This window comes from Phaseolus vulgaris, chromosome 1 (assembly GCF_051622355.1).
Source record: "Phaseolus vulgaris cultivar YP4 chromosome 1, ASM5162235v1, whole genome shotgun sequence".
Lineage (NCBI taxonomy): Eukaryota > Viridiplantae > Streptophyta > Magnoliopsida > Fabales > Fabaceae > Phaseolus > Phaseolus vulgaris.
Window position 1 is genome coordinate 42,649,080 of NC_143498.1, and position 72,089 is coordinate 42,721,168.

Genomic DNA, 72,089 nt, shown 5'->3' on the forward strand with positions numbered 1-72,089 from the left:
ATATGATTATAGAACACCAAAATCACACAAACAACATTATGGTTCATTTTTGCAATTTTAATCCAATCTCAACATACTCAAAAAGTAAATAAAGATTTAAAAAATATCAAGAATTAAATATAAATATTTTTAGAGTCATATTTCAGGATTCCTTACCTAATAATTGGGTAACCCAAGAAATAATTACTTCCAATATAGAAAAACACTGTTAAGATTGTATAGAATCTCCGAAACTTAAAAGAAATTTTTTACCTAAATTGTAAGATCTTGTTTCTCTTTCATTCTGCCACTTGCATGCAAGCATTTTCTTTTTCTTTTCTCTCTTTGAGATTTTTTTTGTCCTCTCTCTTTTCATGTAAATTTTTCTCTCTTTCATAATCTAATCAATCCTCATTGTAGTTGAAGGGTCAGGTAACATTTTCAGCAAAGAGACTTTTAGACGAAGCTTTGAACAACTTCTCACATGAACAAAAAGTTTTTTCGTAGAGAAGAAAAGTTCGAGTATGGAAAGCTATTTTAATTAAACTTTAGTTAGCAAGATCAAAATACAATCTTTTGTTTGTAAATATCCTCATAGCATGATATTTCTTTGCATGTAAATATTGAAGTACCTTGAGTTGCATGTAAGAGTAAAGTTCTTCAAGAGAAACTAAAGAACACCAGTTGCATTTGCATATGATATTTTTCAGTAACCTGAGGAAATCTGAAGGAAATCAGTTGCATTTGTGCCTAACATTATCCAGTTGCATGTAAAACCAAATAACGTCCTTTGTATATGTCTCTATTGTTCCTATTAAGTATGCAGAGTCTTGAGAAACATTAGTTGCATGTGTGTCTAACATTTTCCATGTTATGTTAAGTCCAAAACCTTTGTTTAATTTATGGAACTAGGGTTTCTCCTTATATATCTAAATCTAAACCTCAATCGATTCTCGAGGCGTATGTAAGATCAACTCTCAACTTGAAAGAAAGAGTTTAGTGATCTTAAATAGGAGAATATTTCGATAATGTGAGGAGATAGTTATGTTTAAGTATCAAGGTGTTAATATTGAAGATTTTGTCTAAATTGCTTAAGTGAGAGTATCATCTCATATGTGCTTAAGTGAAGTATCATCTAAGTCACTCTATTGAGTGCTTCATTTGATACCCATGCTTAGCATAACTATTTTTGTTCAAGTGAAAATATTGTTTGACATCCCTATCTGAGTGATCTTTATTTGGTCTGAATGATTACATTTGTTGTATATACTTGTGTTTTATGCATAAATTTTGTGCTTATTTGCTAGGATGATTGTTTCTTTAATTCTGTGTATGTATACACACACACATGAAATGATATACTTATGTATGAGGTGTGATTTTGAAGTCACAAATTTGGGATGATATGTGAACCATGATTATTTGTGGGTATTAAGCAAAGATATATGTTGTAACAAATATTCCCTAGTTTCATTGACTTTATTAAGTCTCATAGACTAAGATATTTAGTGGTAAGAAGTTTAATGGTTTTATTGTATCATTAAATCACATGTTGGAGTCTGAGGGAGTGAATCAGAACACTTGTTGAGGTTTAGGCAAGGGATACTTTAATCTCACCCTAATTCATATAGTCAATGTTGCATATCTAAGGTGCTATAATAAGTTAAAGGCTAAATTTCTGGTAGAGAATGCTTAATACGGGTATTTTAGAAGGAGTCTATAATATTATTTGATGAATATCCTTGTTATGTGGATCGAGGTGTGATATGCATCTATGTGTTTTTCATATGATGAGAAAAACTAAAAGATTATATGGCTTAGTGTTAAATTACATAAACTTATAATTTATGGATTTCTTATAGTTCATTTTGGTAGCTTACCTTCTATTGATCGTTCTCTATATGATAACTTGTCATGAATTTATTAGGTACATAAGTAGACTCAATTGTAGATCTTAGAATTGCATCTGGAGACGTGATTGAAAGCATGTAAGAGTAAGGCTTGGTTATTGTTTTCCTTTTTTTTTCTTTTATAGACAAACCCCACACACACACACATATATATATATATATATATATTAACAAACATTGTTATTTTCCAATTTTGTGTTATAAATGATTGTGAATCAGACTATTGTAACCATTATGGAATTATTTTTCTGGGATTTTACATAAATAACCAAAACATTTATTAAAAAAAACTAACTGAAATAATAATTCTTCATCTAAATGCACTTGTGAAACCTTAAGATACTTATATGTTAAAAAAAAAATATTTAATGTAAAATAAAACTTACTCTAAATCAAAATTTCACCAAAAAAATAGTTGAAGACACAATCATCTCTTAACTAGCAATATATGTTAAGAAAATAACTAGCAATATATACTAAAAATATTTAGAAAATTAAAAAAGATTAGAAAGATATTGCGAGTTTTTACAGATAAATAAAATTATAATTTATGTATAAAAAAATACTTTTTATTTAAGATTTCTTATAAATAAATTCACAGAACTAAAATAAGCTTTTTAGCCTAACTCAACCCCATAGATTATATATTATGGATGGTCCGATAGCGACCCGATAACGGGTGGCACGATAGTGCCAACACAAACACTCGCTAGGATAGGCTCGAAATGGCTCTGATACCATATTACGAAGTGGACTTTAAGCCTAACTCAACCCCATAACACCGGCTCATAGGGTTGAGGTTTGCATCCACTTATATACAATGAAAGGCTCTAATCTCTAGTCGATGTGGGATCTCCAACACATTACTTTTATAAAATTTATATGATTTATTCACAATGTAATGAGAATAGTAACTATATAATAAAATATAATTTTGTATAATTTTGTTAAGGTTAACTTATATAGTAATATATATCATGTTCTTTTTTATTACTTAGTGTTTTAAGGAAATGCACGTACACATGTTAGATAGATGGAGATTCTGAGGAGAAAATGATGGAAATTTTAGTGTAAGATTAGCTTATAACATCCTACACAAGAATTATGTTAGGGGAAATTTTATTCTTTAAGATTTTCTGGAAGGTAAAGATACTCTTTAGTGTTCATTTTCTTTTGTGGAGTTTTATTGGACAAAATACCAACTACACTGAATTTAACTAGGAGGGGTGGGTCAGACCTCATTTTTATGTCCTTTCTGCCTACATTTTGAAGAATATGCCCGACACCTTTTTCTAAAATGTCTAGTATCCAAAGTTGTCTAGAACACAAGTTGTAAATGAGTGGGAATACGAGTAGTCGATTATAATAACACTTGGTATCATTTTCAGCAATTCTATTTACAAAATTTGAATAATACAAAAATCTAGCTTGGAAGGGGGTATATGTAGGAATTATTTGGAGCATCTGGGACTTCAGAAACATAATCGTGTTCAAGGAACAAAGGTTAAATCAGGATGAAGTGTTCCATATGGCACACTAAAGGCTTGGCTATGGTTGAAAAATAAAATACTTGCTTTCATAGCTTATTTTTTTGATTGGATGTTGTGCCCAATTGAATGTCTTAAATCAATCACCTAATTGCAATTTACATGATATACGTAGACTGTATTAAGTATGTGAACTTTATGAAGAGTTGGCTTTGTTTCTACGTGTTCTACTGTGTTTAAATCGGAGCTATGTTTTTTTATTCTATGTGGGTTCTGATGAGTTTAATTCACATGTTATCACACTTTTTAAGCAAAATGACAACCAAAGGCAGGGAAAAAGTTATGTGTGTACATATGCAGGAAATGAGACTTACAAAATCTTAACAACAACTCATACAAGGACATCTCTATTTGTTGTACTGATTGGATGCGTATAAATAATTTAGAAGGAGGTTTGGATGTACCAAATAAGTAAGTAGGACCTTGTGGTAGCCAGAGTAACAATTGTTGGTCCTGAAATGAAAAAACTAGAAAGATCAATATTAGAAGTAGAACCATGAAGAGGATCTTTTGTATCTGAAAGACAAAGACAGTTATATGTATGTGTGTTTGATGTCTTGAATTGGCGAAACAACTAAATGATTGGCAGAGAAATGATAGGTTGTGATTTGAACACTATGGAGGAAGTAGAAACACATGCAGGTAAATATATATAGGTTTTTATGCATTGATCGATGTGTTATGAGTCTATGTTAAACTGGTTTAAGAAAATAAAAGCTTTGGGTTGATCCAACATGCACTTTGAATGTTGAAATTTACTTTACATGCAACCGAATTTAAATGTGCACTTTGTTTTAAGTGGTATTAATGATCTGCTATGATCTCCTTGACCTATAGTGTTGCTTTAACTACTTTGTTATCTCTTTTTTAGTACTAAATGACTAGGAAAGGTGTATGCTTAATGTTTTGTGAAAAAAAAGGAATAACAATTATCTAAGTGGTTATGGACGCTACAATAGGACCTTCGAGATAACAAATGGAGGATGACATTAGAGAATTTTAAGTATATAGAAAACTAATAGAAGAATATGAGCAGTAGATCAGAGCGGATTATGGTGGTACAGGAATGTAGAATACATCTTCTTAATTTTTTGATTTCATTTTCTTCTGGTTTAGAGGATGCTTTTGTTTTGTATAACTTTGACTGATGTTTATGTATGGTTTATGTTAAATATTTTATGAAACCGATGTGACTGTTGGACTTTTTGGATCATGTGGATCCATATGGTGTGTGTTTGAAGTTGGAAAAAGTTTAGTAGGAGTACTTCGGGTAGCTTTTTGTAAAAATATTTGAATATCTCTTCAATACTCTTATGTATTAATTTGTTCAGTGTTGATAAAAAATGTTTTTTATTTATCATATTACGTTATGTATTCATATTTATATAAATATGTATTCATATTTATAATTGTTATCACACATAAACTTAAGTTATAATATTTATTAGAATATTAAACTTAAATAGTTATTATATAAATATTTTAAGATATTAATTATAATTAAAAAATATTATATAAATTTCATAATATACAAAACAGTTTTTCAAAACTAATTTTCTATAATTTAGTTAATGTACCGGTCGGGTCCGTACGACACCTGAAGGTCCGACACCCGGTCAAGATCGACTGACACGACCAAAACCATTATGCCCAAATATAAGATTAACGAGACTAATTAATGATCAAGCACTAGGTAATACACTTTTAATCATGATCCAAATTCCTAATCTGACCCAATAACAAATGGTCCATGATAATCATATAAATAGGCACAAATTTTAGGAATTAGGTACGTCATCATCTAGTACTAATAGCACCGAGTGCCGAACACCAAATTCTCACTTGAGCGTCGAAGTGCCTTTTGCAAGTACCATCCGAGAGTGAATTTCACGAAGACGAGGAGTGGAGAAGTCCAAGAAGGACAAGGCGATCGTTTCTAGAGAAAAGGAGAAGATGTAAACTGAGCGACCGAGAAGGAAGACAATAGTTCTCTTGGTTCTAACCCTGTTCGAAAACAATTGGCGCCCACTATGGGGTCGAGAGAATTTGAAGAAGGAAGAAGGTAATGGTGTCAACTAGAAACATGGTGAACGAGAGGATGTCAGAGGCTGAGCAGATGACGTTGTTGATGTCTCTGCAAATGGAGATGTCTGAGATGAAGAAAAAGAATAAGGAGGAGATTCTTGCTTGAGGGAAAATGAAGAGATGAAGAGAAAGTTGGCAGCGAGAGGTCCATCTGGCGGATGAGCAATCCCGCAATGGAAGTCTCTTATGACACCCACCGACATTAAGACTATCAAGGAACCGAAGCCCACTCATACCTAAGAATCTGAAGGCGAGTCCTACTTGAATAAATTGTTTCCCACGTTTGGCACCTTGGACATATCCCGAAGACACCCATTCACTGACTACGTGATGGGAGCCAAGCTACCACTCATGTGGAAGGGCTTGAACATAGACCGCTACGATGGGACGACCGATTCTGATGAACACGTAAACGTATACATTACGTACATGAGCTTGTGTACCTCAGACAGTGTAGTCCTGTGTCGAGTGTTCCCAACCTCGCTGAAGGGAAGAGCTTTAACCTAGTTCAAGAGGCTTCCCCCGAATTCCATCAACTGCTTTGAGACCTTGGTGTCCAAGTTCGGGACATAGTTCGCCACAAGCCGACCGCATCACCTATCTTCCATAGCCCTGGTTAACATTCAACAGGAGAAAAGGGAGTCACTTAGGCTGTTCATGGAGAGGTTTAGCAAGGTGACATTGAACATCCGGAATTTGAGTCCGACGTGGCCATGCACCACATTGTCACGACGCTTCGACCGAGACCATTTGCCGACAGCCTATGCAAGAAGTAGACGAAAAATTTGGACGAGCTCAGGCAGAGAGCGGCCAAGTACATCCAGCTCAAAGAGCTGAGAGAGTATAGAAGTCAAGCAAGGGTTGAAGTTAGCAGTGATAAGGGGAAGGAGAAAGAGAAAGAGCAATCAAGCCGACCTGCCATTCATCGAGGAGATAAGCGCAAAGAAACCCAAGCTCCCCAATTTATGAGGTATACCCCTTTGAATACTGGTAGGGGAAGGCTTCTAGACAAAGCCCTGAGTGTCGACCTCATTCTAACACCGAGAAGGGCCATGAGTCCCAATAATGTCGATTGGTCACAAAAGTGCAACTACCATCGAAACAACGGGCATAGTACCGAGGAATGTCAAGCACTGAAAGACAAGATTGAAGAACTGATCCAAGTCGGACATCTCCGCCAATGCGTTCAAAGGGGAAACATGAATACAAAGCGTTCTCCTCCGAGAAGAGAGAAAGCAATTGAACGAAGGGATTACAACCCTCGTCGATCCAACGAAAATGATCGTCGATTCGAGCATCAGTCGAGAAGGGAGGAACCTCAGAGAGGAGATGGAGGCGAAAAAAGACGAAACATGTCGTATATGAGCCAAATGGTTTGAAGAGAGGCCCAAGTGTTAGGTGAGGTTGGGAGGGAGCAATATTAAGTGCCCAAATGACACCCATGATGAAGTTATCAAAGGGAAGCACTACGTGTAAATATGAGAAAAGGCAAGAGTAAACAAAGAAAAAAAAATGGTTTCTGAAGGAGCCGACCGATATAGATGGTATCGGCCGGATGACAATAATCGATTTCCAAAATTCCATCATTAGCATCCGGCTTCAAAATATTATACTTATCTACAAAAGTAGAAATATAGGATGAATCCCTAAACACAGAGGTGAATCCGGTCACCTTGGGATCAACCCAATCAAATCCCGAACGATGGAATGACTCTTTGACAAGGTATGACTAGTCGACAACGCCTTCTGGATCATTGACCTTTACCGAAGCCTCCACGGGAGGCAACGTTTGAATTTCCCTGATTGATAGAGGTTCGGACGTGGAGGAACCAGAAGAAGAGGAAGACGAAGAGCGAGGGGAAGACATGACTAACCTCTCGAAATGTATGGAAAACACCTTGCCAGAGTGATTAGGTTTCGGGAGTCGCAACAAACAAGCAGTGAAACAGAACAGTGGGACACCACTATTTATAGCCTCAGAGGAGAGAGGAATAGTAAACGTTTCTCTCACCTCAACCGTTGGATCTTCCTCGACGTCCAAAAACCCAAGAAATCATTACTCATCAAGTCATGCGTTCGGTGCTGCTAACGTCACATCTCACCTCGGAAAGCGCAACTGTCACAAAGACTCTTTGGATTCGAGCTCCTTGAGTTTGGGGGACAAGTGTACCAGTCAAGCCTGTACAACACCTGTAGGTCCGATACCCGATCATGACCGATCGCTCAACCAAAACCATTACGCCCAAACAGAGGATTAACGAGACTAATCAATGATCAAACATTAGGTGATACACTCTTAATCATGTCCAAATTCCTAATCTGACCCAATAACAAAGGACCTATGATAATCATATAAATAGGCACAAATTATAAGAATCAGGTACGTCGTCATCCAGTACTAATAGCACCGAGTGCCGAACACCGAATTCTCACTTAAGCGTCGGAATGTCTTTTGCAAGTACTATCCGAGAGTGGAGTTTATGAAGACGAGCAGTGGAGAAGTGCAAGAAGAACAAGGTGACCATTTCTAGAGAAAATGAGAAGAGGTAGGTCGACCGACCAAAAAGAAGATAATAGTTCTCTTGGTTTCAACCTTGTTCGAGAATAGTTAAAAATGATACTTATAATTTGTAAGAAAATTTAAATTAAAAAAAATTAAAAATTAGATGCACTTTTAATAAATAAAAAATTAAATATAATTTATATTTTATCTTATTATTTATTTATTTATTTTTATAGGTGGTCACTAAGCATTGGATTATCATGTCTTTATGTTATTATAAATACAGCTTGAAATTTCTAATCATATATATTAAATTAGTATATTTAATTAATTTAATTAGCATACTATATATATAATGATTTTATCTATTATATAGTTTTAGTTATATTCATTAATACATATTAAATATTATATTTATTAAATATACAAAATTTATTAAATTTAGTAAATGCAATGAATGTCATCATATATTATATTCACTAACATTAAATATATATGAAATGCAATTAATGGTTATTATATATTTATTATAACTATTTGAATGATTACACCAATCCATGTCCAACGCACACGTGTAAATGTTTGCAGTAGGGGTGGCAAAGCGGGCCAGTCCGCCCTGCATTGGCCGTCCCATGCTTGGCCCGCAAAAATGTTATTGCGGGTTAGAATTCCCAACCCGCCCCGTATAAGAGCTGGCTCGCGTTTTTTTTTTTTTAAATTAAATATATTTTTTTTACATTTTGTTCTTAAAAAATTGTCAAATTAAACCTATATATTTGTTATTATCAAACCCAATTTTTTTTTCTTCCTTTTCAAACATAGTCAAACATCAAAAAATTAAACATTAAGATAAATATCACTATTCTTCCACTTCCAAAACATTAAACATAAACATAAACATTAATCCAAAAACATTAAATATAAACATTATTGACATTCTTCCATTTCAATAACATTGGATGTCGCCTTACAAGAACTTTCATCCATTTTTTCATAATTATAATCTTCTCCGTCATCTACACACATTTAAACAATGACATTTTTTTTTTCTTGCGGGTTAGCGGGCCAGCCCGCCCCGCTGCTGGCCCGCGCGGGCCGCGGACTAATGCGGGGCGGGTTAGCGGGTTGAAAAGGTTAGCCCGCCCCGCATTTTTTACCTGTGGCCCGCGGGCCAGCCCGCATGACCCGCCCTGCTTTGTCATCCCTAATTTGCAGATAGGTAAATATAAATATTAAGGTGGTATTTTAATTATTATTATTATCATTATTATATATAATATAGTAGTAATTATTATATTTATTAAGTGAAACATATTCCTAATTTTAATAATATTATTATATGTTGAACACCATGATTATTAATCATGTTGTATGTTTGGTAGAGTATATTCATTTGAAGTTTTAAGTAAATATTGTCTAGAATGTGGGGTTGTATGATTTGTTGGTTGTATGAAAGGTGGCTCGCTACAAATATTTGAAGAACTGAAAATGAATGTATTATAATCAATTAGAAATGAGTTCATGCCTCAATCTCAATCAATTAGAGTATTGTATTTAATCAATTATCTATGTAATCAATTAGCCTGTGATTCTTAAACGATTAGGATGTGGAGCTTAATATCATGTGACAGTGGATTATCGATTATAGTTCATTGTTTATATTAAATAAGGTGAAAATTTTGTAATGGATTGAGATTAGTATTCGGAATGTTATATGCACGGATTTAATTCATTTTTTTATCATTTGGTACAAATATTTGTTTACATTTTTTAACAAATTCAAACATTAGAAAAAAGTATTAGAATATTTGGTAGGTATATTTGTGGTGCTATTTTATTTTCATGTTTTTTCTCATACTTATCTCATTTACATTCGAATTAAGATGTTTCATGCATGTCTATTACCAATTTTATTTTTTCACAATACGGTATAAATTATGCTTCCGGATATTATTCCATTTACCGAGTAATATCGCTTCAAAATATTTAAATGTGATTTTCCTTCTTTAATTACAAATTTCAAACACAAATATATAAATTTTAATTATAAAAATTCTTCTTTATTTTAAATCAAATCTTGCAAAATTTTAAGTCAGAAGTATTTTTAGTAAATCAATTAATAATACAATTATATCCTTTATATCATATTATTAGTTCTAAAAAAATAATTATATTTTTTCAATTACAAATTTCAAACACAAATATATAAATATATACAAACCTTAATATATAAACATTCAATTTTTTTAATTCAAATCTTTCACAATTTAAAAAAAAATTAATAAATTAATTAATTATACAATTAAAATATTTTACATTTCAGTTGTATCATCTACAAATTTTATACTCAAATTTACTTACTCTCAACTCAGTTTTCCTACCTCCAAACAACCTAATTCTCCATTTTTTTTCTCCTTTCATTTTTTTTTCACTCCACCTTCATTCAAACAAAGCATTAATGAGACAAAAGTGTTTATTGAAAAAAAGAAATCTTACTTATAAAACCGTCTTTTTCAATTAATAAAAAAACTTTTGAAAACATTGTTACCTTTATGACTAAACCTAATCATACTTCTTCTTTACTCTCTATATTTTTTTACCACTCACTCGTATCACCTCACCTAGGGTACATACTAAAAAAAGTTTTTGGACAAATTTTATAGACAGCTTCTTCCTGCAACTCCATGATTTCTTCGGGCACCTCCATAAAGTTTAAAAATACCAAAATTATCCTTCAGTAAAAAGATAAAAATGAGAAAGGAAGTTACTTCGTGTGGTGGGGTGCATCTGGAGCTTGAGTGGTGGTGGTCCTTGAAGTGGTGTTGGAGGTGGTGCTGAAGGTGGTTGAGGTGGTGCACGGTGGTAGGTAGCAGCGGTGGTAGGTGGTGTTGGCATTGACACCGTTGGTGAGGTACATTCTCATTCTCATTCTCATTCTTCTGCCTTAAATAAATATTTCTACATTAGTTAATCCGGTGGATCCACGGATCACATAATCCGGTGCTTAAGTAAAGCGTTTCGGATTAGATAACTTTTGTGCATACCGGATCCGGAACCTGCCAAAGTCGTATTTTCGGATTGTGTAATCCGGTACCAAATGAACTATGGATTACGCAATCCGGAAGTGATTTTAGAACTTTCAATATGTCTTGCGTATTACGTAGTCCGGTACTCGTTTTGCTATATGAATTTCAATTACGCATTACACAATTTGGAACATCAAACATGACTTATGAATTACATAATCCGGTAGTCATTTTGCTGTGAAAATTTTGACTTATGGATAACACAATCCGGAAGTCACCTGAAATGACTTATGGATTACATAATCCAGAATTTATTATGCTGTTAAAAATTTGACTTATGGATTATACAATCCGAAAGTCAAGTTGTCAATCACAAAATCTTATGCTATTTTTGTTTTGCATATGTGAATTTATGGAAATTATAATAAAATGAAAATTTATGTTTTATTAATGAAGGTGTAAGTATGGAAGAATTAATGAATTATGTGCATCAACATGGATTGTTTGAAAGGGACTATGGTATCCATTTTACAACAGATGAGGTGAATAAAATTTCATTTCATTTATGTTTATTGCATTATAATTTGAAGAAGTGATTTTGTAATATTGTTAGAATAACTTTGTGTAGGTGTTTCCTTCGCGAGAATACTTACTTGAATGGGTCCGTAGGGTTGGTTATGGACTTGGTTTTGTTGTTGTCATTATTAGGTCTGACATAGCAAATGGTAAGCAAGGGAGAAAGACATATGTCTTGTTAGGCTGTGAAAGGGGGGGTAGTTACAGAAAGTATAAAGATGGTTTGGAGGTTAGTGTAATTGGTACTCGAAAATGTGAATGTCCCTTTAAATTGCGAGGTAAACCTGTTAGAAAGGGTCAAGGTTGGGTACTTAAGGTAATATGTGGTACTCATAATCATGATTTGTATGATACCTTAGTTGGTCATCCATATGCAGGCAGATTAAAAACGAATGAACATTCAATGCTTGTTGATATGACTAAAAGCATGGTTAAGCCAGGTAACATTCTACGTACTTTGAAGGAGAATAACGAGGATAATATGACAACAATAAAGCAAATATACAATGCAAGATACTCGTACAAGAGATCAGTTAGAGGACCAAGAACTGAATTACAACAGTTAATGATGTTGTTAGACCGTGACAACTATCTTCACTGGAGTACGTGTCATGAGTCTTCAAATATTGTTAGTGATATTTTTTGGACTCATCCTGATGCTGTGAAACTCTTGAATGCATTTAACATTGTATTCTTAATGGATACAACTTACAAAACAAACAAATATCGACTGCCTTTGCTTGAGATTGTTGGTGTAACTTGTACAGGTTTGTCCTTTTCTGCTGGTTTTGCATTCTTATCTAGCGAGAAAGAAAAGAACTTCATATGGGCATTACAAAAATTTAGAGGGTCACTTTTGACATCGCATGTGGGGCCTGAAGTCATTGTTTGTGATAGAGATCTTGCTTTGATGAATGCCATCAATATTGTGTTTCCTAAACCAAGAAATCTTCTTTGTCGGTTTCACATCAATAAGAATGTTAAAGCAAAGTGTAAAATGTTGGTAGATTCTGTCGAGGCTTGGGAAGTTGTGATGGATTCATGGAAGACTATCATTGACTGTACAGAGATTGGTAAATTTGATGAGTTTGTGAAAAATTTTGAAACTATTTGTTCACCGTGGCCATTACTTTTTGAATATGTGAAGAACACTTGGATTATTCCGCACAAAGAAAAGTTTGTCAAGTGTTGGACAAATTTGTTAATGCATTTGGGAAATACAACATCAAACAGGTATATGAATGTCTTTACTTTGTTTAGAACGTGTATAATGTGTAATTGTTTTATTATGTTTTATACTTATACATGGTTGAATCAGCTCATTCGTCTTTGAAACGAATATTACAAAATAGCATGGGAGACCTGTGCTCGTGTTGGGATGCTATCAAGCATGTTATTATACTTCAACATAACGAGATTAAGGCATCATTTCAAATGAGTCTATATGTGATAGGACACACATTCAATTTGAAATTGTATAAAATGTTGGTTGGCTCTATATATAAACATGCTTTAATTCTCATTGCTGAAGAGTTTGATCGGGTCAATGATGTGGGGTTTGATAGTGAACGATGTGGATGTGTACTCAGACAGACTCACGGATTACCATGTGCTTGTCAGTTAGCCAGGTATGCTATGGGTGTCATTCCTATTAATGAAGTTCATGTTATGTGGACGAGACTAAGTTTTTCAGGTTTATCTGAATGTGATTCATCATCTCGGTTGTCAATTCAACAAGAATGGGATGTGATTCTATCCCGATTCGACGAGGTTGATATTTGTGGCAAAGTGACAATTAAAAACAAGTTGCGTGAAATTGCCTATCCGGACATGACAACATTATGTGCACCACTTAATGTAGTTAAGACAAAAGGATCTCAAAAGAGTCAAGAAAATAAATTTCAGAGGTCTACAAAACGCACCCCTTCATATTTTGAGCATGTAGATCGCATCCATTTTGTAAATGATAGTTCATCATCTTTGAAGACTTGTAAGGGAAAGGTTAAGGTGATGACCAACACCAATGCAATTCCCATGCTTGATCAATTTCATCCGAAATGTCACCCTTATATTTTGGATGTAATAGATGTTAAAGCTTATGGACATTGTGGGTTTCGTGTTATTGCCTCATTGTTGGGGATGGGTGAAGAGTCATGGCAACTCATCAGAATGGATTTATTCAAAGAAATATCTCAGTGGCGTGAAGAATACGCAACATTGTTAGGTGGTCATCAACGAGTAGAAGATATCAAGAGGTCCTTACTAGTGGAAGATTTGTCAGTGGTAAGTGCATATTCATAAGACTCATGTGCATTGATTAATTGAACTTGTATGCAATCTAATTTCATTATTGCATTTTGCAGGCTAGTGTTGAAAAATGGATGACAATACCGGATATGGGATAATTAATAGCAAGCAGATACAATATTATCTTAGTTTGTTTGTCATTGAAACAAAATATTACTATTTTTCCATTGCGTATTGCACCCCCTACCGATGCTAGTCTACACCGATTACTATGTATTGGTCATGTGTATGATTCACCCTTTGTGCAGGTAAGGTTATTACTCAACACATTATATACATATATATATATATTCCTTTGTTTGCTAATTTTCATTTGTGGTGCAGGTAAAATTGCTTGATGATTGTCCCATACCTACCGCTAACATTTTATGTTGTACACATTGTTACCCAGAGGCAAGGTTATGGTCATCATATTACATTGCTCGGATGCAATCTTTTACCCAATTAATCAGTATTATCCCGACATATGTGAACCTTGGAGACGATTGATGTAAACATAATTTATTATGTCGGTTTCTGATGCATAATTTATTACTTCAATTTCGATTCATAATTTATTCGCATTTATTTCAGATAAAAAATAAAATAACAAACACTATAACATAAATTAATTAAACCATATTGCACACATACAAAGTTACTATCATTACAATCATGTAATAAAAAAAATATCAACGACGTCCACGAACATTACGTGATCGTCTCGTGTAGACTGCCCCGTCATCTGTCACACTCTGGGCTAACTGCAGCGCTGCCTCCGTACTCTCATATGCGTCAGTGCCTTCAGTGACCTGACAACAATCTATCATGCACTGGAGGATACTAACAATGCGCCTAAATATACCCTGCACCAATTTCAAAATAAATTAAACTTGTTAAATATATTGTTTAATCACATAACAATAAAAAAAAAACTTACCGCATGTGCACGCTCATCTTGAGACGAATGACCTGCCTGCTCAGCATTTGGACTACGAAGGCGACGACGTGGTACAACACTGGGTCGATCTCCAAGTTCACCTCTGCGAATGTATGGGTGTGATACCGTCCTAAACCAAGACATGTACTCAGGAACACATGCAGATGGACTAGAAGCAACTCTCAAACCTGTCACCACGTGGTGATCAAACTGCAACCACCTTTGATCAATGACATGTGCACTAGGAGCCTCAACCGCCATCGGTGATGATGGAATGCTCTGTTCGTACCCAAATTGGCGCAATACACGCTCGGGCATATGTCTATGTGATAAGCTGCCCAATCGCAAGTGACCCGAGAATAAATAGATGGTCTCAAATGGTCTGCTCAATCTATGGTCCTTATACGGAGTCCAGATGATGTCATCGTGTGTGACCCCATCCAACTGCACCCGCACATCACCAACTGCGCAAATCTGATGGGCAACAATATACCGTGCTGCCCGCGGGTGTACATCGTCATATGAGGGATTAATATCCCTTCTTCCCATGCCCGAGAAGTGCTCATAAATCCATGCCTACGTAATTCAATCATATTAATTATAAAATATTTAATACAAAACATTATGGAATGTAACATGTGATTGTTAATTATTTGTATGGTTTCATACCTGAACCAGTGTCGCATAACTGGCCAACTGCTTCGTGTTAAAATAAGATGCATCCCCCAACTGCTCATATAGATATGTAAGTGTTGCTGCTCCCCATGCATATCCATGACACATATGTAGATTGTTGAATAACAATAAGTACGATATAGATACAGAGGTGGCACTTTTATCTGCAAAAATAGTGCATCCAAGCAGATGCAACAAGTAAGCCCTGGCAGCACACTCCCAAGCCTCTTGAGCGCAACATTCCTCATATATATCTCGAAGCCAACTCAATCGTACGTGGACGCCTCGACACTGCCTCATCTCAACCTTCCCCCGAGTCTCATCCACCCCTAGTAACTCAACTAAAATTGTTGCAGCTCCGTTGTACTCTAAGGGCACATATGTTGGGAATTGACCCAAAATGGGGAGGTGTAAAAGAGATGACACATCATCAAGTGTGATGGTCATCTCACCTACGGGAAGGTGGAAGGAGTTTGTCTCCCGATGCCACCTTTCGACAAAGGCTGAAATCAATCCCTTGTCACCCACTTCATAACTTATATTGCACAAACTAAACAATCCAGAATTTTGTACAAGTAGCTCAATATTAGCATGAGGCATCCCAAATTTACGTAATTTCCTACCGTGAGATACCAATTTAAGTTCTCCCCGATCCTAATATAAATTTTGTATATATTAAATATAATTAAATAAATTTAAACAATAATTAATAAAGATAATTTAATTGAAGGTTTTTTCGTTCTTACCTCACCCTCCCAAAGCTTAACAGCAACATGGTCAGCAAAATTTACTAGTAAAGACATATCAGAAGGTCCTCCAGGAAACCCTTCTTCGTGGTCTACTTGGTCATCATTCTATAATCCTTGTTCATTGTCATTATCAATATGAACATCATCATCAATCCTTTCCTCGACACCACCTCGATCTCTTCTACGGACGGATGCCGTCGGTCTTCTGCGATCATGATCCTGAGATCCACCACCTCTAGTTTTAGCCATATCTATCCACAACAGAATTTAAATTTCAATTATTTACAAATAATAAATAATATAATCATGAATTTGTGTACATAATATAAAATTTAAAAAAAGTTTTTAACAAGTGGGTTGGAAACTAAATATATAACAAAAACGCAAAATCACAAAAATGCAAACTTTGTAAGAACACTACCGGATTACATAATCCGAAACACACACAATGTAAACTTAAACCGGATTACATAATCCGAAACACACACAATGTAAACCTAAACCGGATTACGTAATCCGAAATTACTAAAATACCTAAACCGGATTACCTAATTCGGAATTACTAAAATAACCTAAACTGGATTAAGTAATCCGGTATTACTTTACATTCACAACTATACCGGATTACATAATCCGGTGCCTATTATGAAAAAATGCAGAGAGTACCGGATTACACTACAAACGGATTACACAGCAGCAGGTTTCAAAAGCAATGCAAAATCTAGAAAATTCAACTTACTAACCTGTGAAGAGGACACTTTGGATGTGTGAGTGATAGAGAATGTGGGGTTTAGAGAGATTTGAGAGATGAAGAGAAAAAACCTTCGAATGGGGGTGTGGAGCGGCGCCGCTGGAAGGAACAGAGAGAAAACGCACGAAAGTGAAAGTGAAGGTGAAGGTTAGGTAGGTTAAAGGTATATTAAACTATTATTTTAATTTTTTAATATTTTTACTGAGGGGTATATTAGTAAATGTACTTTTAGTATAGGAGTGGGAGAAGAAGTCGTGGAGGTGCAGGAAGAAGCTGTCATTTTATAACATACTCACTCTAATCACCCTCACTTAGGTTACATGCTAAAAAAGGTTCACTTTTAACGAGAATAATGATATTTTGATAACCCATTAAAATAAAATAATTATTGAACAAATTTATTTTAATAATGTAATAATATATAGTTATAATTTAATTTTAAAAAATTAGAGTACTGTTAGAATATTGATATAATAAGTTATCGAATGGTTGTTGTGTTATTAAGAAAGTATCATTATGTTTTAGCAAAATTTACAAAAATGTTACATTATATACAAAAAGTTACCATGTTCGTTATAAAGAAATCATTTGTATCACTTGTACTCTGTAGTTACCATTTCCTACAACAAATTATATATTTTGAAAGTACTTTAGCAGGAATCCCACTTCCCAACCGGCCTCTCTGAAAAAAAAAATAATCACTGAGATCCTTGTCGCAGTGTTTGTAACAGCTCAGGTAGCTCGAAATGTATTATTAAAACTAGTAAGAAAAGGATACAAGTGTCTCTATATTTTTAAGAAAAGTAAAATAAAAAACAATAGATATTTAAAAAATAGTGAATAAATTGTAGTATATTATATTATTATATTATTAAAAGATATGAATGATTTGTAACGTATTATTTTGTTAAAGTATGTATAACATTTCTTTCATTATTTGGATAGTTTATTTTTTCAATTTGAAAATATAATTAAGAATAAAATAGAAATATAAAATATGCACATCAAATAAACAAATATTATATAATAATAATAATTTATAACTATTATAAAATCAATAATTTTTTTATAAATGATCTATTCAAATTAAACATTATCTTAAGATTTTACCCTTCGGTTTTATAACTATTTAATAATAATAATAATATTATTATTATTATTATTATGTTTGTCCTCTAATGAACAGGAAAAATTAAGGTAAAGGGAGACGAGGGCAACTTGATTATGAAAGCAAATTTGAAGCCAGAATTACTTTATATGCTTTAAACGTCATTCCTCTAGACATGTGAACCAAATAAAAACCAAAACCAAAACCAAATTAGCTCAACATTTGGAAGAATAGAGGTAAGAATGCAGAGGAGAAGGGATGCGAAGCGAGTCAAGAATTTAGGATATACAAATTGGACCAAAAAGGACAGGGAATGGAGGGGGAAGAGAAAATACCACACTTTCCTGAGAGCAACAATCTTTACACGCCTCTCTCTCAAACCACTCCTATTGAAAGCAAATTGTAATAATGGATCCACTCAGAAGCCACTATTACAAGATCACATCAAACATCAAAACTGTCCATCTGCAAACTCTCTCTAGTAGACCCTGAAACATCAGTTTCAGTTCCTTGTGACTTTTTAAGCTTTGCTACAAGGACCCACATGTTCGCAAGTTCATTTTCCAGGTATGCTTCTTTCTGCTTTGACTCCTCAATCTTTCTTTGAAGTTCGGCCTCTTTGTGATCTTTCTCTAAAAGGGCAGCTTCATATGAAAGTTCCCTTTCTTTGCTCAGGGCTAATTCTCTCTTGATATTGGTGTTTGATCCACCCTGATCATTTCGTCTGACTCTAACATGACTTTCTCTTCGTCCATTTTGAACTGTGCCACTAGTTCTACGTTCAGTGGTTGAATTCTTGGATGCACCTAGCTCAGCAGCAAGTCTCTCGTTCTGGTTCATGAGTTTGGCAACTTCTTCTGACAGTGCCTTAAGCTCAACAGCAGCAGCTGAAGCAAGCCCTTTAGCATATGAACTCTCTTCTGCCAACTTCTGATTTCTGAATTCTAACTGCTCCTTTAATTCTGTTAGTTCTGCCAATTTCTGCTTCAGCTCCTCTATCTCACTTGTCTGATTAAGTGCACAAGATCAGTGGGAATGATGACCGTATACAAAATACTTTATGCCATTTGAAGTGCGTGTTTAATTTGATGTCGGATGAACTCAAACGTGGATCTGTGATCCACGTTCAAGCTGGAGTTACTTTCACTAGCTTTCATTTCTCACATTTGAACCATGAATTCGAGACTTCAAACGCCATACCAAATACACACAAATATAACTTGACTAAAAGCAGAATAGATGGCAGATAAAACAATCAATCAGTTAAATGGACATTTCTTGTCTCGGGAATAACGTAGATAGTATCTCTTTTAGGTGCGTAATAATTTAAACTTGATAACTATTAAAAGGTTTCCTTCACAGACTAAAAGCTCTTTTCAGTTACACTTTTTTAGCATGTATCCAAACAGATCCTTAAACCAACTACACTTTTAAATTTTGTCAGAGAAATAAATAAGAAATCAGGTACTTTGCTGAATCAAAATTGGCTATAAATTAAATCATGAGTAGATCCCAACCTTTTCAAACTTAAAAGCATGGGACTGTAGACAGGCTGAGGTTTTGATGTACATGTCTTGACCATGGGATTATGTACGTCGCCTAAGATTAGAACATAACGTCAAGTTGTGATTTAATGTAATTTTTAATCTTGATTATTCGTGGTAGATCCAACAGTTAGGAGTGGCTCCCCATGCCAGTTGCCACTCATAATAAGTCACATAACAAGATGGTGCTCTTAAAATAAATCTTTGCCCGGTGATAGTAAAGTTAAAAACAAGTAGTTTGTAATGATTACCGTATCAATCATAAAAACATTAAGATGCAAATTTTATGGGAAATTGCTGGAAAATTAATCACAGACACAGGAATGCAAGACTAAGAACTGTAAGAGCACCCGACAAACCAAGATTGCACAAGGGAAAAAATATACCTGTGCCTGCAAATGAATCCCTTCATTAGAATTGTTTATCATATTCCCCTTGTCAAGGTGAATTTCACCACGATAGTCTTTGGTCACAGAGAAATTTTGTGAATGGTTGACAACAGGGCTGAAATTTCTCATCTCCAATGCATCTGCAAGTTGCTGTTTCAGAGAGGCAATCGTTTCTTGCTGGCTTTCACATTCACAAATCTGATAATCCCATTACTCTTAGCTATGGACACGACAAAAAGATACAATAAGTATTTCACAGAAAAAATTATGCTAGATATTTCACCTTCTGATTAAGCTGTTCTTGAATTATACGATTATCTGCTGCTTTGACCTGAATTAGCACAATAATGTGCATTAGTTACTACTGGGCTCATCTAAAACAACCGAGTAAGGCCACATGTTCATGCAGTGGTAGAAATTTTAGAATTTGAAACGTCTATGCTACATAATCATAAAAGAACCCTACTGATGTCTAGCATGATCAGAAGCATGGCTTTAAAAATATTGATTGTTATCAAATTGTTGACATAACTAAAATGTATATTTTATTCCGATTGGAAAGTACTAATTTTATTAAGAACTAATAAAATGGATTTGGAAAAAATTAGCAAGGATTAAATAACTGTCACCTCGAGTTCAAAGGATTTCTCATTTAATTGTGCCATCAGATCAGCAACAGTCTGTTGTACAAATAAAGTATTAGGCTTGACTAAAAATAAGTGAAACAAAGCAATAGTGATGCCTAGTGAACACACCTGCAATGCTCCGGACTGTTCAGTCTTGTCTGAAGCAATGAAAGAATTAGAAATTTGCTTTTCCAGCAAATCTATTTGTTCACTCTTTGCTGTAATTTCATCTTTCAAATTTTCCATCTCCACCTTGGTATGAATAACACAAAATTTCCAGCCATAATAGTCAGAGTCATAACTCTAATCACTCAAATAAACACAATTACATCTATATAGACAAAAAGGTGTTGGTAACCTACATGAATCTGACCATTCTGAGGATTTCTTGTTGCTTCATCAGACAGCCTCTTCAAAGCACTAGAATGAAGTGCCACTTCTCCAGATAAAATTTTGTGATGCTCCCTCAGAAGATCAATCTGATCAACTGATTTGGTGCTTGTCTAGAAATTAAACCCAAATGCAATGAGAACCCAATCTAATGAGGTAAAAATATAGATTTCTTCCATATAATATATATTCATCACACATATTTGCCAAGAACATAAGAATCAGATATCCACCATGTTTCCTCATTCTAATATCATAGATATTTCATACAAATAACAGAGAATTAATACCAGCTCAGGTACAGTGTCTTCAACAAAAAAGTAAAATGAGATCAGCAGATGAAGAAGTATTGTAATATTTGAAAAAAAAGAGGTATAACTGATCACAATCCAAATAAATAATGTGGAACACCGAGTGAAACTTTTCTGGCTAGACAAGGACACTTATTCACTGGGCTGCACTTGAGGGTAACACTGGAGACCAAAAAATATAAGCAGTGCTAGCAAAAATGAGGTTTCTCTGGTGGTTTTAAAGCATTTTAGTTTTGACATGACAATCACTTTACAAATATTGGAAAAGCATATATACACTGCCTAGTTTCTTTGTTCTGTTCAATATAAGTGAATATGAAATTTTCTAAATGCTAGAAATTGGCCTTTTTCATCAAAGCTACAGTAAGTAAGAAACATAAATAACAGTCAATTACATACCAAAGGCGTGTCTTGACCCAATAAACTATTATCGTGAATATATTTATCCTCTCTTGCCTCTGATGCAAGATCAGCAGAGGGAGAGCTTTCTGCAGGTTGAGAATGAGAAAGTCTAGACTCTACATGATTACCACTTTCTGCTTGAGGTGTAGAAGGTGTACTAGTTGATTTTGCTCCACTAGATTTATCACTTGTGCCTGTCAAGGCACTATCTCGTTTCTGACAAAAACACAGTCAAAGACACTTAGCTTAAAGAAACAGAAATCAACTTGCAAGTACCCAAAATGAAGAGATCCATTATTTATACAGCTAATGTTATATAAGATGTTAAACAAGGAACCTAATCAAGCACACACCAGCATGCAAGAAAATGAATCTTACTTAAGCTAAATGTGATTATAAACTTGTAAAAAGTAACATAGTGTGACAAATGCACTGCCAAGAGAAAGTTTGAATTGGTGAAGTAAATGCAGTCAATTAGTTTTGGATTGATAATTGAAACTGTTGATTCTTAGTTTTGGATTGATAATTGAAACTCTTGATTCTCGGATGTCAAATATTACTTATAAACTTCGTAGATTCCAAGTGAAGAAACAAAACGGCATCCCAATTGTTAGAGATGCAATTGTTTACAAAACAGTTATGTATTGACACCTAACCGCTTAAGTTTAAGATTTTTTATTTCAGGACACCATTTTCCAAAGTGTCATTAAGAATAAGGGAACAATACCAAGGAGTTCATAAAAAGCTATTGGTAAACCATTCTATTATGTAATAAATATTCCTAATCTCAGCAAACTACAATGAAGTGATGAGCAACTTACACGTAACTTTAACCAATTTAGCAGTCCATGTTTCTTCATCTTTTTCTCGCCCTTAAATGAATCATCAGCTATTGCAGCATTTCCCTCCAGATTAACATACAAATCAACATTTTCCTCTTCTAAGATTAAATCCCGCCTTTTGTATGGAAGGTATGCCAGCTGAAAACATAACCGATAATTAAAAAATGAAGGGAATTATAAGTAACATAAAATCCTAGTATTTAGAAGAAAAAGGGAGAAACTTGATGCAACATGAGTAATACCTCCTCTTCCCCAAAGGAGTGTCTTCTACGAGGACCAGGTCTGTTAGAAAATCTTGTAGATGGTGACGCTTTTGAGGAGACCAAAATTAACTTAGTCAACCGTTGAATTCTTCCTAACAAGGCAGCTTTAGCATCTTCTTCTTGTTCCAATCTGGATTGCAACTTAACTTGACCATCTTCTAACTTGAATAATTGAAATTGAGAACAATTCAAGATCAGAATGCTAATTACAGAATACTGAGGAACTTAATGTGCCGCAAATTTACAACACAATAACTAAGTAAATTCATTTCGAAATTCATACCTTATACCTTTTAGAATTTAATAAAAAAGCCTAGGATATCTATTTAGGGTTCACTTGGGTACTCCCACCCAAAAAGGGAGTACATATTACATTTCTCTAAAATTATAGACTTTTATATTAAATGTTACAAACTAAAATAATAAAAGTTACAAGCTGAGTAATGGAAGTTACTGCTTTTTATTGCTAAGTTTGTAATATTTAGGTTTAATTACTCATGTGGTCTCTATAGTTGAAAAAGCTTAACGTTTTAGTCCTTATATTTAAAAATCATTTTTTTCTAATGCTCTCTTGCATACCTTTTTTAATCACTTTTAGTCCCAATGGTTTAGATGGTAAGGAATAAAAGGAATTAATTAAACCTAATTTTATTAATTAAAGTAATTTTGAAAAAGTGGTACAGCACTAGCTACCATGGAGGGAGTACTGAAGTGTACCCCTGTTTATGCTCTCTAGGAAAACACAGAAATTTCACATTTTGAAATCTAATAATATGTGTGTGTAATATTATCTTGTGATATCTTTGGTATATATCTAAGTCTCAAATTCAACCACTGAATCATGCGATATTATCCTTGATATACATTTAAATGAAGTTGATTGATGAAATATAGAATTATTTTTAAATTGTATGAAACTTTGTACGCTTGATCAAACCAAAAGTTAGATTCATGAAATTCAAGGTTTATAAAATGTTATCGAGTATAGTAAGTTAAACAAGAGTTACTCTTGGACTAAGTGAACCCCTTCCCTATATATATATAGAGAGAGTCCTAACAATCAAATAAAATAAAAGGCCACGATTTATATATAACATTGCCTACCTTCTGTTTTAGGAGCTCAATGTCATTATTCCCATATTCTTTTGGTTGAACCGTGACAATACCTCTCTTCAATTGTTCCAATTCTTCCTTTAAGCATTGAATCTCTTGTTGGTATTTCTTGATAAGTGACTTTTCATCAATTATCTGCAGGTTTAATTAAATTAAAAAAAATAATGAGAGCAGAAAGAATAAGGATAGAGCAATGAAGTAAAGAGAAGTCAACACCCTCTTGTTTCCAAAGTACACATACAATACTGAATTTTTAAAGATTAAAGCACCAACTACTGCATATATATAAATCCCCCCTCTAGAATATATGTAAGATATCTAATAATATCTTATCATATCATTACAGTTTTGAGTAATTTAGAGTATCTCTTAGAATTAGTATTTAGTTTCCATATATGTTCTCATTATCTCTTACAATTGGTTTCCTCATTTCCTTATTATCTTGTGATTTGTTTCCTTATAACTCAATCTAGTATTACTATAAATAAAGTGTTTGAAAGTTTCCTAAATTACAGTTACCCCTTGTCTATATTAGTTGCGGCCTATCAAAATTGGTTGCCAGCATATAGAAAAAGGGGCTACTTCCAGAAGGCCTGACCAAAAAGGCTAAGTGAAGCATCTTTGAGTCTGGCAGCTAGGATGTCAGCTCTCAAGGGATTGAGATCCCACTCAACCAGAGATATTACTAATCTAGTTCTTATAAGTTATAACACAGCACACCGCACCACAATATTATACAAAATCTCCATTCACTCCATTTTCTCCTTCAATACCAAAAACCCTATAATTTCAACATTTCCAATTGCCCTTTAAATATGGAGGTTCATAGAAATTCTTTCCAATGCAATAAAAAGAAAACCATTCAAAACATCTCTTATTCTCTTCCACTAAAATTGAGTGATAAACACCCCAGAATTGCACATGGAATTGGTAACAAACAACTAAGAACTTTGAAGCTAAATGAGGAAGTGGTGCTTGAGGACTGTCATTGGTGATGAATGTGAGAAATTTCCACTCTAAATGGCCCCTATAGGTAGTTTAGCATATGTCTATGCACCAAACTTTATTCTAAAGTCAAAAGCCATGTCTACTCTTCAATTTAAAAACCATTTATGGGCCTTCTACTCATAGCTTAAGCTACCATGAGTCCTGGTGATTGACATGGTATCCAAGCCTTTGAAGAAATGTATGATATATTAGATCCTTGCTGCCTTGATTCTTAAAAATAAATGTTGAATTTCAGCGGAAGGTTCGACATAAAAACTATTCATTAGTCTTCACCTAATAATAGTTTAGGCTTTTATAGGAGAGTAGGTCATTGACACATAGCAATTTAACAAATGGCAGGTCCAAATAGAACTGGCCACTTGCAAGAACATCCAATTAGTTGAAAATTCAAACTGAGTAGATGCTTATTTCTTTGGAATGGTTTTGTATAACCAAGTTGTATTTAAACCATGGATTACCACCAAAATGAGATTTAATGAAATGGGGTTAAGAAGGAAAAAGCGTACCGGCAGTTTGAGTCACGAAAGGGCCGCTTGCTTCATCTTGATTTTCTTATTTATATATATATACAAACAAAGAAGAAAATCATTTTTTTATCCAATTGTTCATTCCTGGGAAGAGGAAGAAGCAGAAATCGCTACCATTGAAAATATACCATGCAGGTTTAATACCTAAAAAATTATTAATATGATAAGTAGGTTGTTCCCTAAATTCAGGTTTCTTCGTAGTAAGTTTAATAAATATATGATACAAATTCATTTTCAGATCGTTATAGGGATAATGAAACCAATGATAGAGTTTACCTAGCCTAGCGACATCCATCCCTTGTCTCCGACCGGGAGATAGAGACTACTTCATGCGCAACTTCAACATCTCCAAGGGGTAGGCCTTTTTTTTTCAAGACCCCCTTTCGGTTCGGAAAACGCATGAATTACAGATGAACTCCTCCCGCCTGGACTGCTGAACTTGATTATATTAAATAGCTACTCCCTTCCCTAGCATCAAGAAAGTCTTAAAGACTTCCGGCACAACGCAGGAATAGGAAGACATATTGTGTTCCCACTAGTAGGGGTGGTCAAAGGCAGAGTTCTACTTCTGTGAACTAATACTATGATGGCAATGTCTTGAATTAGAGAATAACTTCGAGATTTAGAGGAAACAATTCTGAATCTGCTTGAGTTGCACTCAGCATCTATGACATTTATATACATCAATAAAGAGAAAACATCTCCTATTTACAGAACAACAGTGAGGAACATTTTGAGTGTTTCTTTTTCTATTTAAGCCATTTCCTATGATATTATTTTCCCAATAGTACATATTCCAAGGATGCAGGAACCTAAACCTAATACATTAAATGTTTTCTAACAAATTCCTATGTTACTAAGTACAATCTAACAGCCTTAATATGGGAGGTTGAGATAAAGAGGTTATTTTCTTTCAAAGGTTCTACTACAGATAAATTTGCTAATATACATTCGGCCAATTTGGAAAAGTTTATGTGTAAGCATTTCCAAGAGAGAAAAATATATAGAAAAAATAAAATCAACTTCTACATAAGCTAAAATTAACTTATCCATAAGCTAATATCTACAAGTTTTCTCATATAGTTTCTCTAAATTTTTATTTTTTAAATTGTGCATAACATAATTGTAGCTTATGGAGACACTCGTTTCATTTTTTTTTCTCTCCTATTTTTCTCTTCTAGAAATGCTTATGGAGAAATTTGAAGACAAGATGAATTACAGGGGTACTTTACAAATAGGGGGTAGGCCTACTATTGATGAGCAACATTACTCTTTACCTATATCATACTTGGAGGGAATATAACAATGGGGAGTATGGCATACTTGTTGCTCAGAAAATCTTATGAATAAGCTCATGTTCTGTACTTGTTTCTAACATAATACAAGTAATGGATTTGTGCAGAAGACAGATTAGGAGCTGTTTCTTGTTCTGTATAGTGTGTGCATGTTGTAGTGTCATTGGTAGCTATAAAATTCTGATTTAACCAAAAAATTTATCAAACTTACCTTGTTTTGTGAAGCCCGAATTTCAATGTACTTTGCCCGGTGAGCAAACTTCAATGTGTTATGTGTCTCTTCAGTGCTACTTGATGAAGGAGTTACTGTGCAAACAAGCTGTTTTTAAAATGCCAATAAACTATTAGAATTGCTGATTTATGTCTAAGCATTTCTACCACAAAGAAATGTTAAACAATATCCATTTTTTACAAATAAATGCATGCATGCAACAGTATCTACATGAGGGAAGCCTTACAGAAACACGTCCATGACCACTTAGCGAAGACTGAAGTACTCTAGTCAATTTGGAATCCCTATAAGGTATGTGACTAGCTTTATCTTCAGTCAATTTTGAAATAACCTGAGGAACAAACATAATTACAATTCAACACAGGCATAAACACATGTTCTCGAATATAACAGCATCCAGTGAATTATCTATGCTTGGAAACCACTGCACATCAATGTACTATCATTCTATCAATAGCAGAGGAAAATGCAAGTGGTTGTTGTTGAACATCTTAAGATGACTGAAAACATTCTAAAGTAAAGCAAGACGACCATTGCACAACAAACATATCCTAAGAGAAAAGCCATGAAAGAAAGAGAAGTCCCAAAATTTAGGATAAAAAAGGGAAATCATTGGATCAAGTAAAAGTGTCAATGGTAAAAGACAAAAGGATCTATTGTATTTAGCTATGGATAAAGCTCACAATGTTTCTAATTGAGAGGGAAGACTTGAGAAAGAGTCCATGCAGTTCAGAGAAAAAAATACCATGTCCTATTTTAATTTAATATTTCTAGCAATGAACTATAATCAACTACCAATGCAAATATATTTTCTAAATTGAACTTAAAAAGTAGATGCCTTCCCTTGCCCTTCTTTCTGAACATATTATGATGCTTCATTTGTCCACGTCATTTATTTTAAGAAGAAAAGGTTATATTTTTCTCTTTTCTATGCTTATTTTAGTTTACAAGAAATTGAATATTCATTACTAGTTTTGAAAATTTACGGAGGCAAACGGAAGACTGTAACATATTAATGACATATTTTGGTACAATTAGAGGACTAAGCATTCGTTTGGTCAAACTCTCAGATCCGAATTAAGTAACCTTCTGGATTTGCATATTCTTTTGCTACATAATTTTAAGAGTTTAAACTTTATGTATTATTTTTACACCGGCAATCAATCAGAAATTAAATAGTCTATTTTTAAATTTGGGAAAGTTCACAGACCTATCAATGTTGCTTCCTAGAGAGTTTTTCAAGTCTCTTTTCTCCCTCTTTAAACCTAAATTATGTTCTTCTTGCCCCTATTTGCCCTTTAACCTAATTTATCTAATTCAATTATTCAAATCATTATTAAATTGTTCAATCACCTACCACCACAAAACACAAGAGATTAGTTCAATGTTAGATGATGAATCCTCTTCAAGTCCTTCACCGCTATCTATTCATATACTGCCAATAATAAAAATCTTGGTTAGCCTATTTTTCTTTGAAAAGGTATACCAACAACAATCGTTGTCCTATTTACATTTTTCTAAGCTACCATCATTTATCTCATTCATTTTTCTCCTTTGTCTCATTTGTGTCATCTATTATCATCCCTAAAACTGTACATAAAAACACTTGATCATCCTGAATGACAACAAGTCATAATTGTTGAAATGTAAACTCTTGACTACTGTTAAAGTATAAGATAAAGAGAAACATTGAGTTGAAATGAAACTGTCTTCTCGATGACAACACTAGTGATTTATTTATATTGATGTAAAAGGGTCCAAACGAGAGAGAATTCTGTAACAAACTGAATTGTATACATTTCATTAACTTGTAAAAGGGGAAAGATACTAGTGTATTTATAGCTAAGCTTCAAGGAGATAGTTGTTGACAGTAATTAATTAGCTTTATTTTATTTATAAAAGAGATAGTTGGTAGCAATAGCTAACAACTTTGACCATACATACAATATTTACATACAAAATATAACTAAGTTTATTCTAATACCCTTCCTCAAACACAAGGAGAAGGTTTTCCACGAAAAGTGCTCTTCACATTGAGTTAGCCTTTGGGAAAAGCAAAACAAGTTGAAGAAAGGGCTTGGTCATTTTCCTACTAATCCAAGGCTGGAATGTGACAGATGAAAAGTTGCTTGCCCAAAATCTTTTCCCGCACAATGAAAACCTCATTCTCCATGTGTTTGGTGCGGATGTGAAACACTAGATTATTAGCAATAGACATAGCACTTTGATTGTCACAAAGAAGAAGCGAAGTACTAGATGGAACTTGCAACTTAGTGAGCAAAGCATATTTCCATTTAGTTCAACAGATGTTTGACCCAAATTGTTGTACTTAGCCTTAAAGTTGGAGAGAGCAGTAACTCTGTTTGCATGACCACCAAGATAGATGGTTGCTCTTAAAGTAGAACAATAGTCATCGGCAAAAGATGCCCAATCTGCATCACAAAAGGCTTTAAGTGACAAAAACTGTGTAAGATGCAGAATGAAGATGTCCATGAAACGAAGTACCTTGAGGTACCTTAGTATTCATTTAACCACAACCCAATGAGATTCCAATAGTTTGGCCATAAATTGACAGACTTTGTAACAACAAAGTTGATTTATGGTCTAGTGAGAGTGGCATATTGCAGAGCACTTACCACTGAACAATATAGAGTAGGATCTAAAAAGAGGTTAGACCAAACATAGATAATTTGCAATTAGAAACCATAGGGGAAGAAATGAATTGAACTTCTATCATATGTGGCTTGTGAAGAGTCACAATGTGAAGCCAATGATTTTTAGTGGGTTGACATCCTATATTAACTAAAGATATTGTTGGAGATCTATATCAACTAAAAATATGACCAAAATATAGCATAAATTGGTGCAAACTTATTTACAAACCTGTTTTGTGAGGTTGAATTAGACTTAAAGTACATTTTTTCAGATATATGACTCAAGTAGTGCTTATAAGACTTGGACAATCCTCATCTTACAAATTGGTTTTATGGGGTTAAGTTCATATTTTTAAATAATAGCAAGTGATTTATGATGACCATGATTTATAATTTGTTTTTTTTGTGTTTCATAAATTTTTATACATATTAGGATATGTATCTTACATGTATCATATCCTACGTACTTTTAGAACGATAGTATCGTTGTAATAGATATGCATTATATATAGGTATTGTATTTTAGCATGATGACTACTGGCAAAAAGAATAGAGACAATCTGGTAGGGATAAGCTAAAACCAAAGTTTAAGGCCTCACAGCTATAGCCATAACTCAATTCATTGCGCCATGTCCACCACTTGATCCCAAGGTTGAATCACCCCATTGTCGTTTTTTCTTGTGCTTCAGCCAACCATTACCCACCACAAACAAGGTCTAGAAGTCCTATGATGTCAATAAGGGGGGTGGTAATTGGATCTGTTATGCACCAATCACTCCAAAAGTTTAAGCTATTGGATTAAGGCACATAAATGGTTTCACATCAAATGTGCCTCTCCTTACATAAAAACCCTTTGGGCTTTGAAGTTTGGCAAATGCGTAGGCCCACCTACCTTGTGTTGAAATTTAACTTTTGTATGAAAGAATGAGCCAAAAAGATTGAACTCTATATCACATGATAATATGAGGGAAAACAAATAAACATTTTTATATTGCATTTTAACATATAATGAGAAGAAAAGGTTTGAGACCTCACAGTTCCAAGTGTTAGAAGACTTTTATTGATATAAGATCCTTCTCTCCTTCTCATGCCAGTAGTTTCAGCTTTTGAGCTCTCAGAACCTGCTAGATCGATGAGATTCTGCAAATATAAGCAAAATTTTAAAAACGTAAGAAACAAAAAAATATATGAAACATGAACATGAAATCATTACCCGTGTTAAAGCAAATCCAACCAAAAAAGTTTAAGTTGGTTACCAGTTGTGAAAGTGTTATAGCTTCTCCTTCACTGTTTTCACCACATGGACTACTCTCTATAGTCTGTTACAAAATTGTATGAAATTAAAAAAAAATAAAACAACATATACATAAAAGGAATTGATAAATATAGCTAACATCTTGGTGTTCCATTTTCTTGTTCTTGAATGACTCAAGGTCGAGATTGAACGACTATTTAGGATATATTTTTAATAACAACCCCACCTCCCAGCAGGTCCTCATTTTGGAAATAAAAAAACAATAATAAGCAGAATTCTTATCAAGTAGTTTTGAGTTGAATAATAGTCTGTTTTTATTCAAGAGTTTTCCCGTGGTAATTCCTTTGTTTACCAGGATAAATTACCAACTGTGTGGCTACATTATGTGCTTATTACAGTTAAGTGCTACGAAGTATCTATAACTTATAAGATGAAAACACAACAAAGTCAACATAAACATCGATAAAATTTGTACATAATAATAAGAACCATGTTGCTTAAAAGATAAAACAGGATGATTATTCCTTTAAGATGGTGTAAACGCACCAGGGTAAATATTGTATGGCTCCTGCTGCTGAGTAAGTTAAAGTTTGTGGACCCAACATGTCTGTGCTCTGTTATCAAATTGAAATTTTGTCAAGAATAGAGAAAGGAACACATTAAATAACAAAAAAATGGGGCATCAGTGGAATTGTAAAAGAACCCAATTCTTATGATCATTCACGTGACCAGTAAACAGTTTTATTTAGTTTTTATTATAAACACTAAATGCAACTACTCTTTGAGAAGACTATATTTGACAAATAATACACCTAGTATTTTAATGCGTTAGCATAACCAATTTCATGAAAGAAAGTAGCCAAACAAAGAATATTAAGGAGATATAGCTGGTTTTCTCCCTCACTCTTTACACAAGTACTCAATTTCAAAAGTACATAAAAAACAATTAATTAATTACAAAAGAAAAAAGACGAAAACATAACAGTCCACGGTATTGTGGTACTTGAAGACAGCAAACTAAAATAATCCACATATAAAGAAACCTAGCAGGAACTTTTACCTTCGCCAGCTGCAATAAGGGACAGTGCATGAGCAGGCGAGAGTACAACCTCTTCCTTTATTCCCTCAACATAGGTGCCCTACATATTATTCAATGTACAAATGATACAGGCCTCCTTCGAAATACTTCTGATTATAGAACTTTGAATAAGTATTTCAACAACTATCGTCTGACTTTTTAATATGCTGATGGCTTCAATTGTATTATACATTCTATATAAAGAAATAACAAGACTGAAGGTTTATGAAATAAAATAAAGGAGTCGTACACATTGAAAAGTGTTTGGAACGGTGTCTGACAAACAATTTAGTTATTTATTATATAAAACATAAAAATAACATTTTGCCTCTCGATTCACATTTTATCTTTCACTAGGTTTGACAACAAAATATTCATTCCTCCAAAACTGATCTCACTAATGTTCCAAACAATAAAATCCAAGAATTGTTAATAATCATTCATTACAGAAGATGGAGTAAATCACCAGCTATAAACCAAAAATTTGCTTTTATGCATCAAAATGTCACTTGGTTCAATTGACTGGGAAATGTACTAACCAATGGACTTCCCATGAAACACTATCAAGATATATCAGCAAGTTGAGCATGATAGATATTCATTCACTAGTTTGAAGGAGTATTGTAAAGGTTAATTATGTGTAGAATATTTCCTAATCATTATAATTAGCATTAATTTTCCTAAATTCCTTCTTACTGTTATCATTTAAAGATTTGTAGCCTAAAATATCTGCTATAATTTATTTCTTATGTCGATATATATGTTGTATGTATTGCTAACTTAAAAAATAATATACAATTTAAGTTCTCTTTTCAAGTATGAATATATCATTCAAATTCAGAAAAGAGAATCTTCACTCATAATCTAGTGGTATAGTTATAAATATAGAGGAAGAAAGATAAGAAAAACTATTATCAGTACCTGAGTATCCTCTCTGATTCGTAAGTTCTGTCCTGCTGGATTTAATAAGTCATTAACCACCTGAAGAAAAGAGAAGCTTTGAAATTTGCATTCATTAAATTTCTTCTCAGGGAAATCACAATGTCTATGGGAGACAAAATCAACATGAACATGGTATCACAAGTTACGAACCAGATAGCAAGAAAGCCTACCTCATTGTAGATCTCCAAGTATGAGACTCGAAGGAGAAACTCTCGGTTTGGAGTCTAGTACAGAGAAAAATCAGACTGTGTAATTTCTATAATAAAGGGTGCAACGAAGAGAGTAGTATTTGACATACCTCTTGGATAATACTAAAAGCGTCCTTAACGGCAAGGGGTATAATTCCAGGAGATCTTTGATCACCCTGCAAATATGAACTAATGAGCATATAGTGTCACATCAACTAATCCAAATTCATATAAGAACTTAACACAATCAGCAGTTGTCACAATAACAGATATTATTAATTAATTTATTATCAGATTATGTAGCATGACAGATTATTAAGTAGAAGAAAAGGTATGTAAAAGCTAAACAATGGTCTAAAGTCACATAAACTTCTTCAGGGGCCTGCAGCCATAGATTGTTCAGTATATGTATAATATAACGGCAGCCAGACTAAGTCCAAAAACCATCTTTACAAAGATCAATGTTTGGTAAGTTACAGCTTTGAACAAAATGATTTTGAGTTTGTTCAAGCAATGAAGGTTTTATTGAGTAAAATATGACAGTAGCTAGCTCACTAACCAACCTACTTCAGATCAGTGCTACTGTATACTTCAAATATAAGTTAACATGTTAAGACCCAAGAGAAAATAATAATACTTTTATGCATTTATCAGAAGCAAAAATTCAAAATTTTACTACTCCAAAATTAACATGTTACCTTCTATGGGATAGTAAGATTTTCAGTACTTGTTATGCTCACTAACCTAAAATTAACAGATTAAAGACAATAAGGAACAAATTAGAGAGTATAACAAATACTGAAAATTTTATTTTCCCACAAGACATAGAACACTTATGACTGAAAATAAGATCAGAAATAGAGCTAGTATTGAAAGAAGTTGCTCATTACTAAGAACACCAGAATCAGTCTTGACAACACATGACTGCCAGAATTTTCAAATAAAACCAGGAGTAGAAAAGATGATAGCAGGAAAGATAAAGTGGAGTCTTTGAAATTATAGCATATCCTGAATCCACTAGCAAGTTTTAACAAATTTAAACTGGAACAACCCATTAATATGAACAATTTTAAAGTAAACGGAACGGAATCTTAATGATCAGAAAGAGATTTGTTATCCTGTAATTTTATATACTTGATAGATACCATTGCTAAGAGTTCTAGCTGCAGCTGAAACCAAGTATTTCAAGTCTGTTGAGATAGCTCATAATGGGACTCAATGTCAGTCCAGAAAAACCATGAAACTCAACAAAGAGAAACAACCTCAAGCTACCAACCCACCAGTAATATAATAGAATAAAAAATGGCAAGTATCACAAAGGTCAGCAATTGCTCTTTTGTGAATTAAGTATGGTTTAAAGTTTAATAACCTTATGTAGCATGACATTGAAAGACCATTAAAAACATAAATATGTAATTTTTTCATAAACAAACAAAACAAAAAGATGAAGGTATAAAATAAGTGTGGTCTCACATGCATTGTGTGAGTCTTCCCACTGCTTGTTACCCCATATGCAAACACCGTACCTGTATGAAAACCAGAGAGGAGTTCATACGTTAATTATTCAATATGCCAGGTATATAAGTGAAAAAATAATCTGGAAGTTACTCAGCCAAATATTTCTCTATGCAAACTGATTGCTATGATGCCAATCGCAAACCTCTAGGGATTATATCATGATCTGGCTAACAGCCTAACCAAACATGGTTTGCAATATTATTTTATGTTATAAGAGGAGTGACCAAGAAAGCCAAATGATATGACATCTATACAAAAGGATCAAAATTTTAAGGGTGGCTTTGTCCCCCCAGAATTTTTCTAAAAGGTATTTGATATCATTGTTGCAGAATTATATCCGATTTTGTCATGTTCATTAAGTAAAATATGGACATCTTCGACTAAAATGCATTGCTCTTACATCTTTTGATGCAACTCAACCAAAGTCAAAATAACAACTTTAATTTTAAATGAGCATCAGTATCTAGCCAAGAGCTAATCAGCCATGTCAAAATACACTAAATCTATTACAAAACCCTAATTAGTTGACATTGATCAAGATTCAGTAATATTTAAAATCTAATACATCCAAAATGTGATATGTATTAAGGAATCAGGTTGACTTTATTAAAGCAAGAACAGATTTTATTTTTTGACCATGCTGAATAGGAGGTAAGTAGTAAATTCAATCTGTTAGTTACCATTGATGCCCTCCATAGCACCACTAACAACATGCTGAGCAGCAACATCATAGACCTGACGCGTGGTGGTTGTGGGACCAAAGACACGATCTAGAGACAAATAAAAAATAACATATCAATACACAGCATCAGCAAATGAGAGATATGGGGACTATTTATTGAGCATGAAATGTACATTACATGATGATCAATTGGATTTGAGATAAATGTACAACTTCATGACCTTGAAATCTTTCTATCTCAAATAGGATCGTGAAATCTTTGTGAATATCATTACTCTACCTATGTCATGAACACTAGAAGAACTATTAATCAAGATCTTTCAGTTTTACAGATGTTTTGGGTTTTGTTACGTAGAACCCGATGGATAACATTAATCCATGTACTACAGCTCTATTGTTATTAACTACTGTTTTTGTTGTTCACTTCAAAATTAATGTAACAAATAATAGGTTGCCCAGAATTAATATAGAGGATTATATTCTGAACTCTTTTGCTAATTTGATTGGATCCAACTGCCAAGTCCTCAAATGGCCTTTTCTCAGTAGAGCCTCCTACGTTAAGACATTCTCAACTGTTTTTTCTTTGGGACCCTGTGATCCAAAATACAAGTGAAAATGAGATACCTGGAAAGGCACACTTTTGCTCCCATTAGGTTAGATTATGCTTTCAGACTAGTTTTGTCTAGCATCTGTCATAAATAAAACTCCAGTGTGGTTTATTTGAAGAGTGGGTGTTCTATGTATGACATGCTAAAAATGCATTTAACGTTCAAGGGTGCTAGAATCAAGGAAGTTGCATCATTTATCATAATCCTAGGGAATAGTCTCCATTAATTAAGTCTTATGGATGATATGCAGAAACTATGTACTACATTCTCTTGAATAAGAATAAGAATAACAAAGTATTCCAATTACTAAATTCTCAGCAGATTGTTTTCTCTCTTTTCCTCACCCTCTAAATTAGACAGGGATTACTCAGAGGAAGAAGCTTCAAGATATTCTTTTATCAGGAGCAAGAGACAAAAGGATCATTTGGTCAGCTGTTGCATGCCATTTAAGGGAGAAGATCCTGAAAAATTGATGCCCAACAATACTGCTTCAATTAATAGCTGTAATGTCTCCCTTGTGACTTTCTCCTTATGGCACCAAAAAGAGAAAAAATGGTTCACATTAAAATGTTGAGAGAAGTAATCAAATAGCCAATCCAGAATACATCACCAAATAATTCCTCGGGAAATTCATTCTGAATACTCCTCATTTTGTTTGGACCATTATCTCCCCTAAAGGTATGTAATAGGAAGCACAATTCATTTGAGACTGTGTGGGGAACATGACATTCAGAAGTTTTTCCTAGTTCAATCCCCCTTGGCTATCTCAAAACTTGGAGCATTTTCTGAGGATTTCTTTTGGAGGTTAGCAATGAGGGAAACGTTATTATGCAGAGAGATACACTCACTGCACTTTGTTCTTGGTACATTTGGTTAGAAAGGTCGCTAAGATTATAAAAGAATATATCTTTCCTAAGTATGCTTTGTGTCATTTTTTTTATTTTGCTCCTCCTGGGATAAAAACGTAGATTCCTTCACTGGTTTACAGAAGGATAAGGATGGGAAATCTATTATGTATTAATATTGCTTTATTTCATTTATATGACTGGATCTTACGAAGATTTGGCTTAAGAAAAGTTTCTTTAAAAAAATAATCACGATGAGAATATCTTATTATATTGTAGCTATCATCATCATGAGATAGTATTCTCAAAATCAAAACACGGAAAAGTTTATAATACGTCAATGTGCCTATGAATGCAGAATAATATACGGTTCACCCTCTGGATACCATATGAACAAATATGTAAAACACAAAAAATCCCTATCCATAAATGTCAGTTTTGCATATTATACCGTACGCATATGCTATGGAAGGGTTATACTCATTTCGCACTATAGTGTCTCCATCTGCATACCAAGCAATCTCCTCTCCTTGACGAATTTCCCTTGGACTGTCCCAGGCATAGACCTCAATCAAATTAACAGGCTTCTGAAGAACACAGCCACAACAACGACACATTATTTGGAAAAGGTCACACTTACTTCAGAGGCCGAAATCGGACCGTCACCGTGACATTTTCCTTCACTCTCTGTGCCTCGAGAGGAGGTGCAGCTGCAGTTTCTGGATTAAAATGCCGTTGCTTACTCCGAGCCGACGAAGATGCGGGCGAGCTAAGGCCATCAACCGATGTCTCCAGAAACTGTTTAGAAGACGACGTAGTAGAAGACGAAGGCGAATTAGCAGCTTTGGAGCCACTCAATCCGAACCTTCTTGATTTCACACCTGGTTTCGACGCCATTGCCAGTTCTCCTCAAAGCTTCAACTATGAACACAACAAACAAGGTTTAACAACTAAGAGCGTGACCTGAATTGAGCATTAAAAGCAAATTCCAGAAAATTCGTTGAAGTATAACATGGAGAGGAGAGTATTGAAAATGGAAACCGAGCTTACTCCGTAGAGAGCGATAATGCATGAAAATTGAGGCGAAAAGAAGAATTGGTTGGGCGAATGCATAAGAAGAAAGTAAAGGAAGAAAGCGAGATAAATAGAAGATAAGAACGGAATAAAGGAAGGAATCAGAGGCGCATTGCGGAATTAGGGAAGAGATCGCATGGGAAAGTAAGCGACAGATCCAAAAGAGAAGGTAAAGTGTGCGTGAGGGAGTGGAGTAAGAGAGTCAAAGAGTTTAGTGAGAAATGGAAAAATAGCACATAATCTTCAACAGCAGAACAAAAGAGAGAGAATAGGTTATTCCTTGCCTTGGAAGCGATGGCGACGGGTTGGCCTTCATTAACAAAAGCGTAAAAGAGCTTATTATCGATCCAACTTTTATTATGGTGATGATTGACAATGATGATTACTACTATTATTGGTTTTATGTTGGAGGAGAGAAAAGTAGAGAGACTGAAGAATCCCAAAATTTGGGATAGAGAGAGAGAGAGACAGAAAGACGCTAGTTGGTGTGGTGGGTCTGATGTAAATTTTGTTTACACGAATCTCTTTCTCTTTCTCTCACTCTCTTTCTCTAGCTGTAAGGTGGGATGTGCGTAAATTAATTATCTTCTTTAGTTCCATTTTAGCGCGCGCAGAGGCAGAAGCCCAGTGTTGGGCTTCCTGATTTGTCTTTCACTCTTTCACGAGAGGCGCGTGGTGGTGGGAATGAATGAGAATGGGTATCTCTAACTACTAATACGCCACCAGTGACAGTTACATGTGTCAAGAGGTGGGACCCACCACACTCACAGCTTCTCTATTTTCAATATAAACAAATTTTCCACCTTCGTTCCTACTCTAAGCTTTTTTCATGTTTAGGTTTTGTAATCAATAATCAGACTTTCCAATAATTTCATAGCATTAACATACTGTATATAATTATATTTATTTGATTTTATTTATGTATGACTCAAATTTGTTATTATATGGATTGAGAAAAAATTGTTTGGACCTTTAATTTAGAGAGATAGTATTGTTATAATTAATAATCATATTTGAGATATTGTCGGTTTTGAAAGTTGATGTTTCATTACAGTTTTGTCTTTAAAAGACGTATTTGTGAGTTGGTGAGTTAGAGGAGAAAGAAGTATATAAATTATTCTTGACCTCGACTATTGAGTGACGTGGAACTATATTAACAAATCCTCCAGTCAACGGGAGTGGATTCCCTAGCGAGGGGCTTAGGACACACTTTCATTCTCACAGACAACATCACTGTTCCGACCTCAAATCCGAGAGATAACATCGTTAAATCAATCACTGCATTCGAGTTATTGTCTGCTTTGAAGGTTGTGTTTCATCATGATTTTGTTCTTAAAAGACATCTCGTATATTGAAATTTATTTATCTTAACATTTAGTTTTATTTTTTTCCATCAGAATAAAAATACAAGTAATTATTTCAATAATATTTGTATATGATAATAATAAATATTATTAAATATTTATCTTAGTTGATATTAAATAACTTATGTTAGTTTGGTATAGATCAATCTATACCAGGTAAAGATGTTTGAAATTCTCTTTATAGTAGACCTAGATTAACATTTATCTTTATAACTAATCTTTCTATTATTCTGACATTCACTACAAATTTTCTGTAAATTTCATATTTAAGTGACATATTATTTGCCTGTGGCGAAACACTATTTTAAATAGTGTCACAAAGTATCTTTTGGTCTTTTATCTTTTCAAAAAAGTCTTATAAGATTTTTTACTGATATTTCATGTGTGACTAAACTTTATTTGAAAACTGAGACGTCTTTCTTGTAATTTTTTTCAAAATGCTTTTTTATCATTATAAAAGTTCTGTATTGTGGAATTCAAGTTTGTTTATAAATAAATAAACTGATGCGAATCTTTTACGAATTTGGTGTGGTTTTTCGTAATAATGACCATGATGTTAAAATTTATAAATTCACACATATTATTCGATAATATATCACTATACCAATCCTAACGAGTGTTGGTCCATTTATTTACCACTTCCAGTGGAATTACTTTAGAATTGCATGATTTCCCTTCTGAGCAAGTTACTGTCATAGTTTTTATCTTGACATTCTTTAATATATAAAAAGAAATTATAATTTCTTTGATAAAAATTACTTTTTTCCTTAAATACATTATCATAGATGGTTAGCAATTTGTTTCTTTCAATTTATAATTTTGATTTTAAAACATTTATTTATTATTTTGTTTATAAAACACTTAGCAATTAAATAAATATTTCAGAAATAGTACAGATTTATGAGTTTAAACAAGTATTTATGTATATTTGTATTTTTTTTAATATAAAAGAGAATTATAAAAGGCAATTATAAGTATAAAGAAAGAATATGAATAATAAAAAGAAATACAAGAAACTAAAGGATAAGAAAACTTTAAATAAAAATAAAAGAGATGAAATGTTGATAAAAAATTATTTAATTGTTTGAATAATCATTTGTTAAGAATTTTATATTATATTATAAAATTTATTCTTATATTATAATGTAATATATATATATATATATATTATTCAATCTTTAATAACTATTCTATGGAATATTTTGGATTTTAATAAAATCATCAATTTTAGATTTTATATATATATATATATATATATATTTCATTAAACGTGGGAAGTTCGATGTTGGAGCTTATGGTCAAATTTACTTAAATGATAGTTTTCTTGTTCAAGCGATACTTTTGTGATAAAGATAACATACATACAAAGAATAAATGAGTAGTGATGTTTGAATATCCAACATTTAAAGAAATAATTGCATGAAAATTTTGTAAGATTATTACAAAGTTGACTTTAAGCCTAACTCAATCTCATAAAACCGGCTCATGAGATTGAGGTTTGCACCCACTTATATACAATGAAAGACTCTAATCTCTAGTCAATGTGGGATCTCCAACACACCTCCCTCACGCCGAGACTACCAACTCGTGCGTGAGACTATATATTATAGGTGGTCCGATAGCGGCCCGATAGCGGGTGGAACGATAGGCCCAACACAAACACTCGCTAGGATAGGCTCAAAATGGCTCTGATACCATATTACGAAGTGGACTTTAAGCCTAACTCAACCCCATAAAACCGGCTCAGTTGGAACAATAATTTCAGCAGTAGTATTGGGGTTATCAGACAAAAAATCATAGCTGAAATTATAAGACTGAGGAATTGGCAAAGATAAATTGTTGGGACTCTTTGTATTATCATCTTTCTATTTATATGGAAAATGATTTTCATACAAAATTGTGTGTCTTGGGATCTTAATTTTATGATTTTGAAGATTAAGAAAAAGATATCCTTTAGTATGAGGTTGAAAACCTAGAAAGATTCCAGAAACAGACCTATCACCAAGCTTCTTCCTGTGCGAAGTAATGGTGCTAGAATAGCAAAGACAACCAAAAACACGCAAATATGAAATATCATATAAAGAACCATGCAATTTTTCATAAGGAGTCATATTGTGTAATAAGGGAGTGGGAATATAATTAATCAGGAGAACAGCGTGTAAAACAGCAAAGTGCCAAAAGATAGGAGGTAAATGAGCTTGAAAAAGAAGAGCATGTGTTACATTAAGAATATGTTGATGCTTGCGTTCTACAATATCGTTTTGTTCAGGTGTTTCTATGCAAGTTTTTTTATGGATAATACCTTTTGAAGAGAAAAAAGTTGTCATGGCAAATTCAGCCCCATTGTTAGAACGTATAATTTTAACAGTGGTTTGAAAATGATTTTCAACATAGGATAAGAAGGTAGCTATATGAGTTCTAACTTCAGATTTTGTACACATAGGAATGGTCCAAGTATAACGAGAAAAATCATCCACAATAGTTAAAAAATACCGAAAACCATGCATAGATACAATAGAACAAGGACCCCAAATATCAATATGCAAAATCTCAAAAATTTTAGAAGTATTAGAATTACTCAAAACAAAAGGGAGTTTTCTTTGCTTTGCTCTATGGCAAGTATCACACAGATATGGTTTTTTAGCATAAACAAAAGAGTATCGAGATCTCAATACATCCAATCTTTTATTAGAAAGATGTCCCAGTCTATTATGCCATACATTGATATCTTTCAAAACACAATGAAAAGAAGGATCAAATCTTTCTCTGATGGGTCTTTGAAAAATAGAAGCATGAAAAACATACAGGCCATTTTTGGCCTCAACTGTACCAATCTTCTCTTTCGTTAGATTGTCCTGTATCACACAATTCTTAGATGAGAAAATCAAATGGCAGTTCAAATTTGAGGCAAGTTTAGAAGCAGAAATCAGATTGAAGGTGAATTCAGGTACATATAAGACATTTGTTAAGTAAAATCTATTACTGAAGGCAACAGTTCCAGAATAACTAGTATAAAAGCTATGCCCATTTGGTAAACTGATGAGAACAGGTTTGATACTTTTATATGAGGTAAAATCAGATAAACAGGTGCAAACATGATCAGTTGCTCTAAGATCCAGGAGCCTTTAATGGTAGTATAAAAATTTAAAACAGTAGCGTTACCGTTTGGAGAATCCTTATGATTGTCATCAACAATGAAAGAACCCACTTGATTAACTTGCACCGAGGGTTGATTTGCAACATTATTTACTACGTTCTGCTTGATAAGAGTAGATAGAACTTGGCATTGTTGTGCTGTGAAGACAGAACGCATGTCTCCATTTCCCTGTTCTTGCACAAAATTCTCAGAGGAAACATCATCAGCTAAAACAACATTAAGTAAAGGGGCAGTCCTACTATTGGGAAAATTATGGCCGGGGGGAAACCCATGCTTCCTGTAACATGTATCAATTGTATGACCATTCTTACCACAGTGGGTGCAAGCTTTTCTATTACCATTAAACCTAAAAATCTTATGTTCTTGATTCGGAAAACCCACTTTCCTAAAACAAATGTTTTCAGTATGACCCAATTTTCCACAGAAAGAACATGTGACAGCAAAATTACGATTTGTACCAGCATGGTTAATGTTCGTAACCAAGAAATTACTTGCCAATTGACGTTCTTGTTGAGCCACAAGAGAGAAGATTTTCGAAATAGGTGGTACCGGTTCCATGAGGAGCACATGAGGCCGAATGTTGTTGTATTGATCGTTGAGTGTCTAAGAAACTGCATGGCCTGATCCTCACATTTCCTTTTTCTAATAACAAAAGCCACAAAACATGAGCACTTGTGCTGACAAACACAGATAGGATTAGGTCGAAAATTGTCTAGCTCGTCCCAAATTATTCTTAGTTTCATAAAATAGTCAGTTACGAACAGATCATTCTGACATAAAGAGGATGCTTCTAATTGCAAATCGGAAACCCTAGAAAGATCACCTTGGGAATATCTAGTTTTTAAATCGGTCCAAATATCAACTGCTATATCCATCCAGATCACGCTTTGTCTAATAGAAAGAGAGACTAACCATGGCACGACCATGTTGTTGCACCTGACCCATGCCGAATGGGTAGGATCACTCGTCGGTGGACACGGATGGGTGCCCAAGACAAATTCTACTTTATTCTTCGCACTCAGCGTTGTCATGACGGACCTACTCCAAGAATGGTAGTTCGTCGAATCGAGTACTGTGAGACGAAAGATGTCGCGGGGTTCTCACCAGGGTGAAGATAGAGATAGATGTTTGAGGAAGGTTCCAACACAACCGAACTTGTTGTTCGTTCATCCGCCATCTTGCTGAAAGAAAGAACCAAGAATCAGAAAGTAAGAACTGATGAAAACATAAAGATGAAGATAGAAAGAAAAAGAGGACAGAGCACGCAGCAGAGCTCTTCAAAGGAAGAGCTCTGATACCATAACAAAGTAGATGCAAGCTCTTGATGTTGAATTACTGATTCTGTGGAAGCAAGGAGAAAACCTTGTGATGCAAAAGAAAAAAACAAGAAAGCAGAGGAACCCAACACAGTGAAGAGAGAAAGGGGATAAAGTGAAAGAGGAATAGTGAAAAGAGAAAAAGGATATTGAAGTATTATTATATCAGATTGTGTAATTACAAAGAGTATCTACGGTATATAAAAACAGTAAAGGGTCAAGCGGTGCGGTGCTATCTAGAAGAAGGGAAGCGGCCCAGTCGGCCCAATACAAGCCCAAAGGTACAGAAGAATGACAGAATAAAATACAAAGCATAATTAAAATATTATAAGTTTATCAAAGATTGGTACTCAGGTTCAAAAAGACCAACTTGAAGTGTTGGGTAAACCGTATTATTTGGGATAATGACATGAATTCGAAATTGGTGTGAAGTTTAGCTCAATTAAAACATGTTTGGCTTAGCTAAGAGTATAATGTTTTGGTGTAAGACTGTGTCATGGTAAAATTTGGTTAAGCAATGCTTTTCTCGTTTTACACAACACAGTTCTGTGAGTTTTGTGATAAAGACAATATAAATAAAGAATAAAATTCATCTTTTGGTCAACATGATTATACTGAGTACAAAAGGTTGAATACATAAATTTTAAACTATTCACCGTATTGTTCAACACATAGTTAAACTAGTAATATAGTTTGAAAATTTAAAACGAAAATGATGACATTACACATTTTTAAGGTAGAATTTTATCATTTTCCTCTCATATACATTATTATTGTCATGAGTTGATCTAATCCCAACTTTAGTGAATCAAACCTTATGAAAATGATCAACACGATTTGATCCTTGGAAGGTGTATGAGTTCCACCTCCAATAAACTTTATATTTGTCTCTATGCATGCAAAGATTAGCTTACACAAATGTAGGCAAATAATTTACTTTAATTTTCTTCAAAAATATTTGAATTGAACTAAGTCAATACTTTCAGTTAATTGAACTATATAAAAAGTTAAATTGAATTGCTATATTAATTTAATTTTAAAAAATTAAATTGCTATATATATATATATATATATATATATATATATATACACGCACACAAACACACGAATCTCTAAACTAAACTAAAACTTATGACATTAAAAAATATACTTTAAATAAAATAAGATGTTTATAGGTAATAGTTCAAACAACTTAAAAAAAATTAGTTTAGCAGATTAAATTTATAATATAGTTTAGTTCAAAATTTATTTAAAATCATTTCGTAATATAATTAAGTTCCTTCAAACTATTTTCTAAATTTAGTTTAATTTTACAATAGTTTAATCTTAAAATAAATTTGATTTATTCATTTTATCCCATTCTAATTAGCTTGGATGGTATTTTTTAAAAGGACATGAATGGTGGACATAAAACTAAACTAGAAAAGAAAAATGCTTCGCAGTTGTTGAAAGGGAAAAGCCATTGATGAAATTGGTTTTTGGAGCTTATGAGGAACGAAATTGGTTGCACAAGAATCTTGACAAAAGCTCACTATAATCACTTTCTATATTATCGTTTATCATTTATTTATTTACTCAAATATCTATTATAAGTTCACTCCTAAAATAAAAACACATAAAAAATGTAGATTAATTATTTTTAATACCATTTTATATAATTTCTATAAGAAAATTGTATGTAAAATATGGAAAGAAAAAAAAAATGTATCATGTATATAGGAAATATATATTAGTGTAGGGAGTTTTTCCGTTCAAATTATAATCTAATTAGGTAGAGATCATATCATTATTATTAAATTAATTGCATATAATTAGATACAATATCGTATATACAATAATTACGTATAATTTAATAATTATTATTTTTTTAATAATTTTTTAATTTTTTATTTATTTCTGTAAATTTCATTTTTTTTTCTATTTACGCACTAGTTGGTCGTTTCTGTTTAGATTCATATAATGTCTCCTTTATTTAGAAAAAAAAAAGTAAAATAAGATTTATAGAAAACAAGACACAAATATGAATCTCAGCAGTTTTAAAACTAGTATTAATATGGTATTGGATTACAGAAAAAGGAAAAGCCAGAATTAATTTGGTTTAATCCTGTGGAGTAGTTCAGTTATAGCTCATTCTTCTTTCTAATGCAACAAAGTGATGTCTGGTGCGTCAGGTATAATTTATAACATGATTAGTTTTTCTTTCTTTCACAGTTGTAGCAAGTTACAGCCACTACAACAGAAAGAAAATATTATAAAATTTCAACTTCTTTCCAACTAACCACTACTCATTGCAACTGCTTTCGTATGAGGCAATTTTTTATTCATGCAACGCAAGCTTATATAATTTTTTTGTTTCCGCCTGAGATATTTTTCTAGCTTTTTTAATGCATATATAAAGGGATAGAATATATGGTTAATTAATTACTCAATCTTGAGATCCCACAAGTGAATATTAATGTTATGTTAACAATTCAAGATCAGTTTATCCAACATTATTAAATTATTGTGTTCAATTATTTAGTTAAAGACTCCCTTCTAAAAACATTATCAACGGTAGCTGGAAATTAGTACTAGAAACCTAAATCTGAAATAAAAAAATTGTTGAAACAAAAAAGCAATCATAACACCATTGTTTAACACTGTTGTAATATATGTTTTGAAAGTGTGTTATAAAGTTAATTTTTTTGTTATTATTTTTTAAATACATGTTTATAAATTTGTATGTTTTATCAAATAATAAGATTATTTTAATTTAATAAGGAGTAAAATTGTCGACTAAAAAATGAAACAAGATAATTATAAAAAAAATGTCCTTTATAGAAGGATTAAATATACTAATACTACTTAAGTAAAGAAGGAATTATGAGTTGTATTTTTTACATTGGAGTTAGAAAACATCCTTCTTTCTCTTCCACCATGTGTATATAGGAAAATGATACTTTCAGGACTCTTGTTTTTTTGATATCATAGATTTAGAAATAAATATATATAATAAAAAGTAAATTTATAATTAAATGATATAAAAAATATTAAAATAACAGTATTGAGAGTTATAATACAATTGTATAAAAAGTTGTATAAAAAATTATAGTTGACAATATATCATTACTCATGTATATAAATATTTTATGATTTGACAAATTATATATTTTTAAGATCCGTGGAAATGAACTTGTATAATTTTAATAATAAAATTTTAAACTAAATCAAACTGCATTATAAATTGTGATTTTTTTGTTTGTTTTAATTATTGGTTGTTTGCTTTTATATTCTTTTCCAGTTTTTGTTATGATATATTGTTACATAATATTTATAATGTTTAGTAATGACTACTTTTTATTGGAAAACTCAATTAAGTCGCCTTTGTTACACCCGTGAATCTTTGGCAAGTAGAGAAAATAATAGTTTGTGTTATCAATGAAATTAAACTAACAGAATATACCAACTGTTAGATATTAAAAAGTTTAGAGAACTAGAATAATACAAACAAGTTGGAGAGCAAAATAAAAAAAAACAAGTTAGCATGCGAAAATATTAAGTTTGCTTATTAGGCATATTTATATAACTTAAAAATATGGAATTAATTACATAACAATGATGATATTCATATCCATTTGGAAATTTTAGCATCTTTATGAGAACAAAAATTCATTTTACTGTCATTTCCCTCCCAAAATGTGTGTATTAAACAGCCGCAAAACTCAACCAAAGTATCTACTACAGCTAGTCTAACTAGGGAGACATTTATTTAACATACAACATGAAACCATTGCCAAATATATTCGTACGGTTGAACATGGATACTCAATGATAATGACTCACTTTCAAGTACTCTTTTACTTCTCAAACAGCCATGGATGAGTTCATTTCATTGAGTATGCGGCAATATCTATTATGGTCTGAGGTGTTTTTGAAGCCAGGAAGGAAATCTGTAAAGAATCTTAGAACCGCAGAAAGATGTTGAGAGTCATTCGAAACAAATGCTGCTTCTAAGAACAATGATGGCCGGATGGTATCCACCTGAAAATTCAACAAAATCATAAACACAAGCATTTCCATACTTGTTTTCCGATTATACTCAATCTCAATATTACAGTACTAAAAGTAGTTAGATACTAGATTTTGTATATCAGCTGGAACCCGAAACTAACCATTAAATAAGCATAATAATTGCAAGAGATCATTTTGACCCATAAAAATAAAATTTAAAAACAAAATAAAAATGTATTTTTAAAATTTTAGTCATTGAATTAAACTGATTTTAATTTTTAGATTAGATCATTTGATATATAAATTATAACATGTATTTACGTCCTAGTAAAATAATGTTACTTTTAATTTTTTAAATATAATTACTTTTCTAAAAAATGAGCTGACACGTGTTGACTATGTCTAAAGCCCATATGGGCTGTGGGCTAAATAGTCTGGGGGAAAATAGCTTAGTTCAATTTAAGTCACGTTTTGTTTACCTAATCCACTCTGTTTTGCGGATGCATATTTGAATACATCTATTTTGACACCTAACATCTACTTTACTGATTTCCAAAGTATCTATCAGCACCTCAATCTCCCCAAGCATTCCAACAACTTCAAACCCTTTGTGATCATAAAAAGCTGGTCGGCGAGGTTTCAATGAAATGAATAACAATATCTGTACGCGATACCATCTTATAGAAGTATAATCCATCGCAGAGATATTGACGTGGTTCAATCACTTCAACTACATAAATGAATTTTCATAGAAACATGTAGCCAGACAGTCATTTTGCTAGGCTATCTCCTATATTTGGTTGAGAGGAAAGAAAGTGAAGGAGAAAAGCTAGAAATTTAAATTGATGGGAAACTAGATGAAAAAAACGAAATATTTTTAAGAAGTCAAATTTCTCATCGTTTTGCTTTCACTTTTCTCACTAACAAACAAATCAAAAGGCATTTCTTTCCGTATTTTCTTTCTTCTCTACTTTTCTTCCTCCAACTGTAATCCCTTCCAAACGTAGCATTAACTGGAGACATGCCCATGAGAGCAAATGCAGAACTAGGAATTTCAGGAAATATGAAGCCTTTAGAGGAACATTCTATCACGAGTACGTGGGGGCTTTAAGCTAGGTGGTCTGGAGGTGATGTTTTCTTCAAAGCCCAGGATGAGGTTCATATACAAGATCTGGCAGGGATTTCTGGGACCCTTGCTCTCTGATTAAGAGTACCCTAATGCAATTTATACATGGGCGCCTTTGGATTAGCAATACAAGCTTCCCGATTACCAGGTTAAGGGCTACAGGGAGGCAGCTACTGCAGGTTGACAGGTCAAGTGTGGGAGTCCAATTTCCGAGATTGTTTAGAATGTCCACTGATGGGTATTTAATAGGAAACAGAATCAGGTCAATAGAGGAGATGTGACCTTGTCGGTTATTTATATTGAGAGGCTTAGACTTCCTTGACCCACTTCTCACAAAGGAACCCTTCTATCAAGGTGATGGATGAAGCCTGATCAACTGGTGGGGTTTCCTTTCCATAAAAACCTACCAATATAGTGAGTGTATGTCTATTGGAGGCACCTAAACCCTACCTCTATTGGATTTCGAAAACAATATAACACCTACACTTTATTTTCAGCAAAGGACTATCTATCTCCAGATGTTGGGAAATTATAACCTATAATATAGGGATAGCTGTTTTGTACAGAAACAATGAATGCAAGTATCAAAAGTGCAACACAAGAGTCCTCAGTTTTCCATTATCTCCGGGCTCTCTTCATTATTTAAAATATTATATAATGATTACTTCCTATACCAGGAGTCAGCACAGTAAGAAGTTACCCTATATTTCCGTGCATATCTTAAGGCTTCAAGGTAGTATCCATCCTGCACAAGCAACAAAACATAATCATGATGTAAACCCAATTGTCTCAGCATATCCAGACCAAGCTTCCTAGTTTGGGCATTCTGGCGACCAGACTCTAGGAGTTGCAGTGCAACTTCCTTAGAGGGCTCCAGAATCTGCAACGAAAAGAGACAGGTCTTAGAATCAAACAAATCATAATTAACATAAAAAGGCTTCCAAACTTTACACTTATACACAGAATTTTCTAACCTTGTTTAGGACAAACAACCCGAGCTCTGCATAACGTTCATTGCGAGCCAGAAGTTGAATAATTAATACATAAGCATTTGGGAGTACACGTATCTTGTCTGAATTTGCACTGTAATAAAAATAAAGAGTGAAGATTCAAAATATTGGAGGCAAAATTTTACTAAATCAAGAAAAATATACCATAAAAGCACACGAATGTACATCATTTAAAATGGACACATGGTACAATACAACTGACCTAATATATGTTTAAATAACATCCTAAATAAAGTCCATGGCTGGCTTATGGTAATTGTTAGTTTTTGGAGTTTTCCAGACTTGCCTTGTTTACTTACAAATTATGATATTATGGCAGTGGACCAAACAAAAATCCATTAGAATCTAGAGCAAGTATATCAAATGCCTTCACAGTTATTAAAACAACTTCTCAATTCTTGTAAATAGGAGCATTTAGTGTTTAGTATCTTTCTAAGTAGTTCAGTAAGTGTTTAGCATATTCAATATTCCTTAGGAAGTTGTGATGTAAGAATTGTTCTCTTGAAAACAGTAGTTGTTATTAATTATCTTTGTAATCATTCTTGTTATAAATAAATCAATCTGCTGAGTAGAAAAGATACTTCAACACATTCAGAAAATTTCCTTTCTCATTTTTCTCACACTAACTCAAGAACAATAGCATACCTGTGAAGGAACTCAATAATGATAGCAACCAAGTAAGAAGGGTCTCCCACCATCTCTTCATCCGCAGGAGAAAAGACAAAGCTGTACATCTCATCCGGTGAAATTGCTGCGGAAGTAAGTTGGGATTCCTCTTGCCCAGACTGAAGAGATGATTGGATAACATTAGCACTATGGGCCTCCTTTGAATTGTGTTTTGGATTTGCAGACTGAGACTCATCATCAGAATCCAAACTTGAAACAGTTGAAGCTTTATTAAGAGATCCACGGTCGACTCTTTCCATAGATTCATGGATGACTGATTTTCCAATTACATCTGTTTCGATAGCAGATACCTCAGCACCAGTATTTTGATCACCAGATGCCTTCTCAGGCTTCTGTCCCTTGAGATAGTTACCAGTTTTAATTGAATGGGAGTATGAGGTGACAAGTACATTTACAGCCTTGGCAACCACAGGCACAGGCCTGTGCTCAAGAATAAGTGTACGTGTTATACCCAAGCACAATTGTTTAGCCTGAAAAGCAGAGACGAGGGGACATTTGGTACAAAAATAATTATTTCAAACTTTCAAACAGACATATAGATGAAAATACTGTTAAAAACTGTAGTTTTTTTTGACAAAATGACATTCCAGGAAATATATATACAAAATCCTTTCCTTAAGGAGCTAATTAAGATTAGCTTTTTTTCCCCATAATCACATTCCAGAGTTGCACTGAAACACAAATAAATAAAGGATAAAGAGAATTCAGTATTCTCATGTCTAGCAATCCTGAATACAGCTATGTAACACCTTACTTCCATGATTGAAAACCAGTATAACTTTTCTTGACAATTAAAATAAAATTCATTCTTTTGCTAGGGTAGATGATACCAATCAACTGTTAAATGTCTATTCAATGCGCTTTAGTTATCATGTTGTACAGAGGGATACTAAGGTGAAAAGGTCCCTTAAGTAAATGACTTGAGCAAAAAACCATGAAGTCACAGCTAACTTTATTTCAAGGACTTAAATATGCTAAACCTAGCTAACGATTTAAATTTAAAAAAAAAAAAACAGATTAAAAAAATGGATGAGTTTATTGCATTAATTATGCTAAAGCTGGGATACATAAAAAGAACTTAATGCATAAATCTATTCCAAAGGACAACTGAGAGTGGCAAGTGATATCAGAAAAAATTTATTGTACAAACTAGGTTAAAACCAGAATGTGTGAAAAAAATAAAAACATAACGCCTTTTAACTTAGTACCTTCCTTTCTCAGCTAAGCCTGTAATATCTAGAAGTGAGAGGTTATCATCCAGAAGGGTATAAAACTCGCCAAATTTGAGAAACTAAGTTTATTTAAGGATCTCAATCAACAATTAACAAATTAAGCTAACTACTGAAACTGTAATAGCAGCTCCAATAAATAAAGTTTTCAATACATATTCGTGGGCACCACTCCAGTTACAAACTAATTACAGGAGAACTGATTAGTGATTTGAATTGAAAAGAAATAACCAATAGAAACCGCTCACTATTGCACCCAGAAGAATTAATCAATTAGATACATTGGTATGACAAGGCAGAGAGAAAGATACCTTGTTCGCTTCCAACCTCCGCCGCTGCAGGAACTCTAATACTGATGGGACCTCTGAGCTACTGGCAGAAATTGCCTGCAAGGTAGAATTATTCATGAAAAAGAAAGCTCGTATATTCAGTATTGAAATAAATATAAACAGATAACTGACCTCTAAGTCTAAATTGAACTTCCACAATAACTTATTGGCCACATCGCATACGAGGTCAGGCACTAGGAAAGTCCATGTATTAGTGTATGTAACTGCTCCATGACTACTCAAAACATTACTGTCTGAACTCTCACTTTCTCTGCCACTCGATTGAGATGAAGTACTAGATCTGGGGAATCCCCTTAATAATAAAGGAAGTGGTGCAGATATAGGTGCTCGAGAATCTGCAAAGAGATCATAAAGTATAACAACCTTTGCATCAACTTGATGAATAAGAAGTACATTGTCGACCACACTCACGGCAATCCTGTTGGAATAAATTGGTAAAGAGCCCTGCATATACCATTGACATCAGTCTAATTTTTTCAAGTCTATAGTTCAATAACGAATTACATAAATACTACTTTCATACAAGCTCTAGGATAAAATTACATACCCCAGATACTTTATTACTATATGGCAAGTTTTAACATAGTTATAATTGTCTTAGATTAGAGAGTAAATTAGTATATATGAAATTGTATTATCACATAGATGTGTAGCTCATAGGAAATTGTAAGAAAATCAATGTGTATTATGTCTTGCTTATGCTGTGAGATATTTATGGTAACCTTCCTCCTTAAAATCTTTCAAAATTCCATTTTTGGTGTTTTTTATATTGATTGTAGGACTACTTGGAGAGGCTAAATGAGGATGAATCGAAGAGAGATTATCCACTCAGTTTTGGAGCATGAAAACATGAGCATTGGAAGGAGATTGTTCAAATTTTCTTGCTGTCTAGTGTGTTAAAATGCCTAGAAGTTTGTTTGAACATCCAGGACCATGTAACTACAGCCCTGTGCATGTTGAAACTTTAAACATCCAAAATTGCTTTTACATGTACCGAATTCATCAAGATTGATATAAATAGTTGTTCCTAATTTAGAAGATGAACTTTTAATGATTGAAAAACATTTTGTAACTCATGGAACACTTGAGAAATTACGAATCTATCTCATGAAATTGGTCAGAGATCACTTTTTTCTCATTTTCTCTCTGTAGTTTTTCTTTCCTTTTCAATTTATCACTAAATCTCTAGGTTGGGGAAGAGGAATCATCATTCAATTCCTGTGTGATTTGATGGGTTTGATCTAAATTTTCATTTTTACCCTCCAATTGAGTGAATTGCTTTGAACTTTAAGCAATTATTGGCTATCCACCTAGAAATTAAAATTAAATTCAATCTTTCAATTGGAAAAATGATTATTGGGTTGGATATTGGGAAATTTCACCATAGCTGTTGGAACCTACAAATAGGACTTGATAAACTGAGATATTCCAAAATACAAAACTAAAATTTAATGCTATCTTTGGTTGAGATTTGGGAATACCTAAAGAATTAGGGGTTTGGTTAGCACATAGGGTTAAATTTCAAGGAATTGAATTTAGCCTAAAGTAGCAAACTTGGGATTGAATTGAATTGGTTGATAATTACTTGGATTGAAAGCTGGATTTAATTACTCAAGAGGAAAATAGAAAGGAATCTAACCCTAGCTGCAGTTCATCATTGTTACTTACTTATATTTTGATCTATGGACTTGTGCTTTATGCTTTGCATTCTTTGTTCTGTTTTATTTTTGGAATCACTCAATGCAATGCATCTCTACCTCGTGATTTAAAATATTGTGATTTAGTACTTGAATCTAATCCTTGTGGGAACAACCACTTTATTATTTGATTCAACTTCAATAGAAAAGTTTTCCAGATTGTTATGCAAACAAGAAATCATAAGTGAACTGAAATAGTAAATCATTCAGAATTTGGGCAAAACCAACCTGCTGTATCACTGCATCACGATATAGCCGATAAGAATGGAGCAGCATAGCAATTCTATCAACTTGTAAGCAGTATATCCTACCATAACTGTGGTTGATTGTTAAAGACATAAAACGTTAAATAGGAAGCTATGGTGACCTTAAAGGTATAAGTTTGATGATGTAAATAACTGATACATACACAGTCACAATAAAGACATCTTCAGCTGCTAAAACAGGCTTACTATTTGCCTCAGATTTGGCCATAACCATCTCAAATCTTGGCAAGCGAACAATATCTGCAGATGAAATCTAAGAAAGGCATTGCTGTATTAGCCAAAAAAGAAATAGCACTGGAGCAGTATCAGTTGATATTCTAAATTAATACTCATGAGTCACAACAAGCACCATAACAGAAGCTGCATTGACACATGTCACTCTTTTCTAAATAAATAATGATATCTAACCTTATTTTCTTTTAAGAAAAAAACTATTCTTCATGGTAAATATCTTCTTGATCTAAAAATTACAAGAAAAAGAAGCAACCAATACAATTTACAAACTCTCACCTGAAATCCGTGGAATGTCTTGCACTGCATGCCGGAAGCAAGAAGAACCAAGCGACTTTCATGGGTGTAAACATACCAACTCACATTCAGTTTCTTTGTTTGCACCAGTTGCAGTGATTTTGACTCTGAATTATATGCATACAAGTCTAGACCACTGTTTAGGAAGTTTTTAAGTCAGTATATACATAAAAAAAATGAAAAAAAGAGAGTAGAGAACAGGAGAAGGATAGGGAAATATTGATAAAAATACTCGGAAAATCACATAAAAAGCTAGACATTGTTGGAAAGCCCAAGAACATTTAAACCCCAGACTAGAATCTCATAATTCTAATGTGGGACTGAACTCACATTCCAAAAAATTGGATCATAACATCCTACCACAGTTTGAGTCTTAGTGCCTATGTGGGTTGGCTGGGCACTAGCCCTTTAATTAGTCTCCGACAAACACTGCACTGGCAGCATCACCTACCACATCACTTGTTTGCAGCTGAGAGACAAGGTGAAAAGCTTCAATAAGAATTGATAAGAACATAGGGAGATTACTCTAAAAATACAGTTACGTAGACTCGAGCCCCATACGTTGAAACTAGATGCTAACAAATATTTGTGTCATAGTCGTGTTTAAAAATGTTTTATGTACTATATTATTTAGAACAAGATTCTTACAAATGTATACAAATATTTTTGCTCTCTGGCAGCACTGTTATTTGAAAAAAAATATCTTCTCGATAGTTGCTATGTTCTCTAAGCATTTTTGCTTTCCAACAGCTCGCGCATCCTCTAAGATTTTCTTCGTTTTGGCAGCCCTGCATCCTTTGAGCATTTTTGCTTTTCAGCAGTTGTCGTGTCCTATGATCATTTTTGCTTTCAACAGTTATCACGTTTTCTGAGTATTTTTGCTTTTCAGCAAACGCTGTGTCAACTTACCATATTTGCACTCTGATAGTCATCGTGCCCTCTGATCATTTTTAACAAGTTTGACTAGTATGTTCCACCAGTATGAGGGGAGAGTGCTAAAGATATGATTTGAAAGGATGAAACATATTGAAGATTGATTGTCACTTGGACAAAGAGAAAGTCATTTCTGGGAAATATCTAATAGCTTTGTCATTCATTATTTACTTTGTTAGCTTTGACAGCCAACTAACTGATATGTTTACTAAGTCTCTCAAGCAGTCCTGTATTGATGACATTTTGTAAGAAGTTTGTCTCATTTGATACATATGCTCTAGTTTGAGGGGAGTATTAGAGAATTGAGTTGATTTATAAGTGATATGATTTAATTACACTAAATAGGGAGATATGATATGATTTGATAGGAAAATATCTTACCAAATATTTCTCATTATTAGATATTGATTTTGTTCCTTACTATTATATCTGTTCTTCATTATAAATAAGAACACTCATGTGTGTATCCAACTCATGGAATTCATTATATTCCTTCTCAGCTACTCTCTTCTCAACATGGTACCAGAGCGGTACCATTTTCATGACTTGTTTTGTCACTAATCCTTTCAACAACTACCTTTTAGCATTATTGTATTGTTCAGCTAAAATGTTAGCAACTTCTTGTGGCAGACATCTGAAGGGCAGGGAACCAGATCACAATGATCTGAAATAGATAACAGAATAAATAATTCACTACTAAGACTAAAATAATTCAAGTCTCTTATTCCATTCAGAAATTCAAATACGTTGGCAAAAATGCTTGACCCAATGAAGCTTCCCACAAACCTCAAAAAATATCCAAATTGATTAATTATCCTCTAAATTTTCAAGATATTGTAGGACTGCAGATCTCCAGTCAGGAACACTATTACTAGCATTTTCTGGGTTTCTTCTGAATTTAACAATCAGGATATCTAAAAAGCATATGTAAATCAGACCAACAAAGAATAAATAAATAAGCTAACCATACCTTGTCTTAACAAGAACAATATCACACTGTTGACTATCTGTCCAAAAAAACCCAATTATACTTTCTGATTCTGGCCTGCACTTATGGCTAAAAGTGCCCCCTGTCTCTCTATCCCAAAACTGCATCTCATGATTGGATCGCTGGATTGCTATCACCTTTGTGTCTAAAGAATATCGAATAGCTATAATAGGGCCTTCACTTATTGAATCAGCGATTGGATCAATGAGAGGATCAAAGGGACCAACTTTCCATGAAAAGACCTAATGTTACAAACACAAGCACAATGTGATAATGTGATGAACAAGGAAATACAAAAAATAGAAAAATGAATCACCAATTTGAAACAATTCAAAAATCTGGATGTACAACACACATTATATTCACCAAACCTAAATATAGGAAGCATACCAAAATATAGTAGTCAATAACATGGTATAGTGTAGTAGTAAAGCCGAGCAGCCCTAGGCTGCATTGGGATTAAAAACCGTTTTTACCACTGAGACAACATTATTTCATTTTTTTCTTTTGGAGTAAAATTGTGATTTCAATCCCCATTTTCTAGTGCACTATTAGCTCCAGAAACATAGAAAGATCTGAAAAAAAAAATTGTTGATTATTCCACAAAAGTTACCTCTAGTTTGACATATGTCCTTTCACACTTAACCAAACTACTCTTTTCCATTTGTTCCATTCTTGCTTCTTCCTGTGAACTTCATAATTCACAAACTACTAATTTTTATATAGTTTGTTATGTTCTTTTCCTATTAATTTTACTGTCAGCCATTTTTTGACTTCATTACTATCTGCTCCTAGATTGATGATGATTATATGTTTATTATTTATCTTGAATTTCTTTAATTTTGGGAATTTTTGTAATTAATTTCCATGGACAGTGTAAATTAATTATATTGTATTAAAATTGTGTCCATCCTGCTATAACATTTTTATGCTGGTGGCCGTGTTGCTATATTCGATTGATAACTATCATAACTGTGTATCATATTACCTGGTCAACTGTTGGAGAGAGTACCAACTTATTTCCATCATCATAAAATAATCCACTAGATCCAGGAACATTGCACTGAAGTGGTGGATACTGAATGTAAGCATGTGAAAGACCATCAGATCCACTCAGACCTATATTAAGCTTTGATGTTGATGCTTTTCCAGACATGTTATGTTCCGTTTACACAGTGCGTAGCAGATGAAAAATAACAACTGCAGCAAAACTCCAAATTTTTTTATTTAAACTAGACAGTAAAAGGTAAAAGTAATGCATATATGATTAACAGGAGATGAAAGTGCAGAAAGTTAAACCTTTGCCAGCAACAAGTTGTAGGACTTCCTCTTAAAGTTATGATTGAAAACTTCTTCTACAAAAACTTCTATTCGTCACCATCAAGCAGCTCTCAAAACAAGGAAACAAGTGGGTGTTCACTTAAACCTTCTTTTTTAGCTGTTTGGAGAAATATTTTGAAACATAAGACATTTATTAGAAATGTCAAAAGAATAGAAACAATTATACAGTAAAAACAAGAAAAGGGTTTCACCAACAGAAACAGGAAAGCAAAAAGAGTATAATCAGAAGCAGCTCTAAATCTCAAAAGTCATGATCCATTTAGGGGTATGATTGTTTAAGTTTAAAGATACTGATCGTATGATACAGTACAGCTTTATTTTAGAGCATTTTTTTTCAGAAGCTACTATCCTTACGTCCTCACAAAAACACGAAAAACAAACATTTTTTAGGTTTCACTTTTTTTTTTATAATAAAATTACAAAATTATAATAATTTTTTAAACGTATGTTTTTATTAAACAAGCCTTTTGATCATAAAAACTCAAACAAACAGGCCCTAAATGAAGTGTGCAAAACGGTTTCCCTTCAGTCTTTCCAAGAATATCGATCAAAGAGAAAAACATAGAAGCTATTTCTTTTACTTAAAATGTAAGAAAGAACATAATAGCTGCAATGCCAAGTCAGACAAAAAATAAAAACTTTATTCCAACCCAAATGTAGAATGCAATACCATATTCTGCATACAACTTTTTAGTGCCAGAAATTCCTTCACACAGATATCACGTTCAATGTCTGGAACCTTCACTGCAACACAGCTCCCATATGCTTTTGCCTATTGGATGAGGCTTAACCAAATCAATGTTTATGTTTGTGTCCAACTATCAGAACATAGTACGGAGAAGACAAGAAGAGAAAAGGTAAGCACCTATACTACAACCCATTCTATCTCTTTTCCAACAACCTGACCTCAATGATAATCGAACTTTTAAAGCGTTTATCAAACTAAATAATTAAACTCAGTACTTCTGGCAAGTGAAAACAATAAAATCAACCATTCAGTCGAATGTACAAACAAATTATATAAATTATTCTGTATAGGATTCTGACCACCTAAACATTGTAACGAAAAGGTTCTACACACAATATTTCATCATCTAACCCAAAACCAAAAGCACATTTCTGGTTTGATCTACGTAAAACAAAATCAAACCTCAGATGCACAATTCACTAAAATACGCTTGAGAGTAGAGGCAGTATTCTTCTTCTCCTTCATGTCGACAACAGTGCAAAATCTACATAAGCCAAAATTAAACGACAATCATCTGTAACCTACCAAAAAACCAAAGCAAAACAAAATTATACACATATTCGTATTTGCAAGTTTCAAAGAAACTTACATTTACTTACTAAACCACCACCACTAATAATAATAGCTTAATTCAAAATTCTAGAATCACATAGATTTTCACACCGGGAATATCAGTAAACGAAGAAGATAAAAACCCCTAAGGTAACTTCGCCCAATTTGTTTGCACACCTAATCATGCGAGAATAATAGAAATTGAAAAAACATACGAGACGAAGAAAATCGAGAATCTGCACAAAACACGTAATATTTTCGTGCAAAGAGCGACTAGTAAACAACGGAAATGTGAGAGAGAAAAATTGTTTACCATCTCAAGAATTGGCCATCCATTCTGCAACGGAATTAATCGTAGATCACGAAGAGGGCTAATAGATATTCTTCTTTTCAATTCAATTCAATTCATAATATTAATAATGTATAAAAACGATGCTGCAGTGGAACTACCTACCAGTCGCATTGCTTGCGCTGCTGGTTGCGACTCACTGGATAGTTTTCCTTTCCTCTACGCTATATTGGCTGCTTCTTGCTGCACCTCCATATCTTCTTGAGGTACCATAACTTTTTAATTCCAAAAATACCCTCCTGTAAATAAATTAAATATTTGAAGTTATGATTATGGAAGTGTTGGTTCTATGTTTAAAGTTATGATTAGGGTAGTGTTAGTTGTATGTATTCGTGATGGTATAATATATGATGAATCTCCATATTACATTGAAAAAAGAATTTGGTTAGACAATCTGAAACTCATAGTAAAATTTAAAATATATTTTGGATTAAGTAATCGATAAAACAAAAATATATTATGGATTACATATATTTGGAAGTACTTTTTTAGAAAAAAAATATATTTTGAATTACATAAATCGAAATTTGATATCAAATGTGGAAGTATTTTTTTAACAAAAATATATTTTTGGATTACATAAATTGGAAACTAATATCAGATTTGGAAGTAACTTCTGGTTTATGTAATTCAAAATAGATTTTTTTTTAAAAAGTACTTTTGAATTTTCCAAATTGGATAAACAATTTTGGATTAAAAAATGACTTCCGACATACGTAATCCAAAATGTTCACAAAATACAAAAACAAAACGGCAAAAGGTACTATGAAAAATCAGTGGACGAGAATAGTAAAATATAACTTAAAAACTAATATTTTTCACCACAAAAACAAAAACGAATTGCCAAATTCTCCCTAAATACATAAAGAACCACCAAGAAAATCTTCAACGAACTCAAATGGGTGTTGGGGGTGCCTTGGGGTTGCGGTGCTTGGAAAAATAGAAAGAATGAAGAAGGTGAACAAATTTCTAGAATTTTAGGGTTTTAATTTTTTACTGCGATTAAATGAATTTTGGATATGGAAAAAATTTTAGATTGCACAATCCATAATGTATTTCTGAAGAATGTAATACATTTCCAAATTCCAAATTGCATTCCAAATTGCACAATCTATAGTGTATTATGGTCTTCAAAAATACATTTTGTATTATGTCATTCATAACACAATTATGGATCTGGAAATGACTTTTGAATTGTACAATTCATAATGTATACATGTTTTGAAAAATAAATTATCAATTGTGCAATATATAAACTTTCTGAAGTAGTCTATCTAGAAGAAAATTACACAACAACAAATGAAAATGTTTTCATTAATGAACCTCTTCAAGGATAACATCGACGCAACGAGAGAAAGAATGATCAAGATGATTCCTGACAATGATAAAAGGTTTAGATAATTGATTTGAAACAAGTACTAAAGGAGTAATGACCACAAACATTGTTGTTTTATGAGAAAGAAGAAGTGAAAAAGAAGGGAAAATGAAATATTTAAAATATATGTCATTAAAGACCATTTGGTCATTTCACCACTCTTATGAGAGTGCAAATTAAAATTATTTTGGACTTTTACTTGTATTCTCCTATGGTATTTTAAAAGGTCAAAATTATGTATATATATATATATATATGTGTGTGTGTGTATTCCCTACTTTTTTCCTTTTCATACCACAGTTCATTGTTGTGAATGATCATATTGCAATCATTATTAATATTTGTTTGTATTGTCATTATTTATCATTGAGGTGAGTTTTTTTTTTTTATCATTTCTTTCCTTGAGGCATATTCTAGATTGATTGGTCATGAATCTTTTATTAAATTCAATTTGGGATATCATTACAATCCAACCAATAAAAAACCTTCAAATTGAGTGTTATGTTATGGATTTTAGAATCTAGATGTTTGTCTAAATAATGTATTTTAGAAAAAGTTTTTGAATTGCACTATTTGAAAAAAAAAATATTTGGAATTATATTTTAGATTGCACAATCCAAAAGTTATTTTCATATTTCGAAATGTATTTCAGATTATGCAATTCGAAGTATAGGAAAAACATTTTGGATAGTGAAATTCATAATTCTTTTTTGTTACTTTTATCTTATATTATATTTTTTATTCTGCTTTTGATAGATAAGGTTAGGATAAAAGGAAATGTCTCTCATCACAATGAACGTCAAAGATCTACAACCTTCATTCATAAGAGAGGTCATGGTGGACCATTTGATGTGAGTCATGTTGATGACAATGTAGATGTAGAAGATGCACTTGCATAGGGAGTGGTGCACGAGGAAGGATCTCTCAAGGGACCAACAAATACATCCTTAGCGACGGTTGATTACAATGTCAAGACTTTGTGGGATGGTGAGGTAAGAAATGAAATTTATTTTATTGTGATATTTATTATGCTAAAAAATGAGTTTCTTTGAATAAAGATATTGAATATTGTTTTTGTAGGATCTCTTTGAGTTAAAGTTGATGTCTCATGGATGTAAGTTAAATAAATGTAGGACCCACATTAGCAAATGAAGGTTGTGGTGTAGAAATTTGGCTTTTTACCCTTCTGTAGAATTAGTTAGGCTTGTAATGTCTTCATACAAAAAATCAACAACTTGATAAAGTAATAATACATGTCCAAGAGAAATGTATATGTATATGAGTTTTACTTCTTACTAAAAATATTGTCGTATCTTGCTTTAGTGATAATAATACCAATATATCATTATATCTACTTGCAATTGTGTATCACAAATCATGTATAGTCGTCTACTTTCCTACATTAGTCTATAGAGATAACTAATTATAATATATCTTGTATCATAAGAAAAATAAAAGCAATAAAGTTCAACAAGTACACAATACATACCATTGACATACCATCCACAAGTAATGACCTTTGTAGTTAGTTTACACGTTTGTAACCTTTCAATATTGTGACATGTTCATCACGTCATTGACTGATTTATTTAAATAAGTCCATTATCACTAGAGGCCATGAGTATTCACTCGTGTCCAACATTACAACAATAATTGCAATGATCATCGACATTCACATAAATAATTTTAATTATGTGTGGATGAAAACCAAAACGAAATTGATCTAACATGGAAACATGTTTAATGTCCATCATCACCTTAGTTTTTTCTATCTCCTTGTTTAACTACAAAATGAATGACATCCACATGTTTAAAATACGATGATTCATGTTTTTAAATTTTTGCAAATCTATTCACTTGAGTCTTTTTGTGATCCTTTGGTTTTGTCCTTATCAACTAGAGCATACAATGATATCATATTAGATATGCAATTTCATGCAACTTGAATTTAATTTTGTCTTTATGATGACTATTTTACGGTAATCGTACCACATCAAAAGTAATAAATTGTTCCTAAGGACGGATATCGAATCCACAAGGCACAACTGAATTATCAAGTATAAGATTCACTAAATAGAAAATAAAATAATAAAGTTTATTGAAAGTTTGTTATGTGTAATTGCAAGAATTATAAAGAAAACAAGTTAAAGAGGTTGTTGGTTCAATTGGAAAAATTGGGATTGAGGTTCATCCTTCTTATTCTTTTATATTTTGAAAAATATATTAATATTTTATCCTTTGATTGATGTTGATGCCCATATAAAATTCATTTGTAACGATTCCTCGTATGTATATAAAATTATTAAGAGAGTCTCCTAAATATTTATTCCTCACATATTTATAAAAACTTTTTATCATTACGATTAGATGTTGATAGCAATTAACATTTTAAATATATTCCTAGCATTCAAATATGTTAAGCATTATCATTTGGGTCATAAACTTAGAGATACTTTTCACTCAAATCTAAGGATCTAAATCATGATAAACAAGCATTACAAATAAAATGGCAATACCAATCATCAATCAAGAACAAAATATTATATTTAAATATCACCTCAATACATAAGAGTTTGAATAGATTACTCTCAATCTCAAAGGGTAGAATTAGTCACTCATGTTGGCCATTACAAGCGTGGAAAACAATAAAAGAAGATCCAATATGTTTCTCCTTGACGACTACCTCCTCTAAGGTTTTCTATCACATTCTATTCTCCTCATTGATGTCTAAGGTTATGCCTCACGCCTAATATTTAACCTAGTTGGACTTGGGCTAAGTGACTTCTCACCTGGGCGTGATTGGGTTTGCCTGGGCGAGTTGAACGAAAACGGACCCAACGTCTCTGGAGTGATCTCCCCTGGGCGTGACTGAGCTACATGAAGAGTTTCAAGTGGATGTGAAAGTTACTTCTTACATAAAAGAATTTCTCATGTGCTTCATGTAATTAACCCAATGTGTCTCTCGTAAATTCAATGAACCACCTATGTGCTAATCTCGATTAGAAACTAAACATGAAATTAGTGAAGTGTAATCATTATCTTAATTAGTCTTATATTTACACTTAGAATTACCTTTTTTTAATAACATGCCTCTAATATTTTATTGACTCTTTATTCTCTTGACTGTGACACATAATGCTATAAACTAGATGCTAACTTTTTTTTTAAATCACTCTTGAAGAATATATAAAATCATTTTGTGAGATATTTATGAGAGAGTGTTCAGAAATGAAAAACTTTTTCAAACGACAATTCATCATTGCCCATGTACTTGGAGAGTCTCTTTAAAAGTGATGTATTCTCCATATCTTTTTTTTTTAATTCTTTTCTATTTTCTTGTTACTTTTTCTTGTTTTTACATGAGTTTTCAGATGTTACGAATTTGACTCACTTACACATGCTTCGGTTTATATCAGCCAATAATATTGTTTTACCAAAACCTAATGTCCAAAGCAAGCGTTTATAGAGCACCAATGAAGAGTAGGACAACAATGAAACTTTTGAAGGTTGAAGAAATTATAAATCAAAATGTTTAAAATATGGGTACTTTTTAAAAATGGGGTGCAGGAAGTAAAAACCTACGTTTTAGCAAAAACTATGGACCTAAAACACTGACCCTGACAAAAAATTGGTACGTAAAAGTTTCAACTTCGGAAATAACTCAATTACAAGAAGCCTATTACACTATACCACTTTATAATATTTTTATTTTATTTTTTATTTGCTACACCTTTAAAATTTGAAATGATTAGTTTTTGTAAAATGAAATTTTATTCATTTAGTCTCTATAGAATATTTTTTATATTTATTTTCTAAAATTTAAAATTATTCTATTTTAAAAACTTTATAAAAAATTTAGATAACACTAGTAGTCCACTTGAGATGTTTAGTAGCATATAAATAACTAAAGGATTTCATATAATAATAATACTAGAAAAGAAATAGTAATTTTAAGTTTAGAAAATAAATAAAAAATATAAGGATCAAATTAAAAATCTTTATTTTCCAGAAACCAAAAGTATGCTTAAAAATTTATAAAGTTGTGAATGAAAATTATAAAAAAAAGTAAGCAAAAGTTATACTTCTATAATTTATAAATAATAAAAGTATATGAAAGAAATTATGTTTGAGTGCATATAATTTTTATTTCTAAATTTATTGTCCTCAACCTGAGTCAGATTGAGCCTTCTTGCAAATGTTTTCAATGCCTTACTTTGCAGTTAATCAGATAGGAAATATGAAGGAGAAAAAACCCACTAAAGAATATTGAAAAAAATTCAATAATGGAAATTTTAAAAGAATTTCTCTTTAAAAAAACCACATATTTTTTTGAGAGACAATGGTGCAAAAAATGTGTAAGATTACAAAAATTTAGTATTAAATTTAAATATTAAATGTTTGAAGGATGGCTATGATAGAGGAATTGTAGACTGTCCAGATTAGAAAATATTGATAATTAGAAGCATTAATTAATATGCCTTAGACTTGACACCTTAAGGATTGTGAAACCTTCATTCTAAGAAAGATTGATGTTACAAACACCAACATATTTGTGAATCATCTAAAAAGATAATTTGAAAAAGCATAGTCAAAAGGAAAAAAAAAATGTTATTTTTTAAAGAAAATATGCTCCGTTGACTTCTGGCTTTGTTTTTTTTAATTTCATGTACCAAAATAATTTACAAATACAATAGTTCGCTATTATATGCCAAATTCATCCACATATAGATAAGAAATTGTCATAAACTACATGCATTTATGTATCTGTCTTTTACACAAAAATGATTGATACAAATTGAGAAATGATTGATACAAGAAGAGTTGGTACAATAGAAAACTTGCAATATATATAATAATACTTCAATAATATAAAATAGTATACTAATATTAATATTAATAATATTAACTGAAAAATATTTAAAAAATAAATTTAAGTATAATTAACTTTATTTTTTTATTGATATATAATTCAACTTTATAAAACTAATTTATAAGTAAGATAAATTTATACACACTTATATATTATGAGATGAGATTATTTTTACTCAACTATCTCCTAAAATAAATAAAGAAAAATTAATAAATTTTTTTTTGGAGAAATTGATAAAAATAAAGGCAATATAAAACAATGAAGATGTGTGAAGGAAAAGTCATTATTTAATATGTAATAAATAGAATAGAGTAGCTAGTTTTGGTTCATTTCTTGGTTTGTACTTGGTTTAGGTTTAGAGTTTTGAGATGCATTATGATGATGCATGTGTAGTCTATTTGTGGGGGTTAGGAAGATGGATTTTGTTTCACCCACTTTCCATCTAAGGGCCCCTCTACACTCTTAACCATTTAAGATAAGAAAAGGTGAATAAGTTAATGTGGAGGAAAAGTGAGGGAGGAAGATTAAGGCACAGAGCCAAAGAATCTTCTTTCTTGCTTCTTTTGGACTACTTAGAAATGGCAGAAGGGCAAGGCACAGAGAAAGACCTAGCACCGCTTTTCAATTATGCCTCGTATAAATATACCACAAGAAAGAAATTTCAAAGTATAGACTATGTATGTTATTATGCTACACACATGTTACAGATAAAGACGTTGTGAGCACCAAATGCAAACATAAATCATTATTTCTCAGAAGGGGTAGTACAATGAAAACCAACGAGAAAGCTGGTACCACTTCTAAATTGACAAAGGAGAATGATATTGTCGGAACCATAAATCTCAATTAATCAGATACCTCTCAGAAGGCTTTGATTAATTAGAACCCTAATGTCAGGAAAAGATGTCTAATAAATCTGCAAAAGCTATCCATTTTTTGTTTTCTTCTGATTCATATTGTTAAAAGAAAACATGTATAAAACATCATGATCACTACAAAGATTTAGGTCTCAGTGAATTATGCACAGAATAATTAATGATAATGACTATATAGTTAGTAGTCAATATTAGACTTGAACAGGTTCTAGTGTCAACATCTTGAATTATGGATGTGGACCAGTGTTCAGTCATTGAAGTAAATGAAAGGAGACATCATTCATGTGAACGTCGTTAACTTACAACTACCAAATTTAGATACTATTCTGTACCATATTTAATGCCAAACTCAAAGAACATACAAATTTGAATCATTTTCTTCTTTCTCTCTCTCTCTCTCTGTCATGAACAGCGACAAGTGAATGAAACTTACCTGGGGCAGTGGGTAAAATGTTTATAGGAATACCTGAGGAACCCAACAATCAAGTTCATTATCCATAAATCTTCCAACAATCAAGAAGATTTATTTGCTATTTAAGAAGTTGCTTTTATAAAAAAATTACGAAAGATGAACAATTTTTTAAGCCATGAGTCTCTTCACACTGTAATTACGTGTGAAATCAAGACACAGGAATAGAAATCTGGAGCAATACGACAGATGAGCAGCTACTCCATCGGAATCAATCATATCAAAAGCGAACTATTAAAATTCACTGGAATGATGAAATGATAAGTTTGAAACTTCCTTAAAAACTGGTGAGTCAACCCGACAATATTTCGATGTATATTTTCATGTCTTTTCTCGGTTAAATATGTTTTTGAGTGTACACAGGAGTATTATAAGTTACTCAACTATCGATTAATATATTTGCTTCCTCAAAACAAATAAAATTTAATGAAACTAAAAAAAATGTTATCATATATTATTGAACAATATATATTTTTTCGATGGAAGGGAGTTTCCTAGTTTAAGTACTTGCATAGTTGTTTGTGTTTAACTTTTAGCTAATTTAAGCAGTTGGGGTTAATCTATCCGTTTCATCAAATGTCAACAAACATATAAATATATTAACAAGGTTATTCAAATTTTGTAGTAAAATTTTTGCTCTGTATTCTTATTATTAAAAAAAGTTTTTTGGTTTGATTTTTTTTTTTTTGGATTTTGTGAGATCCCATAAATATTAGTAGGAAAAAATCACTAAATATGAATTTTTTTAGTAATATGTACGAGTTAATCTTTAAAAAATGAATAAAAAAAAGCTTTTGTTACACTATTTTTTAAGTTTATCATGGGAGAAATCTATTTTTGATTTCCTTGAATAAGTATGAGTAGAATGAAAATAGAGTTTATAGTTTTCTGTTTTTCTACTCCTGGACTAAAACTAAATTTTGAAACGTGTGAATACATGTACTAATACATTTATGCAAATACGTTATAAGAACAAATAATCAAAGAAATTTTTTTTTGTTTAAGAGATTTGAAAATGATTTGGGAGTTAGAGGAGTGAGGAAATACATTAGAATATAACATCATTTGGGAGATTAGAGATGAGAAAAATAAAAATTTTGGAAAGACAAGAGGGTAGATAATGAAAATTTAAAGTTAACTTCTCAAGATTATTTTCCTTATCTACTTGCAAAGAAGCTAAGTTAAATAAGCTAGAAGTTGGAGCAATAATATGCGGAGTTAAAAGTTGGAGTGAAGGAGAAATTTGTTTGATTGAAAAACCAATAAAGTATTTTAGCTAATGCAACAATTATTTATTAGAGGGTAAATGATTGATTAAGGAATGAGAGAATAAGTGGTTGTGGAAGAAAGGAGAATCTTTTACCAACACGGTAAAATAAGATATACTATATTAAGGAACATGCTAAGTGGTGAAATAGGACAATATATGAATTTTTGGAAGGTCAAGGCTTTAACTTCAACACATGTAGTAGCTTGAAGGGTGCTACAAAATAGAGTAGCAACAAAAGATAATTTGCTTAGGTGAGGGATGATCATGGATAGTACAATATGTGTAATGTGTGGTGAGAAAAATGGAAACAACTAGCTAAAATAGAGTGTCATTATCTTCAAATAGAGTGTGAGGATGTATGTGGGTTGCTCGGATTTGAAAATAAAGGAATAATGTTATTTCTAAGAAGGATAAAATAGATCACTTAGAGATATACATGATGACTCAATTAAAGATATGGTTGTGGATTACATGTAAGGAGCATTTAACAAATTTTACATATTCTGAATGGTGTATTGATTCAATGACTTGTTTGAAAATTTTGAGAATGAATGATTTATAATTTACAATACTAACTATTTCTTGAATATGCAGGTTGGATTCTTTGCTTTTGGAAGTCTCAGACTTTGTACATTGGAATGTTGGTTTCATAATTTTTTCATATACTTAATCGTTTAACAAATGATGATTCGTAAGTCGCAAAGATTGATTTAGGAATTTTTTGGGATTTTTAGGCTGATAGAAGTGAATGTGTTTTTTGTGGACAACCATATACTATGTGGTAGTTGCTCTTGCTAATTTTGGTGCTAGAGGGTAGGTAGATTAAGGGATTTTGTTCTTGTAAATTTTGGTGACAGTTTTGTCCAATTTTTTTTGTATATAAGTTTAGATATTTCTAATGTCTAAATTTATTATTTTATTTTTTATTAATAAAAAAAAATTATTTTTATATTAATATATCACCGAACCAATTAAAACATTGATTTAAGAGTCAATGATTTATACATATTTAACTAGAATTAAATCAATATTAATAAAATAATAAGAAAATTACGCATAAAGTAGTGTCAAACATCATAATATCGTAACTTAAAATATTAGAAACTAAAAAAATAACATAATTTTATAATTAAAAGTGAAATAAAATGTATTATAATTAACACTTAAGTCGAAATTTCAATAATATATACAAATATTTACTAATAATAACATGTTTATTGAATAAAAAATAATAACTATTTTAGGTTAATTTTAATTTTAAAGAATAAAAAATGTGTTGTGTTGCACATTTTTTTATTGATTTACTGCAAACTTATTTTTTTTTGTCTTTTTTTTTCATTCTTTCCATTTTTCTTTATCAATCTTCTAGTTCTTTACAAAAAAAATTCTTATATTTGAATATTATTTGGTTAGTTCACTAGTTTTCTTGTCTGACCAAGTACTTTTGAAACAAAAGGTGCATGCATGTTGGAGTTAAATTGTTGGATTCTTTCCCATTTCTGTCCCAGATTTGTTTGTACATCTGAAAGTTAATGCTTTTTTTTTTTTTTTATCAGCAATAATGCTTTTGTTGAAGTTGCCATTAACTGCAAAATCACCAGTGTTGCTAGTCACTTAAAAACTCTAATGTTTATTTCCCCCTTTTTTTTTTTTATCTGGAACAAACATTTCATATAAAAGATACAACTAGTACCATGAAAGAATATACGTATACATATAAAATTGTAAAAAAAATAAATTTTGATTATTTCCATTATTTTATGAAAAGTTGGTTTATATACTTGGTACATAGTTAAATAATATTATTTCTCTTCCATTACTTTGTTATATATGAAAAGAAAACTCTGGAATTTTTTTTTCTATAATATTTTTAAATATACTATCTTTTGTAAATGCAAGATTCCATAGTTTATAATTCAATTTCTTACTCGTGAAAACAAAATTATAACTGAAGGAAAATTTGCCTACAGACAAAAAATTAAACATGTTAAATCTGAATTAATTAAGAACCAATTTCTGAATGGGAAACCACTATTGATGATAAATAAATAAATTATAGATATATATATATATATTATATCGCTTAATTCAGTGGATCCACGTGCTAATTGAATTGAATATAGGTGAAAAGATGATGGCATTTGTGGTCCAAACCTTAATTTTCGACATCAATACCCTTCAAGCTTCAAAGTTTAAAGTTAAGGAATTCAAAGGACAATTCTCATATAGGGTCTTACCTATATAGACAAAGTGCCCATATCCATCATGGTCTTATGTTAGGTTCATGCATATGTTTGTGAGAATGCTATTTAAATTATATTTAAACATAAAAAAGTTCATCCAAGTACCAAACCCTTTTTCCTTTAGGTGGATAAATGGTGGGTTCTCCTGCCATTTAAACCTCATTTCTTGTTGCTTTCTCTTTATTATTATTAAAATCTTTTATTTTTTATTTTTCTTATCCTATAAATAAGTAGCAAGAAAGAAATTTCCAGGATTAATTAACAAGTCTATATTAAATAAGACATTAATGTTTTTAATCATTACCTATATGTTAATTTTTTCTAATGATATTATTTTTCCTCACATGTATGACAAGAAAATCATTAAATAGCAATCAAATTTAAAGACAAAAAATAATTAGTCACTGTATTAATTAAATTAAATATCATTTTAGAGACTCAAAATTTATTGATTTTTTTAATCGTCAATCAATAAACTGAATAAAAAGGGAACACAGAGGGGTGTTCCAACCCTTTTACAAAAAAAAGATATCATACAACTTCTCTAAGAATCCTACAACGAATACCACCCTGCTTAGACAAGCTTTTGGGACAGATGCCTGACTTCTCAAACCATATGAAAAATCAACGATTTGCTACCATTTTAATACAAGTAATTGGGCATTGGGCCCAATGAGAGAAAGAAAAAGACACTCTTGGAACCTTGTTTTTTAATCAAGCCCACGACTGCACTTGAGTCAAAGAAAAGATTTTGCTTGCATCCACTTTTGCTTGGTTAAACACTATCTCATTCATGTGTTTCCAAATGCACCAAATGATGGACACTCACACTCCTTTCCACAACTTATTACCTTCTCTGCTGAACCAAGTACAATGAAATTATTCGAAGTGTTCCTATAAAGCAAAGTGGTTTTAGATGTAACTCCTATCCATTTACTGCATGAATTCCAAACAACATTCGTAATCGAACAAGATATCAGGAGATGGGAAGCCGTTTCCTCCTTGCTCCCGCATAAAGCGCACAGAGAATCCATAAGATGTACCGACCTTCTAAGCAGGTTTTGCTTTGTAGCAATCTTGTCTTGCAATGCCCTCCAAGCAAAGCATTATGCTGATGGTGGAATCAATAGGCCCCACAGGACTATGTGCATAACACTATAAGCACCTGAGGTTGGATTAGAGAAGATTTCATATGCATATTTGATAGAATACTTACAAGTTTGCGGGTCTCTCCATAGCTATTTGTCGTCCCAACCTGATTTCAAGGTTTGACCTTCCAACACAAATTTGAATTCATCTACTTGGGACTTCTCTCACTCAAACCATTCTCTTCTCCACCTGAATTCCCAACTCCAGATGTCATTATGCCATTTAATAAAGCAACATAGGAGGCTGTCAATAGAGAGGGAATTATTAAACAACCTTGGAAATCTGA

General features: G+C 32.5%; 2 protein-coding genes and 1 pseudogene across 8 annotated transcripts; 1 reads left to right on the forward strand and 2 right to left on the reverse strand.

Moving 5' to 3' along the window:
• Positions 1 to 11,514: 11,514 nt before the first annotated feature.
• LOC137816021 (uncharacterized) lies at positions 11,515 to 14,422 on the forward strand (annotated as a pseudogene).
• A 3,827-nt stretch (positions 14,423 to 18,249) lies between these two features.
• LOC137814156 (P-loop containing nucleoside triphosphate hydrolases superfamily protein) lies at positions 18,250 to 38,607 on the reverse strand. Of its 4 annotated transcripts, none has more exons than XM_068616745.1 (24): positions 38,206 to 38,607; positions 37,488 to 37,768; positions 37,299 to 37,396; positions 35,393 to 35,482; positions 34,668 to 34,720; positions 33,305 to 33,370; positions 33,177 to 33,230; positions 32,986 to 33,045; positions 32,047 to 32,125; positions 31,533 to 31,600; positions 30,988 to 31,050; positions 30,767 to 30,871; positions 27,304 to 27,408; positions 27,057 to 27,164; positions 24,007 to 24,150; positions 22,882 to 23,064; positions 22,619 to 22,777; positions 21,795 to 22,013; positions 21,057 to 21,197; positions 20,824 to 20,946; positions 20,698 to 20,748; positions 20,352 to 20,399; positions 20,066 to 20,266; positions 18,250 to 19,143 (listed from the first exon to the last, which is right to left on the reverse strand). In XM_068616745.1, the coding sequence occupies exons 2-24, from the start codon at positions 37,742 to 37,744 to the stop codon at positions 18,580 to 18,582; spliced, it is 3,039 nt and encodes a 1,012-aa protein (XP_068472846.1). In that variant the 5' UTR covers positions 37,745 to 37,768; positions 38,206 to 38,607; the 3' UTR covers positions 18,250 to 18,579. The 4 variants fall into 4 exon arrangements, with proteins under 4 accessions (XP_068472846.1, XP_068472845.1, XP_090159066.1 ...); XM_068616744.1 differs by having other exon boundaries at positions 37,898 to 38,574; XM_090302940.1 differs by having other exon boundaries at positions 33,305 to 33,383; positions 37,898 to 38,495.
• An 8,731-nt stretch (positions 38,608 to 47,338) lies between these two features.
• Positions 47,339 to 59,680, reverse strand: LOC137814157 (C18orf8). Of its 4 annotated transcripts, none has more exons than XM_090302945.1 (15): positions 59,658 to 59,680; positions 59,054 to 59,135; positions 58,769 to 58,868; positions 58,574 to 58,675; positions 57,862 to 58,000; positions 57,551 to 57,762; positions 56,545 to 56,804; positions 54,624 to 54,777; positions 54,257 to 54,366; positions 54,076 to 54,163; positions 52,112 to 52,594; positions 50,530 to 51,041; positions 49,849 to 49,957; positions 49,575 to 49,754; positions 47,339 to 47,778 (listed from the first exon to the last, which is right to left on the reverse strand). In XM_090302945.1, exons 6-15 carry the CDS (start codon positions 57,716 to 57,718, stop codon positions 47,602 to 47,604), a joined length of 2,241 nt encoding a protein of 746 aa, XP_090159071.1. In that variant the 5' UTR covers positions 57,719 to 57,762; positions 57,862 to 58,000; positions 58,574 to 58,675; positions 58,769 to 58,868; positions 59,054 to 59,135; positions 59,658 to 59,680; the 3' UTR covers positions 47,339 to 47,601. The 4 variants fall into 4 exon arrangements, with proteins under 4 accessions (XP_090159071.1, XP_090159074.1, XP_090159069.1 ...); XM_090302948.1 differs by lacking the exon at positions 59,658 to 59,680 and having other exon boundaries at positions 52,112 to 52,186; positions 52,262 to 52,594; positions 59,054 to 59,172; XM_090302943.1 differs by lacking the exon at positions 59,658 to 59,680 and having other exon boundaries at positions 59,054 to 59,172.
• Positions 59,681 to 72,089: the final 12,409 nt, after the last annotated feature.

Excerpts from the sequence above, each read along its gene's own strand:
- LOC137814156 (XM_068616745.1), bottom strand. The coding sequence starts at position 37,744 with ATGGCGTCGAAACCAGGTGTGAAATCAAGAAGGTTCGGATTGAGTGGC. Across the intron at positions 35,483-37,298 it reads TTCCATAGCATATGCGTACG|ATCGTGTCTTTGGTCCCACA; the intron begins GTATAATATGCA and ends ATTTGTCTCTAG. Across the intron at positions 20,267-20,351 it reads AAGAACAGCTTAATCAGAAG|ATTTGTGAATGTGAAAGCCA; the intron begins GTGAAATATCTA and ends TGGGATTATCAG.
- LOC137814157 (XM_090302945.1), bottom strand. The coding sequence starts at position 57,718 with ATGTCTGGAAAAGCATCAACATCAAAGCTTAATATAGGTCTGAGTGGA. Across the intron at positions 54,367-54,623 it reads AGACATTCCACGGATTTCAG|ATTTCATCTGCAGATATTGT; the intron begins GTGAGAGTTTGT and ends TGCCTTTCTTAG. Across the intron at positions 49,755-49,848 it reads GGTTGTTTGTCCTAAACAAG|ATTCTGGAGCCCTCTAAGGA; the intron begins GTTAGAAAATTC and ends TTTTCGTTGCAG.